Below are 72,089 nucleotides of genomic sequence, written 5' to 3'. Positions count from 1 at the left end.
GAGACGAGACGACTTATGACGTATAAAATAACGAGGCTGTCTTCACCTCGACGGACCCCTTTTGTTTAAGTATTACAGAGCAAACAGACGCTTAAACATCTGGTCGACACTATCCATCCCGCAGTGTTTTCAAAGCAAACTACGCATGTACAAAATACACATCCCACTTTGTTTGCGGACAGCGAGAAAATACTCGAAGAGTGAACTCTCGCTGAAAAGCTTTCAGGTAATTACACGTTCAAAAAAATTACTAAACGGCAGATTTAAAACATTCAATTGTGCAAATTGCATTAAAGGTAATAAATCATGACGTAGTTCAGTGAGTAAGTGCACAACTGTTACATTTAAATTGCATCCGATCCAATTAGCGAAATATAGATTTAAACTGTTTCCCCACAAAGTTGCACAAGAGTTTTAGCGTTAATCAAACGAGGACGAGTCTTTAATTTCGTTTTCGCGTCAGAATTTCATTACAGTCACAGTGCAGCTTAGGCCACTCCCGGATATACGGCGTAGTGGTATTTGTGGTACCTAATCGCTGGGATAAACTGAACGTAATGGAAGGGCTGGAAGCTGACATTGTCTTGTGACGTTACAACAAAAGTAGAAATCGATTCTGCTATTTGGCAAGCTGCAATTCCTTTTCTGTCAAATTCATAGGTTTATAGAGCGCCTTCTGTAATTAAGAATGTGATCAGGATTATTGCCACCGTAAATGGAAGGCAATTATCATTTCAACACGCTGTCAGCTCTTCCGAAGGAACTCCAGCGTCAGATTTCGTGTTAGACGATTCACTTATTTTACTTTCGGAGTTGTCACTATAAGTAGGAAGGTATGAGTGAATGCCCCTTCTGGGATGCAGAAATGTGCTCCAAAAAACGGCCCACCACGAAGAAATTATCCGAATGGGACGGAAATCGCCCGATTGGAGGTACATGCAATTTCAGAAAAAAATCATGATTTATTCGAAGAGAAGGAGCTTCACAAATTGAGGAAGTCTGTAATGTTTTGGTCTACCTCTGGCGCTTACGGCAGGCAGTTATTTGGCTAGGCATTGATTGACAGAGTTGTTGAATGTCCTCCTAAGGGATATTGTCCCACAGACGTCTTAGATCGTCAATACAGCAGCTGGCTGGGGGGGGGGGGGGGGGGGGGGCTGCCCATAGTGACGTGTGAGAATTGTGGTTTGAATGCATGTTGTACAATTTCAGCAAGATTACAATAAAACTAGTTACATACTATCAATGTAACATGTAGTTTTATATGTTGTTGTTGTAGTGGTCTTCAGTCCAGAGACTGGTTTGATGCAGCTCTCCATGCTACCGTACCCTGTGCAAGCTTCTTCATCTCGAAGTACGTACTACATTATACATCCTTCTGAATCTGCTTAGTGTATTCATCTCTTCCTCTACGATTTTTACTCTCCACGCTGCCCTCCAATACTAAATTGGTGATCCCTTGATGCCTCAGAATATGCCCTACCAACTGATCCCTTCTAGTCAAGTTGTGCCACAAATTTCTCTTCTCTCCAGTTCTATTCAATACCTCCTCATTACTTATGTGATCTACCCATCTAATGTTCGGCATTCTTCTGTAGCATCACATTTCGAAAGCTTCTATTCTCTTCTTGCCTAAACTATTTATCGACCACGTTTCACTTCCATACATTGCTACACTCCATACAAATATTTTCAGAAACAAATTCCTGTCGCTTAAATCTATACTCGATGTTAACAAATTTATCTTCTTCACAAACGCTTTTCTTGCCATCGTCAGTCTACATTTTATGTCCTCTCTACTTCGACCATCATCAGTTATTTCGCTCCCCAAATACACTCCTGGAAATTGAAATAAGAACACCGTGAATTTATTGTCCCAGGAAGGGGAAACTTTATTGACACATTCCTGGGGTCAGATACATCACATGATCACACTGACAGAACCACAGGCACATAGACACAGGCAACAGAGCATGCACAATGTCGGCACTAGTACAGTGTATATGCACCTTTCGCAGCAATGCAGGCTGCTATTCTCCCATGGAGACGATCGTAGAGACGCTGGATGCAGTCCTGTGGAACGGCTTGCCATGCCGTTTCCACCTGGCGCCTCAGTTGGACCAGCGTTCGTGCTGGACGTGCAGACCGCGTGAGACGACGCTTCATCCAGTCCCAAACATGCTCAATGGGGGACAGATCCGGAGATCTTGCTGGCCAGGGTAGTTGACTTACACATTCTAGAGCACGTTGGGTGGCACGGGATACATGCGGACGTGCATTGTCCTGTTGGAACAGCAAGTTCCCTTGCGGTCTAGGAATGATAGAACGATGGGTTCGATGACGGTTTGGATGTACCGTGCACTATTCAGTGTCCCCTCGACGATCACCAGAGGTGTACGGCCAGTGTAGGAGATCGCTCCCCACACCATGATGCCGGGTGTTGTCCCTGCGTGCGTCGGTCGTATGCAGTCCTGATTGTGGCGCTCACCTGCACGGCGCCAAACACGCATACGACCATCATTGTCACCAAGGCAGAAGCGACTCTCATCGCTGAAGACGAGACGTCTCCATTCGTCCCTCCATTCACGCCTGTCGCGACACCACTGGAGGCGGGCTGCACGATGTTGGGGCGTGAGCGGAAGACGGCCTAACGGTGTGCGGGACCGTAGCCCAGCTTCATGCAGACGGTAGGATCCTACGGTCTTGGCGTGCATCCGTGCATCGCATACTGTGGAGACCTCAATGCCCCACGTGTTGAGCAATTCGGCGGTACGTCCACCCGGCCTCCCGCATGCCCACTATACGCCCTCGCCCGAAGTCAGTCAACTGCACATACGGTTCACGTCCACGCTGTCGCGGCATGCTACCAGTGTTAAAGATTGCGATGGAGCTCCGTATGCCACGGCAAACTGGCTGACACTGACGGCGGCGGTGCACAAATGCTGCGCAGGTAGCGCCATTCGACGGCCAACACAGCGGTTCCTGGTGAGTCCGCTGTGCCGTGCGTGTGATCATTGCTTGTACAGCCCTCTCGCAGTGTCCGGAGCAAGTATGGTGGGTCTGACACACCGGTGTCAATGTGTTCTTTTTTCCATTTCCAGGAGTGTAGCAAAACTCATTTACTACTTTAAGCGTGTCATTTCCTAATCTAATTCCCTCAGCATCACCCGATTAATTCGACTACATTCCATTATCCTAGTTTTGCTTTTAATGATGTTCATCTTATATCCTCCTTTCAAGACACTGTCCAATCCGTTCAGCTGCTCTTCCAGATCTCTGTCAGAATTACAATTTCACCTGCGTTCTTCGAAGTTTTTATGTTTTCTCCATGAATTTTAATTCCTACTCCCTTCCCAACCACTGCTTTCCTTTCATGCCCCTCTACTTTTATAACTGCCATCTGGTTTCTGTGCAAATTGTAAATAGACTTTCGTTCGCAGTATTTTACCCCTGCCACCTTCAGAATTTGAAAGAGAGTCTTCCAGTCAACATTGTCAAAAGCTTTCTCTAAGTCTACAAATGCTAGAAACGTAGGGTGGACTTTCCTTAATCTATTTTCTCAGATAAGTCGTAGTGTCCGTATTACCTCACGTGTTCCAACATTTCCACGGAATCCAAACTGATCTTCCCCGATGTCGGCTTCTACCAGCTTTTCCATTTTATTGAAACACTGCTTTTCCCTTCTAATGCTCGTTATTTTGTTAAAAAAAGTCTCCACCAGGGAATGTATAGCTATGTTGTCTGTCAAGCAGTGTAAATGGCACTAAGTTGCAGATCGTTTGTCCAATTTAACGCTACTGTTATTCGAGATGTCAGCACTTTTCTTTAAGATAAATTAACATTTTTGTCACACAATACTACACGCGCACAACACTAATGTATTTTTCCTGTCAAAATATTTCATATAACTTGTTACGAAACAACCAGTCACCATACATCAGCAGATAAGAATTTATATCACGTAAGAAGCTATTTGCACTGTATTTAAAGATTATTCACAATCTAAGTCGAATTTACTTCCTCAAAGTGGGTTGTGGGCCACAAATACACAATTATTATCGGAATTATGGCCAACAACATTTATGTCAGTACAGAAAATCTGTTTAAAATTGTCGCTGCAATATTTTACTAAGATGGCGGCTAACATAAGACGATTACTTATCGATTCTGCCTCAGGTACTGTTTTACTACTAACAAATAATATACATTAAATCTATTTCAACCTTCACTAAATTCATTAACAATTGAAAATATTTCACAATGTTAATTTGTTATTAGTCAGCATTTACCAATAAACCACGCTGTAGATCAATTGCGCTATTGGCTGAGATCCTTTGTAGCTGAGCAGAAAACTTAACATTTATATAGGACAGGAATTAAAATGAAATAAAAATATAAGCAAAAAAAATTCATTTCATTGACACAGGACCTCTATTTTTCAAATATTAATTAACAATATAATACAGTTTTTTACAGACCTCAGTGTTACAATACATCAGTCACGTCCGAAATTACAACAGTTCGAACAAGAAGAAGAATTATTCTAGAAGAACCATTGATAACAAAAGATGAAGATTTCTATTATCTTCTTCCATGAGTATTGTCTGAGATATAATTTTCACAGAATATTAAATAATGTCACTGACAATAATTAATAAGTATTATTATTTCAGTTTCGATGAAGTCCTTTTTTATTAATATCACGAGAATGTTCGCTCAAATTCCACACACAATGCTGTCGTGAATATTGCTCTGAATAAAGTATAATTGTGGATATTACACCATAATGCCCCAAACGTTTTCAATCGGGAGAGATCCGGCGACCTTGCTGACCAAGGAAGGGTTCTGCAAGCATGAAGACAAGCCGTAAAAGGTCTCGCCGCATATGGGCGGGCATTACCTTGCTGAAGTGTAATCCCAGAATGTCTTGGCATTAAGGGCAACAAAACAGGGTGTAAAATATCGTCGACGTACTGCTATGCTGTAAGTGTGCTGCGAAAGATAAGAAAAGGTGTCCTGCTATGCAAAGAAATAGCGCCCCAAACGACCGGGTTGTCAGGGCGTATGGCGGGCAACAGTCACTTTAATACCTCATTGCTGTAGGAGTCGTCTCAAGAAGCGTCTTTGCTAATCAGCGGAACTCATCACTGAAGACAACTGTGTTCCATTCAATGTGATTCCAGCCTGAAGACGCGTCTGGAGATACCCCGGACTGCGGGGGGATGCCAACAAGAGCGTCGCCTGCAATATGGCCCGACAAGCAGGAGGTTGCCATTCTTACCTCGACAGCAAGGTCGCCAAATCTCTCCCCAATTGAGAACGTTTTCAGCATTATGGACATGGCGCTCCAAGCAGCTGGAGATTTTGGCGATATAACGCGCCCATTAGACAAAATTTGGAACGGTATCCCTCAGGAGGGCATCCTCCGACTCTGACAAAATGCCAAGTCGAATAACCACCTTAGCACGAAGTATTGACATAAGTGGACACGTCCTGCGCTCAATAACTGCAAGGGCGACTGAACATTAACAAACTGCGTGCCTGCAATACATCCATAAATCTATTACAGATCACGCTCGTGAGCTTTCGGACCAAATCAAGCAAGAGTCACATGAAATGTACAACAACAGACGCAACTATCAAATATTTTAACACTAAATAGCAATCGAGAAACTCCTCCCAGGGCAAAAATAGCTTCTTTAGGCACTGAAAATGACTGGTGCTGAGCACGAGCCAAGATTCCACACATCTAGGTTGAGCACTACTTGCACATCATCGTGTCGCAGAATATCTGACTGTACACACTCAAGCACTAAAGTCGCAGACGCATTTACTCTAGACCAGTGTTTTTCAGCCGTTTTGAATAGGCGACCCTTTCAAAGTAAAAATATTCTGGCGATCCCCAAAATCATAATATCAGTATATGAATATGGAATCTGTTCATTCGGACATGTCCGAAAGAACAGATACCGTTGGTGACCGTGCAGCTCTCTAGAATGTGGACATTATGTTGGGAATGTGGGTCTCACTGGGAGAGTGCAAGGGATAAATCTCTGCAGCCGCACTATTATCTCTGCTCTTGGTGGCTCAGATGGATTAAGCGTTTGTCATGTAAGCAGGAGTTCGCGGGTTCGAGCCCCGGTCGGGGCACACGATTTCAACTGTCCTCGTAGATGTATATCAACGCCTGTCGGCAGCTTAGGGTCTTCATTTAATTATCATTTCATAACAAAAGTATATCAGCGATTTCAACGGCAACGTATTTAATTTTCTTTGTGTTGATACTATACTAATCGAGAAATCAAGTGCAATGTGAAAAAAGGTCGAATGCTCTGCGGGTAGAAATATAATTATATTCTTTGGTGCGGTAGAGGCGTTGGGGTGAGAAGGGGTCAGCGGGGGTGTTAGTCGCACGTTTTCGATTACTGCAATCAGTTGTCCGAGTACGCCAGTTTCTTAAAATATGTGTGCACCCCTCCACGTTTGGTACAAGTGGCAGTATCAGAAGCGAATCAAAATGGAAAAGGAAATATACCTCATGACGACAGTCATCTGAAGTATGGTTTTACTGTCATGAACAATAAACCTCAACGTGTAATTTGCATAGAAGTATAATCACGCGAGAGTATGAAACCGTCAAAGCTTCTGCGTCACGTCTCAACTTAATATTCCAAAGGAGCTGATAAACGGTTCGATTTCTTCGAAAGAAAAGTGAAAACACTTAACCAGTGGCAAACTACTGTGATTCAGGTAATGCAATAGTAATTTATTTATTGATTTAAAATAGTATTAACGTTTGTAATTTTTTTCTCGTTTTTTGATGTAACAGTATTTTTTATCTGATTTTAGGTATCCAGAGTCAACGAGAAAGCGTTACTAGGTAGCTACCGAGTCGCATATTGAATCGTTAAACCAGGGAAGCCGCTACAGATGCAGAGAATCTTATTTTGCCAGCAGCTCAGGATATGATTGAAATTATGTTAGGTAACAAGAGGCAAACAAGCTAATAGGCATACCACTTTCTGATAATACCACTCAACGCAGAATAATCGATATGGCCGGTAACATTCGAGAACAGTTAGTCGAAAAATTAAAGAAGAGCCTACATTTTGCTTTGCAGTTTGATGAATCTACTGATGTTTCAGATTGTACTCAATTTATAGTACTTGTGCGCTTTGAAGCAGATGAGAGTATCATGGAAGATATTTGTATTGTTCCAAGCACTCTTTGTGAACACTACTGGCCTGTGTTTGTATAACATGTTTTTAGAGAGCACTCGCAACTGCGAGATTGTTTGGGAAAAATGTATCGCCATTTGTAGTGATGGTGCTAAGCTATGAGTGGCAGTAAAAGATGGATCGTCGCGAAATTAAAATCAACAGTGCCAAATGTTTCGGGGACGCACTGCTTTCTTCATCGACAACCTCCGGCAGACACAATTTTAACTTCTTATTAAAATTATGTGCTTAAAGAGGTGATCAAAGTTGTATGCTCTTTTAAAGATAAAGCGTTGCAAACTCGACTGTTTAGGATCGTTTGTGAAAACGTGAGTTCCCTCCGTCAGAATCTCATTTATCACATAGAGGTTAGGTGGCTTTCCAAAGAAATGGTATTGACACGGTTTCTGGATCTAAAATGTGATTTGCTGACGTTATTAGAAGATTATAAATCTGCGCATGAGAATTACATTTGTGACCCTTTGCTATTAAAATTGGCATTTCTAGCTGATCTTTTTAACCACAAGGGCCTCCAAGGGAAAGAAGAAAACATTATAACAGCTAAGGATAAATCAAAGAATTCCTCGCAAAACTTAGTTTGTGGTCAATGTTTTTACAATAGATGTTGTCTGAGTCTATCCCTTGTATTCAGACGATTGTCGAAGAAACTGCAATGGACCAGTCGGTCGTACTAAGTTCTCACATTCCATGCATGATACAGAAATTTGGAAGAGAAACTGTTAAGTTACTTTCCAGAGCTGAACCCTGACGCCGACAACGGTCATAGATGGGTACAAAATCGTTTTTTAGCTATGTTAGTACAACTGGCTGATCTAAGCATGATGAAGAAAGAAACACTTATATATTTAGCAGCTGGCAGGATGCTTAAAATGGAATTTAATTAGTATAAGATTGACGTCTTCTGGATGAAGAGAAAAGAAGATTATCCACAGCTGGCAAAGAAAGATTTGAAATTATTAGTGCCGTTCACCACCTCCTAACTTTGTGAATTAGAGTTCTCTTCAATAGTAAACATAAAAGCTAAGAAGGGTAATAGACTTAAACTAGAAAATGATTTGTGTCTCAAAAATATAAACACGATATGACAAATTATTAATAAATAAACAGGCACAGCAATTTCATTGAAACTGTTCTATTTTTGTTGTAGTCTAGCACCTATAACACCCGCTTACTTTCATCTGGCTAAGTGGCATCCGTGGCAGATATCACTGGTTGTTGCCCTATGAATAAATACTGTTCAAAACAATAAAATCTTAATTAGTATCAAGTATGTTTTTTAACAATATAAGTGAAAGACATTAGTCATCAGGCATCTAACTACAGTTGTTCCGACAAAGCGCTGTGCATTTGCGTGTAATCGCTGGATCGTACAATTATTGTAGTTGACTTTACTCTTGATGGTATGGCTTATGCACCGGGAAAAGTAATGACAGTGAAATAATAGAAAACGCAGAGGGAAAAAACAGCGTAATATTTTACATCCTTGTTATTATTGTTATTATTATTATTATTATTATTATTAGTGTTATTATTACGACGAACAAAGTACATTAGACGCTCCGACAAAACAATGGCGCCGACAATACAGTTTTCAGCTGTACTGTTAGCGACACTTCTCGCGTTGTAATTATTGTAACTGTTACCTCCGCATGGATCTCCTCGACGATGTTACCAAATTCTCTGTGACGATGTTCCAAGCAAGACTCATGTAACTTCATGGCTTTGAAATACCTCTGTATGAATTCTATTGTAGATACGTCGTCGTTAACTAACACGAATTCTATCAAGCTGTGCGTTAACCAATACGTAGCCAGATGCTTGCCGTCTACTGTGTTTGTGACTCATTTTGAAGAGAAGACAAAAACAAATGTCTCTAGACGTCTTCTTGTGGAAAGGGATGTACATTTTATAAACTATTTTAGTTTTTTTGGGATGGAATGCACTATCCATTTTTACGTCAGTTCGAACAGAAAAATATGTTCCGCATAACGATGCAGGTAAGACTCAGAAGTGAATCATCCTTGTTAAACGAGTTTCCACTGAATATTCAGTTTGTAAACAAGATCTTTTTTCGAATTTTTCTCTGTTACTTATTGGATTTTCTTCATTTAGTTATCGATCGGTTCCTGAAAACAATTTTCCCATTTTGAGTTTATTTATAGTTAATACGATGTATTTATTATAATACAATCTACATTATTCTCAATTCAGAATTAATGGTAAACAAGGAATTACGTAATTTTAATTTTAAAAAGTACCATTTTCCGTAGACCTACGCTTTTGTATTACAGAACTCCTTGTTTTGAGACATGTAGCAGGATTTTTATTTCCTTTACTTTCATTCATTTTCAAAAGAAGACAACATTCCTTTTTAATTCATTGCGAGAATATGTAGTATATATTTTTACAAATGATGATACAAGTTTTTCGTAAGATATTTTTCAACTCCTTTATAAAGCACTATCAAAAACCAACGATTCACTTCACAGCAATCACTACATTTAACTACAAGAAAGAAGTGAGAAATCAACTAGGTGACCAGCAACTACATTTTGTGGGAATCCCGATGAAGCCACAGATCTAGGAAAATAGAAACAACGTCAACGCGCAGTGTGTGAATTAGTCTGAGTTGAGCTCAGGCAGTCTATATCCGCCCTGTAGAAATTGCTGTACTTCATGCCTTGTCTCACTGCTGTCAATCCTAGCGATTGTTTGGCTTGAAGCTTGTTACTGAAAGGCATTCTAGTAAGCGTGGGCCAAATCTTCCACGTGAGCTTTGTGCATGTTGTTGCAGCTATTCTGTATTACGTTTGAACGTGAGCATCTTTTAAATGCTCTTTCGTAAATTGTTCTCGTCCCGTGTGAAATTTTTATCAAAGCAAATGATTAGCACGTAAAATAAGTTGTCAGTAATACACAAGACGCTGACACTGCACGCCGTTCCAGCCCGGAAGTTGATGTGGTCCTTTTCCTCTCCCTGCAAACCTTTCAGAGGTAAATACTATTTGTACAAGACTTAGTGACTCTCGCCGTCCTAGTTCCATTCTGCAGAAATGGGAAGAGAGCGATAGACATCGTGTTGCTTCTCACTGCTGCAAGTGTTTGCGTATTTGAACTCTTCAACAGGTTTAAATTAATTCGTATTCATTATTATAAATAAGTACCAGATCTAAACGTGAACGGATTTACAAGGCGCTTTCACAAAACCTTGTCACTTCCGTGTGACATTTATTCCATAGCATATGGTTATCATGAAACGTACGTTACAAGCCATGCTGGAACTGCTTTCTCCTACACTGCTCTAGACAAAAGAAGGACGAGCGAAACCAATAACCCTGACACACAAGCATGACGCTTACGATTTTCTAAAAGCGACCTTCTCATAAGGCTTGTAGTTCGACATGGGCAGTAATGAGCAGCACGAACTTACCCCATGATGATATTGAAGTCCCATACTCCTGTACAAAGCGTAGGGCAACGATGTGGGGGATCCGCACGGCTGTACTAGGCAAGGTCCCAGTGGAGGTGGTTTGCCATTGACTTCCCCCGACCGCAATGGGGATGTATGATGATTATGAAGACGACACAACACCTAGTCATCTCGACGCAGGCGAAAATCCCTGACCCCGCCGGGAATCGAACTGGGACCCAATGCTCGGGGAGTGATAAGGCTTCTGGGAGACCACGAGCTGCGGACACTTACCCCATGTTCTGTCAATAATAACGACGCACGCCTCGCCATCAGAAACTGCGAAATATATATGAGATATGGAAATGGGAAGCGTGGAAGTAATAACTTCCCGGTATATAACCCAATGTAAAGATTAATACACACTATCATTCAGCTGCTCCTGCCGATGTCGTTTAATGCTAGCCTACATGACGGAACAATGTTGCCAACCAGTTCGCTCTGAAGATGTAAAGCACATCGCAAATACCTCGCAGAATAACTGGTAAAGGATACGAAGACTATTTGACCTACTGTACAAATTTTGTTTATGGAACTACTTTAGCACTTTAACGTGGTGAGTCAAATGTTAATTTTTCACTGGCTTATTTTCCGGAAAGTTGTTACTTCCACACTTCCCATTTTGATATCTCCTGTTAATTTCGTTGTTTCCAATGGTGAAACGCACTTTATAAGGCAGCGCTTCTGAACCATTCACGAAAGTTCCATAAGCGGAACGAATGTGTAGAGGCATCCAAAACCTGTAAGACTAAACCAATAACTACATGAAGAAAGTTTGGAGACACTTGGATAAATATGGCAGAAGTAAGGAATTTTTTAAGGTAAGATAACAGACGCCGAAGGCTCTGAGAGCGATCTTGTATCGATTATGTGGCTGTGTGGATATAGTTTTTGATAGAGACGAAGTTTGCATAAAACGGATCGGTATGGGCAGCTGAATCGCCCTGTACTTTTGTTTTGATGTTCTCTACCACCTGCATTAATTTGAACGCATAGTTTCCGAACACAGGAAGTGGAGAATCAACGCTACTGTGCAGTGGTGACTTGGGTTTTCTTGTAGGGCAAACTAAGGAGTCTCCGCTGGTATACTTAAGTAACCAAAGGTTAATGCTGGAGAAATACTGTAACGGCGCTGTTAGGTTTGGGAAGTTGTACGGCAGTGCTTTATCTGGCCATTAAAATTGCTACACCTTGAAGATGACGTGCTACAGGCGCGAAATTTAACCGACAGGAAGAAGATGCTGTGATACGCAAATGATTAGCTTTTCAGAGCATTCACACAAGGTTGGAGCCGGTGGTGACACCTAAAACGTGCTGACATGTGGAAAGTTTCAAACCGATTTCTTATACACAAACAACAATTGCCGGCTTTGCCTGGTGAAACGCTGTTGTGATACCTCGTGTAAGGAGGAGAAATGCGTACCATCACGTTTCCGACTTTGAGAAAGGTCGGATTGTAGCCTATCGCGATTGCGGTTTATCGTATCGCGATATTGCTGCTCACGTTGGTCAAGATCTGATGAACGTGAATATGGAATCGGTGGGTTCAGGAGGGTAATACAGAACGCCGTGCTGGATCCCAACGGCCTCGTATCACTAGCAGTCGAGATGACAGGCATCCTTTCCGCATGGCTGTAACGGATTGTGCAGCCACGTCTCGATGTCTGAGTCAAGAGATGGGGGCGTTTGCAAGACAACAACCATCTGCACGAACAGTTCGACGACGTTTGCAGCAGTGTAGACTATCAGCTCGGAGACCATGGCTGCGATTACCCTTGACGCTGCATCACAGACAGGAGCGGCTGCGGTGGTGTACTCAACGACGAACCTGGGTGCACGAATGGCAAAACGTCATTTTTTCGTATGAATCCAGGTTGTGTTTACAGCATCACGATGGTCGCATCCATGTTTAACGAGATCGCGGTGAACGCACATTGCAAGCGTGTACTCGTCATCACCATACTGGGGTATGAACCGGCGTGATGGTATGGGGTTCAAAAAAGTTCAAATGTGTGTGAAATCTTATGGGACTGAACTTCTATGGTCTTCAGTCCCTAAGCTTACACATTACGTTATCGAAATTATCCTAATTACAAACACACTTAGCCATGCCCGAGGGAGGACTCGAACCTCCGCCGGGACCAGCTGCACAGTCCTTGGCTGCTTGAATGTGGTTCCATTGGTTACACGTCTCAGTCACGTCTTGTTCGTATTCCAGGCACCTTGAACAGTGGACGTTACATTTCAGATGTGTTAGAACCCGTGGCTATACCCTTCATTCGACCCCTGAGGAACCCTACATTTCAGCAGGATAATGCACGACTGCATGTTGCAGGTCCTGTACGGGCCTTTCTGGATACAGAAAATGTTCGACTGCTACCCTGGCCAGCACATTCTCCAGATCTGTTACCAATTGAAAACCTCTGGTCAATGGTGGTCGAGCAACTGGCTCGTCATAACATGTCAGTCACTACTCTTGATGAACTGTGGTATCATGTTGAAGCTGCATGGGGAGCTGTACCTGTACACGCCATCCAGGCTCTGTTTAATTCAATGCCCATGTGTATCTAGGCCGTTATTACGGCTAGAGGTGGTTGTTTTGGGTACTGATTTCTCAGGATGTATGCACCCAAATTACGTGAAAATGTAATCACATGTCAGTTCTAGTACAATATATTTGTTCATTCAATACCCGTTTATCATATGCATTTCGTCTTGGTGTAGTAATTTTAATGGCCAGTAGTGCAAAATTTATTTCTTTTTTTTTTTGCCAGCGCATGAGTGGTCTGATAATTTGTAATTGTAGGCGTATGTACAATGTTTTGACAAAAAAGGCTAGTAAGATTTTTTCAAACCTTCTAAGATTTCTTAATAGAGCTATATGTACGAGGGTAATCCCAAAAGAAAGTTGTCCTTCCCACGCCCGGGTTCCCGGGTTCGATTCCCGGCGGGGTAAGGGATTTTCTCTGTCTCTTGATGACTGAGTGTTGTGTGATGTCCTTAGGTTAGTTAGGTTTAAGTAGTTCTAAGTTCTAGGGGACTGATGAACATAGATGTTAAGTCCCATAGTGCTCAGAGCCATTTGAACCATTTTTAAGTTGTCCTACTTTTTTATTAGTGCACAGGTCTGCTTATTTCTGCGATGGTGAGTCAAATGAAAACCTTAAATGTATTTTAAAACGTCTTTTATTGTGCAGAAGTGGTACAAAGATGTATCACTTTTCAACATAATCTTCCCCACGGTCAATGCAAACCCTCCAGCTCCTACAAAGTGCATAAATTCCTTTAGAAAAAAATTCTTTTAGTAGTCCGCGCAACCACTCATGGACTGGGTGGCGTACCTCTTCATCAGAACGGAACTTTTTTCCTCCCATTGCATCTTTGAGTGGTCCATACATATGGAAATCACTTGAGGCAAGGTCTGGTGAGTATGGTGGATGAGGAAGACACTCAAAATGCAGGTCTGTGATTGTTGCAACTGTTGTACAGGCAGTGTGGGGCCCTGCATTGTCATGTTTCAGAATGACACCTCCTCACAGCAATCCAAGTCGCTTTGATTTGATTGCGGGCCACAGATGATTTTTTAGGAGACCTGTGTATCATGCACTGGTGACAATGGTCCCTCTAGGCATATAATGCTCCAAAATGACGCCTTTTTCGTCCCAAAGGAGAGTCAGCAGAACCCTCCCTCCTGATGGTTCTACTCGAAACGTCTTTGGTTTTGGTGATAAGGAATGACGCCATTCCTTTCTCGCTCTCTTCGTTTCCGGTTGGTGGAAGTGAACCCAGGTTTCGTCTCCAGTAACGATTCTTGCAAGGTAGCTATCACGTTCTCGTTCAAGGCGCTGAAGAAGTTCTTCACAAGCATGAACACGTCGTTTTCTCGTTTCAGGAGTCAGCTGCCGTGGCACCCATCTTGCAGACACTTTGTGAAACTGGAGCACATCATGCACAATGTCGTTTGCTGGCCCATGACTAATCTGTAAACATGCTGCAGTGTCATTCAGTGTCACTCGGCGGTTTTCCTTCACTATGGCTTCAACTGCTACAATGTTCTGTGGAGTCACAACTCGTTGTGTATGACCTTGGTTTAGTGTCAGTTGTTTTCTACGGTTGATAAGTGAGTTGTTATTTTATGCAATAGTTGGAGCCCCCTTTACTGTAAATTTTATATTACAGAGGAGCATAATATTGCTATTTGATGCTGTATATTACGGGGGTAACCCCAAAAGTAAGTTATCCTATTTTTTTATGAGTACAGAACTCTGTCTGTGTCGCAGTTGGTCACACTGTTATGAAGAGTGCTACATGCGCTGTGTGTAAACATGCACACGCCGAACTGAGGCGCTCAGTCTTGGCTTGGCAGCCGTTGAGAACGGAGCTCGAGTTACATGTTACCGCCAAGTGCGAACTGCGCGCAGTTATTCGGTTTTTGAACGCAAAGGGCACTGCGCCGATTGAAATCCATTGTCAATTGATGGAAGTGTATGGTAAGTCATGCAGGCATGTCAGAAGTGGTGTGGAGAGTTTGCAGCTGGTCGGACCGACATTCACGACGGAGTGGGAGACCGTCAATTTCTAAGGAGACAGTGTTGAAGGTTGAGCAAAGTGTGCGTGAAGATCGGCGGATCACCCTGGATGATCTCTGCACGTTGGTTCCTGAGGTTTCCCGAAGCATCGCTCACTGAATTTTGACGGAAACATTGAACTACCGGGAGGTGTGCGCAAGATGGGTGCCACGCATGCTGTCTGAAGACCACATGTGGCAATGAGCTGATGCTTCCCGTGCATTTCTTCCCCGCCTTGCAGCCGAACAGGACCACTTTCTGGACTCAATTGTCACGGCTGACGAAACCTGACCATACCACTTTTCACCTGAGACCAAGTAACAATCACGCTAGTTCATAACTTCGTGAACAGCATGGAGGCGAGCTAGTATGACATAGGTATACGAAAACTGCCACAGCGTCTACAAAATTGCATCGACGGGAATGGTGATTATGTCGAAAAATAGCTAAATGTTCAAGCTGTAAACTGATGTAAACCAGTATAGAAATAAACAGGTCTATGTGCTTACAAAAAAAGGAGACCTTAGTTTTGGGATTACCCTCGCAGATAAAGATTTGTTTGATTTTGTACGTTAGTTTGCGCCTCTTTTGTGAAGTTGATTAGGCCAGTGGGGTAAGATTTTTGAAGCACAATCTTATCGTACGAAGCGTCAGTGACATATGATAAACTGAACGATCGTCCTTGGTTTGTTATTTCTCGTGGATGCTCTTTCATTTATTATATTGTTCACGTTGTTACATAAAACTGATTTCCCTTTGATTTGAGCCACAGCGTCAAATAACATAATAGCCACGCTGCGTCACTGTGCTCAGCAGGAAAATATAGCGTGCAACGGATGTAATAGCAGGTCTGGTTATATGTGGTAACCTTATTATGTATACACACCGGTACGTTGGTTTCTTTTTTCTTCTCTGCATCGTAAAGTTTTCCCACAAACATGTCACAAACTTTATGAAATCATTTTTCAGCACGGTTTTACTGAATCCCTAAGTGGAATAACACTATAAGTATAGATATGTAGCGTCCACACTTCCACACTTCAAAGCCTGACCTGTTTCCCATGCACAATAAACATCTTACCACATATACTTAGAGGTATTAGTCAACATAAAAACATAGAATACGGGCCTTTAAAATTGCTACACCAAGAAGAAATGCAGAAGATAAACGGGTATTCATTGGATAAATATATTATACTAGAACTGACATGTGATTACATTTTCACACAATTTGGGTGCATAGAGCCTGAGAAGTCAGTGCCCAGAACATCCACCTCTGGCCGTAATTACGGCCTTGATACGCCTGGGCTTGGATGCTTGGATGGCGTGTACAGGTACAGCTGCCCAATGCAGCTTCAACGCGGTAACATAGTTCATCAAGAGTAGTGACTGGCGTATTGTGACGAGCCAGTTGCTCGGCCACAATTGACCACACGTTTTCAGTTGGTGAGAGATCTGGAGAACGTGCTGGCCAGGGCAGCAGTCGAACAATTTCTGAATCCAGAACGGCGCGTACAGGACCTGCATCAGGCGGTCGTGCTTTATCCTGCTGAAATGATGGATTTCGCAGGGATCGAATGAAGGCCGGGTCGTAACACATCTGAAATGTAATATCCACTGTTCAAAGTGCCGTCAATACGAACAAGAGGTTACCATCACGCCGGGTGATAGGCCAGTATAACGATGACGAATACACGTTTCCAATGTGCGTTCACCGCGATGTCGCCAAACACGGATGCTACCATCATGATGCTGTAAACAGAACCTGGATTCATAGGAAAAATTGACGTTTTGCCACTCGTGCACCCAGATTGGTCTTTGAGTACAACATCGCAGGCGCTCCAGTCTGTGATGCAGAGTCAAGGGTAACCGCAGCCATAGTCTCCAAGCTGATAGTCCATGCTGCTGCAAACGTCGTCGGACTGTTCGTGCAGATGGTTGTTGTCTTGCGAATGTCCCCATCTGTTGACTCAGGGATCGAGACGTGGCTGCACGATGCGTTACAGCCATGCGGATAAGATACCTGTCATCTCGACTGCTAGTGATGCGAGGCCGTTGGCATCCAGCACGGTGTTCCGTATTATCATCCCGAAACCACCTATTCCATATTCTGCTAACCGTCATTGGATCTCGGCCAACGGGAGCAGCAATGTCGCGATACGATAAACCGCCATCGTGATAGGCTACAGTCCGACCTTTATCAAAGTCGGAAACGTGATGGTACGCATTTTTCCTCCTTAGACGAGGAATCACAAGAACGTTTCACCAGGCAACGCCGATCAACTGTTGTTTGTGTATGTGAAATTGGTTGGAAACTTTCCTCATGTCAGCACGTTGTAGGTGTCGCCACCGGTGCCGACTTTGTGTGAGTGCTCTGAAAAGCTAATCATTTGCATATCACAGCATCTTCTTCCTGTCGGTTAAATTTCACGTCTGTAGCACGTCATCTTCGTGGAGTAGCAATTTTAATTGCCAGTAGTGTACGCCTCATAATGGCTATAATCATTAGTTTGCACATGTAAATATGGATGTGATGTTCTTCCTTACACCGCTCTCAGCCACCAATAGAAATATCTGCACTTATACCAGTTTCATCCTAGATGTTGCACATCAGCAGTATCAAGCACTTATACCGTTAACCACTCTTTGTATTGTGTCATAATCGGCTTCCACCCTTTTATCTATAGTGCTCTCTATACTTTCTTCATACTGCGGATGAGCAGATGATCGAAACTCGCAGTACTATGGAATTACTTTATCAACGGCTCCTGGCTGTTTTGAAGTATTACTTCATCTTCTGACAGGTTCTCGCAAGGATACATAATTTCCGAATCACAGCAGGACAAAACATGTAGGCAAAACATCAAATACAAGTTGAAATGCCAATATTAAGTTTCCCGGTAATTATAGTACATTTAACTTAGCGATGACCAAGAAGAACTTGGCCAAATTCTCGTGGCATTTTAAGAACCGTCACTGCTGGAAGCTCGAAAACATTTTATTGAGTGTTACCGCAGTGAAATTACAATATTTGTTTTCTGCCAGTTTCAGTTTTTATTCCAATTTTGTAAAAACGCTGTTTACGTAACAACAATTTACTGGGAAGTTTTGGTGGTGGTAACATGAAAACGTTATTTAATAATACAGTTTCGTAAACGTTCCTGTACAACTTTCATTTGTATATTGGAAAGCAAAACTGTTCCATGGGCACATGAGCTTCCTCTGCGAGATGAATTGCCAGTATTAATATTGCTAATACGTTTTCTTCCAACGAAGAACAATTCTCCCTTGCAGGCTCTCGCTGGAGTACATAATAGATGGTTGATGGGAGGATAAAACCTTCAGCCATAAAGTCAACTACAAGCTAAAATTGCAAATACACACAGGGATATTTGGTATTTGGAACACATGGAGCCTGAAATTGTGAATCGGTCCGTAAGGCATCACAGTGCAACTTGTAGCGCACTGATAGGTTCTGCACAGAATACAGCTCCTCCCGTTCTCCCAGTGCACATTCCGCCAAAGAGTAAAAAAAATGACAACTCAGCGACGACGGTACACAACCAATATCGTCAAAAAGAGATCTTGCTACGTTAGTTACCAAGATGAAAATAAAGCGAATATTCATGCTCTCTCTCTCTCTCTCTCTCTCTCTCTCTCTCTCTCTCTCTCTCTCTGTGTGTGTGTGTGTGTGTGTGTGTGTGTGTGTGAGTGTGTGTGTGTGTGTGTCTTTGTTTCCTATTTGTTACCAAAGTGTACGCATCACACAGCACGTCACGCACTGTCAACCACTCGCTGCCTTTACAGCGCCGCCTTCAGCACTTGCGAGCTCAATATAAAATGCCCTTCAGTTTGTTCTTTGTTGTTTACAAAGCAAGCAATTCCAGAGGCAAGTTGTCCTCTTTTTGGCTGAGCTACAGAAATCTAGATTTAAACATGAGGTGGAAATTAGAGGGCTTCGAAAGCAAACCAGCCGCAGCCGTAGCCGTAGCCGTGGGACTCGTGTCATCGAGTTACAGAGGTAATGAAAACATAATTTTCGTTGACTGCACACATATTTGCACGTCACTCCTTCGTAATACGATTGCTGTATCTCAAACATCGTGTCTCGCCTCACACAGTTTTTTTCATGAAACATTTTTCATTATTTATATGCCTATGTATAGAATAATATCTACTACATCCACTCAACCTCTCAGGTATTTCTTCATCCCGATCAGCAGCATCTTGTAACGTAACTTTGGATTTGTGAACGTATACTAACTTCAGTGGAGGCATCTTTCCATCTTCTGCTTGGTTTTGGTTATCTGTGCATGGTCTATGGTTTTCCAATGTAGCAGGTATTGGACTACACTTTCCTAGCGATTTTACAACAAATTCACGTGACTCGCGAGAACCGGGTCTCCTGTATCGATCGGGCTGCTGAAGTTCAGAATCGAGTAGTTTATGACATCAGATTTTTAAGATTAAAAACAGGTGGCTAAATGAGGGTTCATGCGTTTTGCAGAGGGTTACGCTGCGTTCGGAGTTATCTCAGGTGTGCGCGTAATCCAGATAATAAAATAAATGGTAACCTAATGGTAAATGGTAACCTAATTCTTACTCGTCACATGTGCCTCTAACTGAAGCTAACAGCACACCGTGCGAAATCCCCACTGAGGTTATAGTAACTTCAGGGATCTCTCCCTTATTATGTTACGTTCCAAGATGCTGCTGATCAGGGTGAAGAAATATCTGAGAGGTTGAGTTGATATAGTGGATATTAATCAATACGTAGGCATAGAAATAAGGGGAAAATGTTTCATCAAAAAACAGGCCTGTTTGTCACAGGTTATGTGGTAGGGCCGTAGCAGTCACTTCGTGCATTATTTAACATGCGCTGCCGCTAGCTATTTCACCTATGTAGTCTGAATAATTTCTTTATTCAGTTCTTTTCTATAGAGGTGATATGCTCTCCTTCCATTCTTTATTCAGTTCTTTGCTATAGAAGTGATATGCTCTCCTTCCATTCTTTATTCAGTTCTTTGCTACGGAGGTGATATGCTCTCCTTCCATGGTTTCTTTTCCTATGTTCTCTGTATAATGCATTTAAAAATGGTGGTTACATTAATGTCATGTTTGATATTGAAATGGTTCCAGTATCTTGAATTCTAAAGAGTATAATCTCATGCTGGGAGCACCTGCTTGTTACATTTTACTATAGCGTAAATTTTTTCTACATTTATATGGCTTTTGTATCCAAGCTATCTGGTCACATTATCAGTCATGAGATGAATATCTGTTGCATACAATCCGTATACCTTGATTTGACTGGAACTGTCACTCAGCGGTACCCTTTGCCCACATTAGCATGTGATTTATAAAATAAAATTAATTTCCTCATAAATCGTTCTTCTTGCTTCTCAGAAAAGCACTGATAGTCATTCCTTACTAAATATTCACACATGTAAAGGTCGTTAGAGGTATAAGTGCAGAAATTTCTGTTGATGACTGAGGACAGTGCAGCTGCTACGAGTAACATGTTTTTAGGTTGGCTAGTATCTCCAATTATACGAGTATGTGGCACAAGTAAGCCGTTAATGTTCATTTTTCCCTGGGCTGCAGTTTAGATATTGAAGTGACGACGTATGAAGGCAAAACGAGAAACGTTTACTGACAGCAAAGTCTATTTCACTGCACAGTTTCGGTCATACAGAAAAGATAAGATAGTAAATTATGTGACGACTTTGCGGAAGATTGTTAGATGCTAATGAGTAGTTATAAGGTACTAGTTCTCAAAACAGCTGTATCCCAAACCCTGTATGAATGTGTATACAGCAAACCAAGATAAGTTCTTGTCGAACGCAGCATTCACTAGAAGGGAGCTGCAAATCAAGAATATTTAGGTCTTAAATATGGGGCTATTCACTGTCAGTGTAGAGCACTGTGAGTGTACGCATTCCACTTAGTAGTCTACAATTCGCAAACAAACAGGAGATATAAATAACTGTAATGTTACCGAGCCCGTTCTCAGCTCCCACTTTTCTATCCTCGAGTTACTGTAAGTAACTACTCAGCTGGTCATGAAGCGTGTGTACAAGGAAGTAGAAACTGTACAGTAAACAAGGTTTACTTAAAAAGTACGGCTACAGCCTGACAGTTAAGTGAGGTTTCCTATTCTTTTCGAGAGATCTGCCGAGTGATACACACGTTAAGCCACAGACAGCCGAATCTAGTTTCATAGCAGAATGGAGCACCTGCCTCACAAACTGCGGAAAGCCGTGGAGAAGCCCCTTGCGTCACTCGTGCGAACGCAGTGGCAACAGACAGCATCGAGCAAGTGTGACAGACACTGAGAACGAATCGGCTATTAGTTCCGTAGTTGAGATTGGTGGAACTGGCGACTAGCAAGGCCAACATTCTCACCATACTCTCACACGTGAGTAAATAAAAATATACACTCCTGCAAACTGAAATAAGAACACCGTGAATTCATTGTCCCAGGAAGGGGAAACTTTATTGACACATTCAGATACATCACATGATCACACTGACAGAACCACAGGCACATAGACACAGGCAACAGAGCATGCACAATGTCGGCACTAGTACAGTGTATATCCACGTTTCGCAGCAATGCAGGCTGCTATTCTCCCATGGAGACGATCTAGAGATGCTGGATGTAGGTAGTCCTGTGGAACGGCTTGCCATGCCATTTCCACCTGGCGCCTCAGTTGGACCAGCGTTCGTGCTGGACGTGCAGACCGCGTGAGACGACGCTTCATCCAGTCCCAAACATGCTCAATGGGGGACAGATCCGGAGATCTTGCTGGCCAGGGTAGATGACTTACACCTTCTAGAGCACGTTGGGTGGCACGGGATACATGCGGACGTGCATTGTCCTGTTGGAACAGCAAGTTCCCTTGCCGGTCTAGGAATGGTAGAACGATGGGTTCGATGACGGTTTGGATGTACCGTGCACTATTCTGTGTCCCCTCGACGATCACCAGATGTGTACGGCCAGTGTGGGAGATCGCTCCCCACACCATGATGCCGGGTGTTGGCCCTGTGTGCCTTCGTCGTATGCAGTCCTGATTGTGGCGCTCACCTGCACGGCGCCAAACACGCATACGACCATCATTGTCACCAAGGTAGAAGCGACTCTCATCGCTGAAGACGACACGTCTCCATTCGTCCCTCCATTCACGCCTGTCGCTTCACCACTGGAGGCGGGCTGCACGATGTTTGGGCGTGAGCAGAAGACGGCCTAACGGTGTGGGGGACCGTAGCCCAGCATCATGCAGACGGTTGCGAATGGTCCTCGCCGATACCCCAGGACCAACAGTGTCCCTAATTTGCTGGGAAGTGGCGGTGCGGTCCCCTACGGCACTGCGTAGGATCCTACGGTCTTGGCGTGCATCCGTGCGTCGCTGCGGTCCGGTCCCAGGTCGACGGGCACGTGCACCTTCCGCCGACCACTGGCGACAACATCGATGTACTGTGGAGACCTCACGCCCCACGTGTTGAGCATTTCGGTGGTACGTCCACCCGGCCTCCCGCATGCCCACTATACGCCCTCGCCCAAAGTCCGTCAACTGAACATACGGTTCACGTCCACGCTGTCGCGGCATGCTACCAGTGTTAAAGACTGCGATGGAGCTCCGTATGCCACGGCAAACTGGCTGACACTGACGGCGGCGGTGCACAAATGGTGCGCAGCTAGCGCCATTCGACGGCCAACACCGCGGTTTCTGGTGTGTCCGCTGTGCCGTGCGTGTGATCATTGCTTGTACAGCCCTCTCGCAGTGTCCGGAGCAAGTATGGTGGGTCTGACACACCGGTGTCAATGTGTTCTTTTTTCCATTTCCAGGAGTGTATACTGATGTTCTGTCATGTGGCTGAGAAAGAGAACGTGGCATGAACGGAAACTGCCGGGTGTTTCATCTACATCAACATCTACATGGATATTCTGCAAATCACATTTTAAGTGCATGGCAGTGGGTTGATCGAACCACCTTCACAATTCTCTATTATTCCAATCTCGTATAGCGCGCGGAAAGAATGAACAACTACATCTTTCCGTACGAGCTCTGATTTCCCTTATTTTATCGTGGCGATCGTTCCGCCCTATGTAGGTCGGTGTCAACAAAATATTTTCGCATTCGGAGGAGAAAGTTGGTGATCGGAATTTCGTGAGAAGATTCTGTCGCAACGAAAAACGCCTTTCTTTTAATGATTTCCAGCCCAAATCCCGTATCATTTCTCTGACACTCTCTCCCATATTTCACTATAATACAAAACGTACTGCCTTTCTCTGAACTTTTTCGATATACTCCGTCAGTCCTACCTCGTAAGGATCCCACACCGCGCAGCAGTATTCTAAAAGAGGATGGACAAGCGTAGTGTAGCCAGTCTCCTTAGTAGGTCTGTTACATTTTCTAAGTGTCTTGCCAATAAAACGCAGCCTTTGGTTAGCCTTCCCCACAACATTTTCTATGTGTTATTTCCAATTTAATTAGTTCGTAATTGTAATACCTAGGTGTTTGGTTGAAATTATGGCTTTTATATTAGACTGATTTATCGCGTAACCGAAGTTTAAAGAGTTCCTTTTAGTACTCATGTGGATGACCTCACACTTTTCGTTATTTATGATCAACTGCCACTTTTCGCACCATTGACATATTTTTTTTCTAAATAGTTTTGCAGTTTGTTTTGATCTTCTGATGACTTTATTAGTCGACAAACGACAGCATCTGCTGCTCAGTTTGTCTCCCAAATCGTTTATATTGATAAGGAATGGCAAAAGACCTATAACACTACCTTGGGGAACGCCTGAAATCAGTTCTGTGTTACTCGATGACTTTCCGTTAATTACTACTAACTGTGAACTCTCCGACAGGAAATCGCAAAACCAGTAGCGATATTCCATAAGCACGCAATTTTACTACGAGCCGCTTGTTGGTACAGTGTCAAAAGCCTTTCGGAAATTTTGGAATACGGAATGGATCTGAAATCCCTTGTCTATAGCAATTAGCACTTCATGTGAATAAGCAGATAGTTGTGTTTCACAAGAACGATATTTTCTAAACCCATGTTGACTATGTGTCAATAGACGGTTTTCTTCTACGTAATTCATAATGTTCGAACACAGTATATGTTCCAAAGTCCTGATGCATATCGAAGTTAACACTATGGGCTTGTAATTTAGTGGATTACTTCTGCTACCTTTCTTGAATATTGGTGTGACCTGAGCAAGTTCCCAGTCTTTGGGAACGGATCTTTCGTCGAGCGAACGGTTGTATATGATTGTTAAGTATGGAGCTAATGCATCAGCACATTTATCCCTACACTATCATCAAAGAGCTAATGTTGTCTGTTTGACAGGAGTAGTTTAGGCAACCGTCTTGGTCACAGTGCATTGTTATCTGCTTCACGGTTGTATTTCAACGGGCATTCAACGACGCGTAACATCAAAGCTGCTTCCGATAACCTAAGAATCGTCTGCTAGCAGAGACTTACAATCTTTGCCAAACATATATTGTGTACAGTCAATATTTTCTGAAGGAGAAAAACGATATTTTCTTTGAAAATAACATTTTTCTTTCTTTTACGATATGACCAACACATGTATTTCTACATGACTACTCTGCAATTCACATTTAAGTGCTTGGCAGAGGGTTCATCGAACCACAATCATACTATCTCTCTACTATTCCACTCCCGAACAGCGAGCGGGAAAAACGAACACCTAAACCCTTCTGTTCGAGCTCTGATTTCTCGTATTTTATTTTGATGATCATTCCTACCTATGTAGGTTGGGCTCAACAAAACATTTTCTCATTCGGAAGAGAAAGTTGGTGACTGAAATTTCGTAAAAAGGTCTCGCCGCGACGAAAAACGTCTATGCTGTAATGACTTCCATCCCAACTCACGTATCATATCTGCCACACTCTCTCCCCTATAACGTGATAATACAAAACGAGCCATCCCTTTTTTGCACCCTTTCGATGTCCTCCGTCAATCCCACCTGGTAAGGATCCCACACCGCGCAGCAATATTCTAACAGAGGACGAACGAGTGTAGTGTAAGCTGTCTCTTTAGTGGACTTGTTGCATCTTCTAAGTGTCCTGCCAATGAAACGCAACCTTTGGCTCGCCTTCCCGACAATGTTATCTATGTGGTCCTTCCAAGTGAAGTTGTTCGTAATTTTAACACCCAGGTACTTAGTTGAATTGACAGGTTTGAGAATTGTACTATTTATCGAGTAATCGAATTCCAACGGATTTCTTTTGGAACTCATGTGGATCATCTCACACTTTTCGTTATTTAGCGTCAACTGCCACCTGACACACCATACAGCAATCTTTTCTAAATCGCTTTGCAACTGATACTGGTCTTCGGATGACCTTAAACACAACTTGTGCGTAAGTGTTTTGTTTCCACAGTACTTAGATTTCCCCATGTCAGCAACAAAAAAATATTCCCTGTGTTTATGGCTACACGTCTGTTTCTCCTCCAAGATGATGGAGGACATGAAAATTATATACAGAGAAAGCAAAGCAAGGGCTCCCCTCGCTACTGGCGAGATAGTGAGACCACTTTCCGTGCATCCAATTGACACGAGGGCCCCGCCAAAAGGGCGAAGGGCGGCGCAGCGGCTCCATAGCTTGAGGCGCAGCCCTAGACATTCCTCAGTTAGCTAAATTAAAGTTTTCCTTTAAAGCTCTGCAGCAAAGTACCCTTCATACTGTCTCAAAACGAAGTAGCGGCAGAAAAATTAATTAAAAGCGGGCACAGACGTCTAGGAGGCTTCTTTACGAGTGGGGGAAGATAAGACGGCTGAAGAAGGAGTTGGAGAATATTACAGGGCAGCGGGCGGGGCTTAGCAACGCTCCAGGCGGTTCTGGTCTGCTGGCAGGGAGACGCAGCCACCGCGTTCTCAGCTCACACAGTCTGTGCAAATTTGGATACAAACCAGCGAGCAGCGGAGATACAAACACGGCACTAGTCTATAGAACTTGCGGCGACGTGCTTCTCTTACTCGTATACGAGCCGTAGTTGACTCTGTCTGTGTACATAATTTTTCTGGTACTCGGGTGAAAGTCTAGAAGCAAGTTGTGGTGATCTATAACTCTTTTTTAACGCTTCATTCTAGAACAATCAGCTTAACAGTACAGGTTCGTATAACACACAGGTTCAGCTGTTTAATATGAGGAAACCTACGTACTGAAAGTATGGAGATGACCAGTGTAAAAAAACGAGGGAGAAAACGAATGCAGTTCAGCAGCCACTCGAAAGCTTTTCCCCTATTACTTGGCAACTGGTAAGTAGAAGATTTCTGACAGAACTAGTTTAATCTCGGTCGAGTGTAGGAAGAATATATAGACGAGAGCAAGAGATTGGAGGTGGGATGCGAGGATATCTCGTTGCGAATCGATAAATATGGACGCTCATATACACTGCTGACCGTTAAAATTGCTACACCACTAAGATGCCGAGCTACAGACGCGAAACTTAACCGACAGGAAGAAGATGCTGTGATATGCAAATGATTAGCTTTTCAGAGCATTCACACAACGTTGGCGAAGGTGGCGACACCTACATGGTGCTCACATGAGGAAAAGTGTCCAACCGATTTCTCATACATAAATAGCAGTTGACGGCGTTGCCTGGTGAAATGTTGTTGTGATGCCTCGTGTAAGGAGGAGAAATGCGTATCATCACTTTTCCGACTTTGGTAAAGGTCGGATTGTAGCCTATCGCGATGGCGGTTTATCGTTCCGCAACGTTGCTTTTCGCGTTGGTCGAGATCCAATGACTGTTAGCAGAAAATGGAATCGGTGTGTTCAGGAGGGTAATACGGAACGCCGTGCTGGATCCCAGCAGCCTCGTATCAGTAGCAGTTGATATGACAGGCATCTTATCCGCATGGCTGTAACGGATCGTGCAGCCACGTCTCGATCCCTGAGTCAACATATGGGGACGTTTGCAAGATAACAACCATCTGCACGGACAGTTCGACGTCGATTCCAGCAGCATTGACTATCAGCTCGGAGACCACGGCTGCGGTTACCCTTGACGCTGCATCACGGACAGGAGCGCCTGCGATGGTGTACTCAACAATGAACCTGGGTGTACGAATGGCAAAACGTCACTTTCTCGGATGAATGCAGGTTCTGTTTGCAGCATAATGATGGTCGCATTCGCGTTTTGCAACATCGCGGTGAACGCATATTGGAAGGGTGTATTCGTCATCGCCATACTGGCGTATCACCCGGGGTAATGGTATGGGGTGCCATTGGTTACACGTCTCCGTCAAGTCTTGTTCGCATTGACGACACTTTGAACAGTGGACGTTACATTTCAGATGTGTTACGACCCGTGGCTCTACCCTTCATTCGATCCCACGAAACCTTACATTTCAGCAGGATAATGCACGATCGCATGTTGCAGGTCTTGTACGGGCCTTTCCGGATACAGAAATTGTTCGACCGCTGCTCTGGCGAGCACATTCTCCAGATCTCTCACCAATTGAAAACGTCTGGTCAATGTTGGCCGAGCAACTGGGTCGTCACAATACGCCAGTGAGTATTCTTTATGAACTGTGCTATGGTGTTGAAGCTGCATGGGCAGCTGTACATCTACACGCCGTCCAAGCTCTGTTTGACTCGATGCCCAGGCGTATCAAGACCGTTATTACGGCCAGAAGTGGATGTTCTGGGTTCTGATTTCTCAGGATCTATGCACCTAATTTGCGTGAAAATGTAATCACATGTCAGTTCTAGTATAATATATTTGCCCAATAAAAACCCGTTTATCATCTGCATTTCTTCTTGGTGTAGCAATTTTAATGCCAGTAGTGTAATTATTCCTGAAATTATCAGTGTCCATTCACATGTCTCCGGATACTCTTCATCAGATAGTATACGTGCACATAGGCCCATACAAGCAAAGTTTCATGATGATCCGTGTAAGTTTCAACTAAACAACTATTCAAAGTTTATTTTAATTGTTTTAACTCTTCCTCTAACACTTTTCTGTGTAACGAGACGTACTGTTGCTTTAACTAATCATAATAACTACATGGATACAACATATTCGTTTGCGGTTACGTCTTCTACGACGATGAATGAAGTATCATGCTATTGCAACAGCTACAGGTTTTGTTGCAAGTGTGGCATCCAATTTTTATTGTGGTGGCATTTCATCCGCCGAAATAACGCGATGACAGTCTTTTCAAATGTGGAACTCGCCGGCGACCTTTTTAACAGCGAAGATTATTGAACATCGAATTATGTTAGTGCGACATTTGTATTAAGACTCTGCACCGCGAAATGCTCCTGGTGAGCTTGTGTGACGTCGCACTACGTCAGTGTTCTCGATTGCACCTTTTTACATATGTATATACCGTACGTATCTGCGTGCTTTAGCAAAAGAACTGTACATAAGAGACGGACAGCCCGATTGCTCGTCCTCTCAGTATTTACTGGAGCATGAAAAATTAATCCAAAGACGGCGCTGCTCGTAAGCTTTTGCTTATACGCTTTGAGGACGAATTCCGCTTGCTCTTCTGTGGAGATAGACTGGCTAGTTCTGGTGGTAGAGGGGTGCTGGAGGTACAGTTGGGGTGGGGGTTTGAGATCTAGCTAGCGGCGCTTCTGTGCCCTAAAGGTGGACGCAGAAGCAGAAGCAGAGGCTGCACTGGGGCGGCGTGGGGCGGCGGCTCTCCGGGGAAACGGAACGGTGCGGGGAGGCGAGGGGCGGCACGGCGGGGAGGCAGGCCTACTGCCTCAGCCAAGCGTGTCTGAAGACGACAGTCGACAGCGATGCAAAATTTAGATAGCCTCGCTGGCGACTCGGGGCGGCGCGCGCAGATATTCCGTACTGCACGCAGGAGGAAAGGGAAACCTGCCGCTGCTTCCTCTTTATACCCTGCCAGAGACTCTTTTCGGCTTAATGGCGATTCCGTACTAAGCACACGATTTACACCACACTTCATGAATACATTCATTCACATTTCAGCGAATAGTTATGGTTGAAATAAGCTTTTAAGCAGACGTTCAGAGTTTGCTAACATTTTGCATAAGTGTTTCACGAATTTCTTGCACGTCAGATCTGTACCTAAGTTCAAGTTTTCAACTTCCTCTGTCGTCACATTCAGGCACTCAGGAGTCTCATAGCAAGTGATTGAGTTGCCTCTGTGAGTGTGTGGGTTTTATTTTGTCAAGTTGTGCAATGGATTGATCCAACAAGTACCCTTTGGCTCCTGCAAGAAACAATTTCCGCCACACACTACTACAGAAGTCAGACAGACACTCCTAATTTACCAACAAGAACTGCTTGAAAAACATTCGGCAACAAATATCTTCCTCAGTGGTCTGCAGTAAGGAAAATACACAAAAATATTCTATATTCTTACGTAACTAGTGGAATACTTCGGTAATGGAGTATTGCTAGTTACTGTAAGAAAACATTAAACGAACTAAAAATATTATTTATTGCAAAAGTTCTGAGAAATCAAACGAAACTTTTTCTCATAAATTAATAAATTTCTGTTTTCTTTTCGGAACAGTAGATTGCCTCTTACAGATAGGAATGGTATTATTTTACAAAGTATGGAAAGGTTCTTTTCTCCCTTTTCTTTAAAGAATGTTATTTACTCGGCAGAATGGGCCAGAATGGCTGGGAGCTGCGCCTACGGAACTTGAATAGCTTTTCTATGTATGGTCAAAGCTGTCATGTGAGAAACATAATGGAGTGTACTGTTATGGAGGACAGATGGGGCTCGCATGTGCTGTAGCGCACAATACCGTGAGATGCGATGACTGCTGCGTGCGTCGCTCGCTGCTGACAAATAACACTTCTATCTCTTTCCATCTGGATTGACCTTCGCTAATCTAAATGGACGTCATCAAGGACTCCTATCCGCCCCTAGTCAAACAATTTCAGTGGTACACCGCTCCTATAACCAGTCCACCGCAATGCCACTCAATATTCACTCGCAGGCGCTTAACTAGTACTCTGCCCGTGTTCACAATGCACAATAAGTGTGATGGCCAAGACAGTGAACAATGCATAATCACGAACGACTCAATATAGATTATCACCGCTAATGACAGAAGTGCTCTCCCAGTGAAGTACTGAAGAGAGACTTTGTTCCTCGTTCTTTGCGAACATGTACGAGCGCACTCGCTCTCGTTTCGTGTTTCCGCTCCAAGTGCAACAATTGAATGGCCCCTGTTTATGGAAAAATTGCAAGGGTATATCATTCGCTGTCTTCCCTCACTCCTCTGGCTCTCTGCGTCAGAAATATTCCACCAATCAGCGTTGCTCTTTTAAACGGGAGAATGACGTTTCGTTTAAGTAGGCCAATGCGGAAATATGTAGCACCTCCGTTAGGCATAAACTGTCCTCCTGTGAGAACTCCGTAACTACGCAGTCAGTCTGTCAATAAATGCGTCTTCTGGGCGCTCCCACACAATGTAGCGGAATTTGCTTTCAACACGGGGGTCGTTATCCCTTCACTCTGGCAAAAGCTGCCCTCTCTCTGGGTGGTCGCTCTGGCTGAAGTAGTTGTGTGTTGACTCACCTCTCTGAAGGGGCGGGCCTCCCAGCGGGCTGGTTGCCTCTTTAGAACAAAAATTACTGTGACCATCATGTTGTGTATGCCAGCCTCGACTTTTTCAACCTTGGTGCGCACTTGCAATTTACTTATTAGATTTGCATATTGCTTACATGAATTCATACAGAACTGGCTGTACCTTATCGAGTTTGGGTTCGAATGAAGCGTCTTGGTGTGCAGAATACGATTTTGAGAACTGAATATGTAAGAAATGAAGGTCCGGAGATAACGCCACCTTACACCTCTACCCACAGGACAATTGTTAAGAGGTAAGACATCAGGTGCACTCATGTCACACTCACACGAAGACAATGAAAAGGAGTGAAAGTCATGACGAGATGCATCAAACCAACCAGAAGACTGATGACTGAAAAAAGACCAGGGTGATTCAGCTGTAAAGCCTGCCAGCTTTATACAGTCCGCAACACCTTCAAAAACCATGCACAAAATTTCCGTATTCTCTCACTCGCTATTGTAGTACACACTTCAACTACATTAAATTTCCTAGAAAAGACCCTGTTCATTGTTTCTGTAGAACTAACAGTCTGCACGTGGTGAGCGAGAGAGTATGAAAATCTTTTGCGTAGTATTTGGAATCACTGAGGGTTCCACAAAACTCATAGGCTGGGGCAACTGAATCACCCTGTTTCTCTCTCTCTCTTTTTTTTTTTTTAAAAAAAAGAAACTTATACACGGTTGTGAAACAGAAAATGTGTAAATCTGAAGAGGTTGAAAAATGAGACAACCAGTAGCAAATAAATGTTTATTTGCCTTTGGCCATGGTTTCTATATTTCTAAAAATATCTTCTTCAGAAGTAGTGGCCTTATTACATCACTTGATTGCACAATAGATTAGATGAACCCAGGCGGCTCTTGTCATAAACAAAGAATGATTACAAGCCATGATTTTAGATTGCGCCAGAATACGTGTATCGTACTTCAGAATAAATATTCAGTCGTAAATGCCCACAATTACAGGCTCTTGTCAATTTAAATTTGTAATAAAATGTTGATAAGAGCCTCTACTGATATTAGTAGTATACTTCTCGTCAAAACACTTCTCAAACCCACAAATGACATTCCGAACACATGTCACGGTTAGTCACTTTTGGAGTGCGTGCCAAAAATGTACTACTACGTTACGCAGCTGGGCTTGTTAATGTTTCGACTCATCAGTGTGGATCGCATGGTACTATCAGATGCAAGCGTTCCTTGATTACGATGATGAAACATTCGCAAAGTTGTTGCACTCATGCAGAGGTCTAGAGCGGTTCTCTGTCAATGGAGTGCAAAGTTTCAGAACTGTGTTGGCGGTTGTTACAGAGCCGCGACGGCTGTCGACGCCGCGGCTTCTGTCGGAACGGGGCGTGGCCGAGCAGCAGGCGTGCGCTACAGCGCAGTTTACGGCGCGCGTTCTTTCCTCTGCCGCCGCGTCCTACCAAATAAATTTCGCACTGCAACTGCAGCCGGGTTGCGCGGCTCCCGTAATAACGGCTATAAATTAGCGGGTAACGGGCGCGTTTTCAGGTCGGCGAACGCGCTTTTCCCCGGCCGTAAAGCGGCGCGAGCTGCCGCCGACAGCGCCGCCAGTCGCCGCGTCCTGTCGTTAGCCGCGCGTTCGCTGGCGCCAAATAGAGCCGAGCGCTAGAAAGAAGCCTTGTAGTTGGCGAACGGGATTAAACGGATTTACGGCTCCCAGTACCTGCTTCACTGTCCGCCTTCGCAGCTAGCAGTCCGTGTGGCTTGCTGGCACACTACCGACTGCGATGGGTCCCCAGTACGCAGCGACGTCTGAGTCAGCTCTCACTCTTTCACACGTATTATTTTACTGGTCTAGAAATTCCGAAGGTAGCAGAGACAAAATATAGGGTGTTACAAAAAGGTACGGCCAAACTTTCAGGAAACATTCCTCACACACAAATAAAGAAAAGATGTTATGTGGACATGTGTCCGGAAACGCTTAATTTCCATGTTAGAGCTCATTTTAGTTTCGTCAGTGTGTACTGTACTTCCTCGATTCACCGCCAGTTGGCCCAATTGAAGGAAGGTAATGTTGACTTCGGTGCTTGTGCTGACATGCGACTCATTGCTCTACAGTACTAGCATCAAGCACATCAGTACGTAGCATCAACAGATTAGTGTTCATCACGAACGTGGTTTTGCAGTCAGTGCAATGTTTACAAATTCGGAGTTGGCAGATGCCCATTTGATGTATGGATTAGCACGGGTCAATAGCCGTGGCGCGGTACGTTTGTATAGAGACAGATTTCCAGAACGAATGTGTCCCGACAGGAAGACGTTCGAAGCAATTGATCGGCGTATTAGGGTGCGCGGAACATTCCAGCCTATGACTCGCGACTGGGGAAGACCTAGGACGACGAGGACACCTACAATGGACGAGGCAATTCTTCGTGCAGTTGACGATAACCCTAATGTCAGCGTCAGAGAAGTTGCTGCTGTACACGTAACGTTGAGCACGTCACTGTATGGAGAGTGCTACGGGAGAACCAGTTGTTTCCGTACCATGTACAACATGTGCAAGCACTATCAGCAGCTGATTGGCCTCCACGGGTACACTTCTGCGAATGGTTCATCCAACAATGTGTCAATCCTCATTTCAATGCAAATGTTCTCTTAACGGATGAGGCTTCATTTCAACGTGATCAAATTGTAAATTTTCACAATCAACATGTGTGGGCTGACGTTTGGGCAGGCATTGTTGGTGATGTCTTGATTGGGCCCCATGTTCTTCCACCTACGCTCAATGGAGCACGTTATCATAATTTCATACGGGATACTCTACCTGTGCTGCTAGAACATGTGCCTTTACAAGTACGACACAACATGTGGTTCATGCACGATGGAGCTCCTGCACATTTCAGTCGAAGTGTTCGTACGCTTCTCACCAACAGATTCGGTGACCGATGGATTCGTAGAGGCGGACCAATTCCATGACCTCCACGCTCTCCTGACCTGAACCCTCTTGACTTTCATTTATGGGGGCAACTGAAAGCTCTTGTCTACGCAACCCCAGTACGAAAAGTAAAGACTCTTCGTGCTCGTATTGTGGAAGGCTGTGTTACGCCATTCTCCAGGGCTGCATAAGCGCATCAGGGATTGCATGCGACGGACGGTGGATGCATGTATCCTCGCTAACGGAGGACATTTTGAACATTTCCTGTAACAAAGTGTTTGAAGTCAGGCTGGTACGTTCTGTTGCTGTGTGTTTCCATTCCATGATTAATGTGATTTGAAGAGAAAAACTAAAATGAGCTCTAACATGAAAAGTAATCGTTTTCGGACGCATGTCCACATAACATATTTTCTTTCTTTGTGTGTGAGGAATGTTTCCTGACAGTTTGGCAGTACCTTTTTGTAACACCCTGTATAGTGAGCATGATGTTACACAAGGTGTTCGAAAACTCTCGTTACAGAGTTATAGGACTTACAGAGGAGACTGATTACATAACATTTTCAATAGGAACCCATCTCCAGACAGGTAGTTTCAATGGTCTTGTTGCCTGGAGAGTTCCTTCAAATGCTTTCTTGGTGATTCTATTGTTTTCCATTCCGGCCATATGTCCAGCCCATTGCAGGCTCCTACTTTTTAATTTATGGATGACCGTGGGTTGCTTCATTAACTCGATAAATTTCATTGTTCTTTCGAATTCTCCATGCGCCATTTTCCAGCACAGGCCCCAAATTTTTCTCATTACTTTCCTTTCGAAAATATTCAGTTTTTCTCTTTCATTCTTTGTAAGCGTCGGGCTTTCTGAACAGTATAGTACTATGGCGTCGATAATAGTGTTCCATATCTTCATCTTAGTGGTGATTGACAAAGCTTTATTTTTGAGTGAGTTGCATAGTGAGTACAGACATCTTGACCCTGAGGCTATTCTTTCATTTATATCCATTGTTATGATATTTTTACTGTTGAAACGTGATCCAAAGTATTTAAACTGGAGAACTTTTCTGAATTTTGAATGTTGGTCAATTTCAAAGTAAGGATTTGGGTTTATGACTCAACCTATTTCCATATATTCGGTTTTCTCTTGGTTAATCGATAGCCCGATTTTGGTGGCACTGTGCCTCAAAGATCTGTACATGTGTTCCAGTTCTTCTTCAGTTTCACTCAGCAACACTATATCATCTGCATAAGCTAGAAGTTTTACATCACTGTGTTCGAATCGGAGACCATTGTATAGATGTAAATTGCTCTCCCGAGCCACTTTCCCTAATGCAAGGTTGAAGAGGAAAATTGAAAGAGCGTCTCCGTGTCCTAAGCCTGTTTTAATTGGAAAGGTGGGGGATATGGATCCTCTGAACTTCTCTGCTGCCTTGGAGCCATCCATGCACAGTTGTGTCATCCTAATGATTTTATTGTGTATACTAAATTCTCGTAATGTGTTGTAGAGGCTACTTCTGTGGATGCTGTGGTTATTCTGTACTACAGCCATTTGAAAATACTTTCGTAACGCCACTACTAATTTATTAGACGTGACCTAGTACATCACTTATCTCACAATTACACCCATTGATTACCAAACATAATGATCGTTTTCTCTTCAGCGCGGTGAGGTATGACCTCTTCCACTTCGGAAATGCGGCATCACTTGGAATACCACAGTCACGCCGCTGGCGGTCAAGACACCACTTTCTCAAAGCAGTTAAGTAATTATGGTGAGAAGTGTATGCGATTGAGTCTTAAGGTGTGGATAGCTACCTTGATAAAGGCGACAAGCAGGTCTTCCATTAACTGAACTTTGCCGTGCATAATAATCGTGTCTATGTACTCTGCAAAAGTGTACTCCACCATGTTCATTTTGCTGTAACACTTACAGGCGCGTGAGTGAGGTTCGAAACAGGTGAGAGAGGTAGGGCAGAAGTCAAATGAGATCAATCTATCGGACGTAATCAATCACAACTATGAATATCGTGTTGCTTATCTAACTAGCAAGCATGTTTTCAAACGGCTGTTGCACGCAAACGGTACGTTTCCGGACATTGGTTCCTCTTCAAAATATTGTCTACTCAATCCCCCCAAAGCTCCTAGAAGTTTATAAAGAAAATTTCCGAACACACTGTAAGCGAGCTGGAACCATACCGTAGATATAAAATCGCTTAATATACTGCTTTACGTTGGTTAGTTTATTCCGGAGAGAAGACCAACCAAATAGCGAGATAATCGGTTCTATCGGATTAGAAAAGTATGGGGAAGGAAGTCGGCCATGCCGTTACGGAGAAACCATCCCGGCATTTGGCTGAAGCGATTTAGGGAAATTACGGGAAACCTAAATCAGGATACCGGACACGGACATGGATTTGAATCGTCGTCCTCCCGAATGCGAGTCCATTGTGCTAACTACTACGCCACCTCGCTAAGTTTGCTTTTGGTATGACGTAGTTTAGGATACTGCTGCCATCAGGTTAGTTTCAATATTCAGAGTCAATCAAGATTTTATTAATTGACATTGGACATTGTTTTGCAGCTTCTAACTTAAGATCTGATGGCGGCAATAGCTGAAACGACGTTGTAAGATATGAAGCGATCTTGACAGTTTATTCACAAGCTGTCATTAATGATCTCACACTCCTTTAGGAAATTTATTTCCTTTATTAAAAAGTTTTAGGGGTCCATATGAAAAGGACTTGAATAGGAAGCAGCTGTTGAGAAAGGAGTGAATCAGAGTTGTAGTAGATACCTAACATTATTCGATCATACGTTGAACAAGAACTAAAAGAAGCTAAGGAGAAAGTTTGAAGAGGAATAATAATTCGAGGAGAAAAAATAAAAGAAAAGAGGTATTCTGATGACATTTTAATTCCTTTGGACACGGCAAAGGACTTGGAAGAGTTGAATCAAATGATTAGTGAATAGAAAAGAGGTCATGAGATGAGCATAAAAAGTAAAATAATGTAACTGAATGTAAAACTGAGTCAGGTGTTGCTAAGGGAATTAATTTAGGAAATGACGCACTAAAATCAATGGATCATGTAAAATTAATATAAGGCAAAGTGCAGACTTAAATTTGTTGAAAAGGTTTTAAAACTGCACTTTATCTCTGGAATATCGCGTACAAATTGATAGGGCGGCCAATTCCAGAGTACCGTATCTGTCATCAACGGCACATGACAACATAATTCGAACAAATTCAGAGACACGCTGTTAGGTTCGTAAAAGGTCATTACAGTCCATACAAAAGTTTAGCATAAGTGCTACGAGAACTTAAATGAAATCCTAAAAAAAAGACGACGTAGTCATTGTTAAATTTAGACAATTAAAACGATATTAAGAAATTATGTGGTTTTATGTCAATAATAATAATACACCTGACTACCTGAGTAAAAGACCCTGCACTATTCTTACATCCCGCGTGAACGACTCCTAGCTCTCACAGTCAATAATTATTCTCAAAACTGTGCGCCTCTGGTTGTTGGAGTTTCAGCAAAATAATTCGATATTAAACTTGTGCTCCTATTGAACCTAATGTATAAGATTGTAGCTTAACGGTTTCCCTAGTGTGTGACAAGTGATTTAACACACATGCACGTATCAATACTTACATCAAAAGTGCCACAAATACGAAATCACTACGACACTATAAAACTATTTAGATAGTTAAACTGTTTCTCTGGGTTCGATTGAAATGTTGTGTTTCAGTTAAATTAGCACATCTTCTACTGCACAGAACTTTGAATTCATGAATTAACGCGAACTGTTGAGCGTCTGTATGTAAAATGTGAATGAGACTTGAAACATGAACTGTCTATCGAGTAAATGATTTTGCCTAAATGTACGTAGGTTCCCTTGAGTAAATTTACGGGTATATATATCTTCATGACTAACTGAAATTATTCAACCACTTTTACGTAAAACTAAAGATAGAAAGGTCTCTATTATGACATTTATATTGGAGGACACTGGACCTCATCAGTCAGACTCTGTTATCTTTATCTGTCTGTAAATGTGATGTATTTGCAAATTGATGTGTTTACAAATTACCTTAAATCGCAATGTTGTTAACTGCCATCATGATCAAAAACAAATTTCCATTATATTGAAGACTTGCTTGTTGCATAAATATTATGACTTCAGTGTCAGGTTTAAAGTACGACAACATTTAATTGATAGAGAAATGTGTATCTGGGTGAAAAAAATTATGCTTACCCTCACTGTCGTTCTTTTGGGTAGCTCCTTTAATAATCTCTAATATTCAACATCTTTTACATTTGCCGAACTTTAGTTAATGTGCACATGCAACGTCTTCAGCGAAATAAATATTTACTGAGCTGTAGCAAACAATGCCTGTTACCAAAAATGCATTACATGCGTGCTCAATCAAAGATCTTCGGCAGAAGCTGACAGCTGCGGAAGTTGTTGCATGTCAGAAGTTATTGGTGAAGTATGGAGATGATTAGCTATCTGGTAAATGAACCGGTTACTTTGCACAATGGCAATAATTCCCGCTTTCTGATGCGCTGTCCCATAGTAGCACCCCTCCTGTTGAAACCTTTTCATAAAACCATTTGTATTACTGCTGTGGTTTACTGTCTTTCCTCAAACGAAATAAAGCTGATAACCGCTCGACACACTGTACAACGTTACTTAACAGTTTTGCTCAGTAGTTACTCTCTAAACAGCATCCCACACGAGCAAACCAGTTGCTTCTTTACCTGATGTTACTCACACCTTACGTAACTGGGCTATGCACGGCACTGTTTAAACTGAATAGCTCTACATAGTCATAGGGTCGAGTAGTGAAAGTCTACTTTCATGCTATGAAACTAATTTGCGGCAAATAATGATTTGAAACTGTTACCCTGCACTTAAATTATCAGTGCACTGGCTAGAAATGTGAAATAATAAAATAAAAGGACAACTTAAATAAAGTCAATTGAATAATTAATAAAAAGATGTTCAATTCTAACGTCTGTAATAGATCTAGAACGACAGAGAATGATTCTGAATAATGTTTACTCAACGTAAATGGAACACAAATATACGGAAAGTGATACTACGATAATTAATCTTATTAAATGCAATATAGCTGCGTTGACAGCGTTGCGAGAATGGTAACAGAATCCCCAAGCTAAATGGTCATTCAAGACCTGCGAAAACTCAGTCAATTTCGTGAACACAACATATTCTCCAGCAGAAAACAACTCAGAGTTACACAATTATTGCAATGTTAGTATTATTGGCAAACAAAATAAACTTGGCATAAAGTAGTGTTACTGATGAAAGGTCATTGATATATACCAGAAAAATTAAGGGCCCTAAGATGGAACCTTGTGGGACCCCACATGTAATTAGTTTCCAGTTGGATGATCCCTGATAGCTTAATACAATTATCTTTCCTAACAACACCCTTTTTTTCCTGCCAGAGATATAAGATTTGAACCATTTTGCAGCATTTCATATTACACCATAATATTCTAACGTACTTAAAAAGATATTGTGATTTAAACGGTCAAATTCCTTTGACAAATCACAAAATATACCAGTTTCATGTAATTTCTTGTACAATGAATTAAGTACATTTTCACTGGATATCCTTCTCAATATCAGAACCCTTCAGAAATCCGAACTGCGACTTTGACAATACGTTGTTTCTGATGAGATGGTTATAAAGCTGATTGTACGTTACCTTTTGGCTCTGAGCACTATGGGACTTAACATCGGAGGTCATCAGTCTCCTAGAACTTAGAGCTACTTAAAACTAACTAACCTAAGGACATCACACACATCCATGCTCGAGGCAGGATTCTAACCTGCGACCGTAGCGGTCGCGCGGTACCAGACTGAGGCACCTAGAACCGCTCGGCCACTCTGGCCAGCCGTTACTTTTTCTAAAATTTTTGAGAATCTTGGCAAAAGTGAAATTAGACGGAAGTTTTACGCTATTTCTTTAGCTCCCTTCTTAAACAGGGGCGTAACTTCATCATATTTCAGCCATTCAGGAAACATTCCACTGATAAACGACTGGTTACACGTATAGCTTAATATGTTGCTTAACTCCCCCCGTGAACCATGGACCTGCCGTTGGTGGGGAGGTTTGCGTGCCTCAACGATACAGATAGCCGTACTGTAGGGTGCAACCACAACGGAGGGGCATCTGTTGAGAGGCCAGACAAACGTGTGGTTCCTGAAGAGGGGCAGCAGCCTAATCAGCAGTTGCAACAGACTGGATGATTGACTGATCTGGCCTTGTAACACTAACCAAAAAGGCCTTTCTGTTGTGGTACTGCGAACGGCTGAAAGCAAGGGGAAACTACAGCAGTAACTTTTCCCGAGAGCATGCAGCTTTACTGTATGATTTAATAATGATAGCGTCCTCTTGGGTAAAATATTCCGGAGGTAAAATAGTCCCCCATTCGGATCTCCAAGCGAGGACTACTCGAGAGGACATCGTTATCTGGAGAAAGAAAACTGGAGTTCTACGGATCGGAGAGTGTACTGTCAGATCCCTTAATCAGGCAGGTAGGTTAGAAAATTTTAAAAGAGAAATAGATAGATTAAAGTTAGATATAGTGGGAATTAGTGAAGTTCGGTGGAAGGAGGAACAAGACTTTTGGTCAGGTGACTACAGGGCTATAAATACAAAATCAAATAGGGGTAATGCAGGAGAAGGTTTAATAATGAATAAAAAAATAGAAGCGCGGGAAAGCTACTACAAACAGCATAGTGAAAGCGTTATTGTGGCCAAGATAGACACGAAACCCACGCCTACTACAGAAGTACAAGTTTATACAAGTTTGTATGCCAACTAGCTCTGAAGAAATTGATGAAATGTATGATGAGATAAAAGAAATTATTCAGGCAGTGAAGGTAGACGAAAATTTAGTAGTCATGGGTGACTGGAATTCAACAGTAGAAAAAGGAAGTGAAGAAAACGTATTAGGTGAATATGGATTGAGGCTAGGAAACGAAAGAGGAAGCCGCCTGGTAGAATTTTGCACAGAACATAACTTAATCATAGCTAACACTTGCATCAAGAATCATGAAAGCAGGCTGTATACATGGAAAAATCCTGGAGATACTAGAAGGTATCAGATAGATTATATAATGGTAAGACAGAGATTTAGGAACCAGATTTTAAAATGTAAGACATTTCCAGGGGCAGATGTGGACTCTGACCACAATCAGTTGGTTATGAACTGTATATTAAAACTGAAGAAACTGCAAAAAGGTTGGAATTTAAGGAGAGGGGAGCTGGAAAACTGACTAAACCAGAGGTAGTACAGGGTTTCAGGGAGAGCACAAGGGAACAATTGCCAGGAATACAGTGGAAGAAGAATGGGTAGCTTTGAGAGATGAGGTAGTGAAGGAAGCAGAGGATCAAGTAGGTAAAAAGACGAGGGCTAGTAGAAATCCTTGGGTAACAAAAGAAATATTGAATTTAATTGATGGCAGGAGAAAATACAAAGCTGCAGTAAATGAAGCAGGCAAAAAGGAATACAAACGTCTAAAAAATGAGATCGACAGGAAGTGCAAAATGGCTAAGCAGGGATGGCTAGACGACAAATGTAGGGATGTAGAGGCTTATCTCACGAGGGGTAAGGTAGATACTGCCTACAGGAAAATTAATGAGACCTTTGGAGGAAAGAGAACGACTTGCGTGAATATCAAGAGCTCAGATGGAAACCCAGTACTAAACAAAGAAGGGAAAGCAGAAAGGTGTAAGAAGTATATATAGGGACTATACAGGGGCGATGTTGTTGAGGACAGCATTATGGAAGTGGAAGAGGAGGTAGATGAAGATGAAATGGGAGAAATGATACTGTGTGAAGAGTTTGAAAGAGCACTGAAAGACCTAAGCTGAAACAAGGCTCCGGGAGTAGACAACATTCCATTAGAACTACTGACAGCCTTGGGAGAGCTGACAAAACTCTACCATCTAGTGAGAAAGATGTATGAGACAGGCGAAATTCCCTCAGACTTCAAGAAGAATATTATAATTCCAACCCCAAAGAAAGCAGGTGGAGAATGTGTAGGACACATGTCTAACGCATACTAGTTCCTCATGCGATTACGTGGGAGCTAACGTGCGGATCGACTGCATCAATAACAGGAACATTTAGTTCTTACGTCATCTGTTGTTTCCTTCTGTCATGTTGTCTAGGTGTTACACTACCACTTCCACGTAATTGGTTGAAGGGGTTGACAAACTATTTCCGAGTTGAAAGACTTTTATTGGGATATCTGGGATGTACTGCCACATTCACCATACCAAAACGATCTGCTTTCTTCCTACACTCTATATACACCATGAGCAGGTCGAATTTTTCTGCATTGGTGACTCCCGTCTTCCACTCACGACCTACTGCTTGGACTGTAACACACTAACTGACTAACAAATCGCAGTGCACTCAATGAACACACAAGCACTCAACAACATCGTTCGTAGCAACTATGCAGGTTGAATGGCACAAAGTATCGGTGTGGAATGTTTTCAGAGCACGGTATCTCGTAAACGACTCGCGCTAGAATTCTGCAACAAACAGCAGTGACGTTCTAATTTACTCTACGTATAATCTTTTAATGTCAAAAGGCATTACTCTGTTTAAGAAGATGTGTATTTGCACAAAAATAAAGTTTCTAAGTACTACTACAATCTGTTTATTGACTAACAACATGAGCCCCTGACTACCAGTACATTCTGTGAAAACCGCACAATAATTGCCCTTTCCATTTCCTCAATACCTGAGGTGAAAGTTTTGGTTACTAATCCTATATATTGCGTAGGTAAAACCAGCATAAAGAAAGACTAGAGTGTGCACAGAGACCTACAGACATTCGTTTTCTCTCGCTCGATACGCGAATGAATTCGGAAAGAAAACTGGCGTTGTGCACCCTCCACTATTCAGCGGACCCTTCGTTTTCCAAACCATCTCTAGCAGGAGGATGTGGAATGAGAGAAAGATGTATATGTGACGGCAAGAAAGGAAGAATGAATTGATTGTTGGTGTTTATAACGATCATCCTCCTTTATCTCCTCTGCATTACTGCAGATAACGTGTCACTGGACACGTTTGTTCTGCGCACGCAGTACACGTGAGGCGTCTAGTTGTTTCCACTGCACTGTGTGGAATACGAAGGTTCTGTTATAGTTCAAAAACCTACTGTCTTCAAGTTGATGTCTCCAGCGCAGAAAATAGCACGCAGGTCGTAGGTTCTGCATGTTGAGGCTGAAACTGACTTGTAGCGAGGTTCTGTTCTGAAATAATGTATCAATTCTTTGGGATGCCACTCGCGTATTTTAATATAGTCACTCGAGAAGACTACATGATCTTAATACGACAACTTCTGATAACGCAAAGCACACGATCAAACACAAGGTTTACGAAAATTTATCTTTACACTATTTGTGACACGTGTCTGTGCCTCATGGCTACCGGAGTGAATCTTTTAATACTGAATACTGGCAAACACATCGTGCCACGGACAACATGACTACATCTCGACTGCCTACTCCAGAGTGACGAACAGTAACTTAAATAAAAACTGGAAACTCATCCTACGACAGACTACATGTCTGTTCTTCTCGACTGCCTAATCCAGAGTGACCAACAGCCCGAAACATTTCGCGCTCCATACCAGAAAAGGCGTGACCCGAACGCTTCGTCTGCTTCCAGAATGAGACTTTCACTCTGCAGCGGAGTGTGCACTGATATGAAACTCAGGAGTTCGATTCTCGGCCCGGCACACAGTTTTAATCTGCCAGGAAGTTTCATATCACCGCACACTCCGCTGCAGAGTGAAAATCTCATTATGGAAACATCCCCCAGGCTGTGGCTAAGCCATGTCTCCGCAATATCCTTTCTTTCAGGAGTGCTAGTTCTGAAAGGTTCGCAGGAGAGCTTCTGTAAAGTTTGGAAGGTAGGAGACGAGGTACTGGCAGAAGTAATGCTGTGAGGACGCGGTGTGTGTCGTGCTTGGGTAGCTCAGTTGGTGCTTCGTCTGCTATTTCGTCAGTCTTTTGTTTTTGCTTCAAATTGTTTTTAATAATTCTAAAAATTGATAGATGTTGAGAGCTATTTATATTAAAAAGTGAAGTCATTCCAATGAGTAGTTTAACTAATAATAATAACTATACTTTAACGTTTTGGCGCCCTTGACCAGAACACAGCAGCCAATCACAGAGCAGTACCATTATGTAGGCGGTCTTTCTCACTGGAATGTTACCGAACCTAACATCTGTCACAGGTACTTCACACCACATTTCGTCGTCTGTATACTTCTTGCATCTGCACTGCTCTGGGAACAGCTTCTTGGACCCTAATAGTGGCCTAGCGGTTCTAGGCTTTACAGTCTGAAACAGCGCGTTCGCTACAGTCACAGTTTCGAATCCTGCCTTGGGTATGGATGTGTGTGATGACCTTAGGTTAGTTAGGCTTAAGTAGTTCTAAGTTCTAGGGGACTGATGACCTCCCATAGTGCTCAGACCCATTTGAACCATTTGAGTCTAATATGATGGCTGACTAAGCCAGAAATATTGCAATGTGCATGCGGTGGTCCGTAAAAATACAGGGTGTTACAAAAAGGCACAGCCAAACTTTCAGGAAACATTCCTCACACACAAATAAAGAAAAGATGTTATGTGGACATGTGTCCGGAAACGCTTAATTTCAATGTTAGAGCTCATTTTAGTTTTGTCAGTATGTACTGTACTTCCTCGATTCACCTCCAGTTGGCCCAATTGAAGGAAGGTAATGTTGACTTCGGTGCTTGTGTTGACATGCGTCTCATTGCTCTAGAGTACTAGCATCAAGCAGGCATTGTTGGTGATGTCTTGATGGGGCCCCGTGTTCTTTCACCTACGCTCAATGGAGCACGTTATCATGATTTCATACGGGATACTCTACCTGTGCTGCTAGAACACGTGCCTTTACAAGTACGACACATGTGGTTCACGTACGCTTCTCAACAACAGATTCGGTGACCGATGGATTGGTAGAGGCGGACCAATTCCATGGCCTCCACGATCTCGTGACCAACCCTCTTGACTTTCATTTATGGGGGCATTTGAAAGCTCTTGTCTACGCAACCCCAGTACGAAAAGTAAAGACTCTTCGTGCTCGTATTATGGAAGGCTGTGATACAATACGCCATTCTCCAGGGCTGCATCAGCGCATCAGGGATTCCATGCGACAGTGGGTGGATGCATGTATCCTCCCTAACGGAGGACATTTTGAACATTTCCTGTAATAAAGTGAAGTCAGGCTGGTACGTTATGTTGCTGTGTGTTTCCATTCCATGATTAATCTGATTTGAAGAGAAGTAATAAAATGAGCTCTAACATGGAAAGTAAGCGTTTCCGGACACTTGTCCACATAACATATTTTCTTTCTTTGTGTGTGAGAAATGTTTCCTGAAAGTTCGGCCGTACCTTTTTGAAACATCCTGTATAAATGGCTGGAGCATTTGTCATCTGTTACATCGCGGCAGACGTTACATTTCAGCTATGATGAAAGGCTGCGGATACAACGGCCACCTTTCTATGTTGTCCGCAGGAGCATCGCGTGGTGGCGTCGACGCGAATTGGAAAGTAGTCCCTGAATCTAGGACCGCAATACGGGCAAAGCCGCCGCCACTAACGGCAAGCTGGCACGATGGCTGCGTATCTCTTAATTTACATGAGCGGATTACAAGAGCCGCGCTGGCCGGGCGGACCGAACTGTTTCCGTAAAACATGGCACTTGGGCCGCGAGGGCGGCGATCATTACCATAGCGGAACAGCGGCCTGCAGCGCCGCACCGCCGGACGGGACAATAATTTAATTCGCTACATAGCGGGCGCGCTGGCCAGCACGGGCGGCGCGCTCGTTTTAATGGCTAATTACCGCTGTAGTGTCCCTGCGTACTTGTTTGAACATATTCGCGTGCGCGTTGCGTGCACGACGTCGGCTGTTATTTGTAGCCCATCAACGCCATCATCACAAGATTTGAGGGTCTTCTTCCCCGCCACCTCCCCCCCCCCCCCCCCCGCCGACACAGACCTTCCAGAGGTCTCCTAAAAGGACACGCCAAGTTCTATTGCATTCTTTGCAACGAATAGTTCTTTACGTTTCGGTCATGAGCTGTATGAGCTGGTCATGTTGACTATGGGCCACGAGACAAATCTTCAATGTTTTGTGTCTCATGATTCTCCTGATAACAGTTAAATGTTCGAATGAAATGAAATGATCGTATGGCATTATTGGCCGGGAGCCCCCATGCGTGGAAGTTCGGCCGCCGTATTGCAAGTCCTTTTTAGTTGACGCCACTTAGGCGACTTGCAAGTCAATGCTAATGAAGAACACACAACACCCAGTTATCACGAGGCAGAGAAAATCCCTGACCCCACCGGGAATCGAACCCGGGACACAGTGCGCTGGAAGCGAGAACGCTACCGCAAGACTACAAGCTGCGGACATTGTTCGAATAATGTTCCTGCTGTGTACGCCAATTTGGCCGGCCGGTTGTGACAGTTCTTTTTGCCACAAAATGACGAGTCTACACTTGGGTTATCCATCGAGGTGTGTTGAGAAGCTGTAAGGCGTACACAAGCTGCTCCGTTCACGATTCGACACACAGCACGCTCTGAAGAACAGCACGGAGAAAACCTGTTAGAAACATTTACATTTATCAGGTAAGATCACCAGACAAAAAATTAGTCACCCTTAGAGAAATCATTGCAAGCATTATCTAACACTGTGCCACTCCGATTCTGGACTTGATAACTGTTGTGTTGGCAGAAGAGCCAACACCGAGTTACTAGTGGACGCCGAAATGCAAGCGTTTTAGCTCACGCAGGCTGGTGTGAGGAGGGAAGAACTATATTGACGTGAGGTCTGTAACATGACAAGGAGTTAGAATTCAGAAAGCGGACGTAATTAGTTTGATATCTTTAATTCATTAATGATAAACGTGGCTCTTGATGGTACATGAATCACAATATTATCTGTTCAGATTGTAGTAACTGAAAATGCGCCTAAGTAGGTCATAGCAAATGACGTAACTGTAGGCTATGCTAAACTGTCGTCTCTGCAAATGAGACCGTATGTAGCCATTGAACCATCGCTAGCAAAGTCGGCTGTACAACTGGGGCGAGTGCTAGGGAGTCTCTGTAGACTAGACCTGCCGTGTGGCGGCGCTCGGTCTGCAATCACTGATAGTGGCGACACGCGGGTCCGACGTATACTAACGGACCGCGGTCGATTTAAAGACTACCACCTAGCAAGTGTGGTGTCTGGCGGTGACACCACAATAACCGCCTGGAATCGGATATGAAGTGAGCCCACAAGGTACAGGTGAAGCAACCCGCAGAGGACCTGATCACCGCAGTTCCACCAATTATGGCCATCCTGGTGTCGGCGTTTTCTTCGCTGTTTGAACATGATCTACAGATTTTCTGTGCAGTTCAAGCCAGGTGATTCTGCAGGCTAGTCGAGATGTAACAGGGTGAGGGAATGTTAGAAAAACCGGTCACTTATTCTTCCAGCCCGATGAACTACAGCCGGCCGCAGTGGTAGAGCGGTTTTAGGCGCTTCAGTCTGGAACCGCACGACCGCTACGGTTGCAGGTTCCAATCCTGCCTCGGGCATTGATGTCTGTAATGTCCTTAGGTTATTTAGATTTAAGTAGTTCTAAGTTCTGGGCGACTGATGACCTCTGATTTTAAGTCCCATATGTCTCAGAGCCATTTGACGAACTTTGATGTTATAGTCTTTACGTGCCTGTGTGAGCAATGGCCTTTTGCGTGGTGGCCTACTCAAAATGTACACTGCATGCAGTTCTCGCCGCAATATTCTCTCGCTAATGGGTTGGAATGGACCTTCATTCGGTGCTTGCGCCAGTTCTTGTCGTACATGAAAGCGATTTTGAGTGAGAAGCGATGAAAACCTTTCCCGATCCCTCTCCGTCAGGGTCTTTTCCCAAGAACAGTTCTGGAGCCGTGTTTCGAGGCCACTTGAACAGTCCGCCGCGAAACAGAAATAAATCAAGCAACTCCACACAGCGAATGGTCTTGCTCACCACCAGACACAATTGTCACTTTTACCACCCTTGTTTACCTACAGTGTCAGCTTGAACGATAAAGAAACATAAATGTCTTATTAATCACCTTATGCTCGTGTCGGAGCAGGGAACATGAGACTGAGCACGTGACGCGATTGCTGTGCTGCCTATAAAGGCTTAACTATTTATTTGTGCGTGCACATTGGAGTGATCAATATTTGTCCGATGAGTTGATTACCCGGTTACAAGGACTGAAGACATAGCCAGGGCACCAACACAGTCGTGCTCACACCAGGGAAGCGAGGAGAGGAAGTAGTAATAGCATGCATTTCACTATTATTATAAATCTGTAAGAAGTAGTACCCGTGGTCTAGGGGCAGCCGGCACGGTAGCTCAGCGTGTTCGGTCAGAGAGTTACGCGCCCTCTGTAATAAAAAAACTGAGTCAATCGATCAACAACGAACATAAATGGATGTCTTACGACGTCCGCCCCGAGCAGATGCAACGAACCAATGCGAACAAAATGAGACCCGTGGTCTAGGGGTAGTGTCTTTGATTCATAATCAAAACGTCTTCGGTCCCGGGTTCGATGCCCGCCACTGCCTAAATTTAGATAAATAATCAGCATTGGCGGCCGAAGATTTCCGGCTTAAGAAGTCAGCCTCATTCTGCCAACGGCCTTGTCAGAGAGGGTGGAGGAGTGGATAGAGATTCAGGGCACTCTATTGCCCAAGGGGTGGGAAATTGCCCCTAAAGGCGGAAGAATCAGCAATGATCAACGACATGAGGATGCAGAAGGCAATGCAAATCACTGCATTAAAGACACGTAACGTGTATCCACAGGACATGTGGCCTGTAGTTGAAGAAGTATCATGATGATCTCTCCATTGGCAAAAGATTCCGGAATAGCCCTCCATTCGGATCTCCGCGAGGGGACTGCCAAGGGGGAGAAAAAGATTGAATAATCAACGAAAGGATAATGTTCTACGAGTCGGGGCGTGGAATGTCAGAAGCTTGAACGTGGTAGGGAAACTAGAAAATCTGAAAAGGGAAATGCAAAGGCTCAAACTAGATATGGTAGGGTTCAGTGAAGTGAAGTGGAAGGAAGACAAGGATTTATGGTCAGATGAGTATCGGGTAATATCAACAGCAGCAGAAATTGGTATAACAGGTGCAGGATTCGTTATGAATGGGAAGGTAGGGCAGAGGGTGTGTTACTGTGAACAGTTCAGTGACCGGGTTGTTCTAATCAGAATCGACAGCAGACCAACACCGACAACGATAGTTCAGGTATGCATGCCGACGTCGCAAGCTGAAGACGAACAGATAGAGAGAGAGATAGAGAAAGTGTATGAGGATATTGAAAGGGTAATGCAGTATGTAAAGGGGAACGATAATCTAATAGTCATGGGCGACTGGAATGCAGTTGTAGGAGAAGGGGTAGAAGAAAAGGTTGCAGGAGAGTGTAGGCTTGGGACAAGGAATGAAAGAGGAGAAAGACTAATTGAGTTCTGTAACAGGTTTCAGCTAGTAATAGCGAATACCCTGTTCAAGAATCACAAGAGGAGGAGGTATACTTGGAAAAAGCCGGGAGATATGGGAAGATTTCAATTAGAATACATCATGGTCAGACAGAGATTCCGAATTCAGATACTGGATTGTAAGGCGTACCCAGGAGCAGATATAGACTCAGATCACAATATAGTAGTGATAAAGAGTAGGCTGAAGTTCAAGACATTAGTCAGGAAGAATCAATACGCAAAGAAGTGGTATATGGAAGTTCTAAGGAATGACGAGATACGTTTGAAGTTCTCTAACGCTATAGATATAGCAATAAGGAATAGCGCAGTAGTCAGCACAGTTGAAGAATAATGGACATCTCTAAAAAGGGCCATCACAGAAGTTGGGAAGGAAAACATAGGTACAAAGAAGGTAGCTACGAAGAAACCATGGGTAACAGAAGAAATACCTCAGTTGATTGATGAAAGGAGGAAGTACAAACATGCTCCGGGAAAATCAGGACTACAGAAATACAAGTCGCTGAGGAATGAAATAAATAGGAAGTGCAGGGAAGCTAAGACGAAATGGCTGCAGGAAAAATGTGAAGACATCAAAAAAGATATGATTGTCGGAAGGACAGACTCAGCATACAGGAAAGTCAAAACAACCTTTGGTGACATTAAAAGCAACGGTGGTAACATTAAGAGTGCAACGGGAATTCCACTGTTAAATGCAGATGAGAGAGCAGATAGATGGAAAGAATACATTGAAAGCCTCTATGAGGGTGAAGATTTGTCTGATGTGATAGAAGAAGAAATAGGAGTCGATTTAGAAGAGATAGGGGATCCAGTATTACAATCGGAATTTAAAAGAGTTTTGGAGGACTTACGGTCAAATAAGGCAGAAGGAATAGATAACATTCCATCAGAATTTCTAAAATCATTAGGGGAAGTGGCAACAAAACGACTATTCACGTTGGGGTGTAGAATATATAAGTCTGGCGACACACCATCTGACTTTCGGAAAAGCATCATCCACACAATTCCTAAGACGGCAAGAGCTGACAAGTGCGAGAATTATCGCACAAACATCTTAACAGCTCATGCATCGAAGCTGCTTACAAGAATAATATACAGAAGAATAGAAAAGAAAATTGAGAATGCGCTAGGTGACGATCAGTTTGGCTTTAGGAAAAGTAAAGGCACGATAGAGGCAATTCTGACGTTACGACTAATAATGGAAGAAGGCTAAAGAAAAATGAAGACACGTTCATAGGATTTGTCGACCTGGAAAAAGCGTTCGACAATATAAAATGGTGCAAGCTCTTCAAGATTCTGAAAAAAATAGGGGTAAGCTATAGGGACAGACGGGTCATATACAATATGTACAATAACCAAGAGGGAATAATAAGAGTGGACGATCAAGAACGAAGTGCTCGTATTAAGAAGGGAGTAAGACAAGGCTGTAGCCTCTTGCCCCTACTCTTCAATCTGTACATCGAGGAAGCAATGATGGAAATAAAAGAAAGGTTCAGGAGTGGAATTAAAATACAAGGTAAAAGGATATCAATGATACGATTCGCTGATGACGTTGCTATCCTGAGTGAAAGTGAAGAAGAATTAAATGATCTGCTGAACGGAATGAACAGTCTAATGAGTACACAGTATGGTTTGAGAGTAAATCTTAGAAAGACGAAGGTAATGACAAGTAATAGAAATGAGAACAGCGAGAAACTTAACATCAGGATTGATGGTCACGAAGTCAATGAAGTTAAGGAATTCTGCTACCTAGGCAGTAAAATAACCAAAGACGGACGGAGCAAGGAGGACATCAAAAGCAGACTCGCTATGGCAAAAAAGGCATTAATGGCCAAGAGAAGTCTACTAATATCAAATACCGGCCTTAATTTGAGGAAGAAATTTCTGATGATGTACGTCTGGTGTACAGCATTGTATGGTAGTGAAACATGGACTGTGGGAAAACCGGAACAGAAGAGAATCGAAGCATTTGAGATGTGGTGCTATAGACGAATGTTGAAAATTAGGTGGACTGATAAGGTAAGGAATGAGGAGGTTCTACGCAGAATCGGAGAGGAATGGAATATGTGGAAAACACTGATATGGAGAAGGGACAGGATGATAGGACATCTGCTAAGACATGAGGGAATGAGTTATATGGTACTAGAGGGAGCTGCAGAGGGCAAAAACTGTAGAGGAAGATAGAGATTGGAATACGTCAAGCAAATAATTGAGGACGTAGGTTGCAAGAGCTGCTCTGAGATGAAGAGGTTAGCACAGGAAAGGAATTCGTGGCGGGCCGCTTCAAACCAGTCGGTAGACTGATGACCAAAAAAAATCAGTGTATCCAATACGTAGAAGGTGACCATTTATTCTAGCAGATTGTCACTATGAACTTGCACAAAGAAGTACGTTGTCGTAAAATGAAGTGGGTCGCAAGGTGGTTACGTTGAATTCCATAATCTTATTGGACTGCTGTGAAATATTAAGTCATCCGTGTCATGCGTGCGAAAGGCTACGAGCAGGGAGCGAGACGGTGAGGAGGTCAAGCTGAGATTTTTCAGGTCTCTGTGGTTGGAGACCCTACAAAATATATCAGGTTGCGGAGGTAGGACATTAACATGCCAAAGAGCATAGACAATGGTTTAGAACTTGAGTGAATATAAAGCATAGGCGAGGCCTGTGACATCAGGGCATTTCTAGATGCTCCAAATACCAGAACCAATGACCACAGCGGCCTAAGACTATTTAGAACTTGGCACACACATCAACGTCTAAAGATGGTATCAAAGATCGAGAATCACTGGAGCTGTTTCTAGAGCTCTAATCGGACTCTTGGACTCAATTACACTTCACAATGGCATCACAACCAGGTGGTAGGTTCATACAGGCAAATGTACCAATATAATCATTAACCACGGTCTAGAGGTACACAAAGGCTAGTTTTATAACTTTTTAGTACATAAACTTAACTGAATGCATTTGTCTCTCACATAGTAGCAGAGGGACAATATTCAATTGACAAGTCCCTACTGTTGCTAAATTTATTCAACATGGCGGATGTTCCACCACTTGGTCTCAACGGGAGGGTGGAGGGTTGAATGTGGCAATATTACATGACCCCCCCACCCTCCTTCTCCCACCTCTCCACTCCCCACCCTGTTTGGAAATTGGCGGGCAAATGCCTTAGCCTGTGCTGAGCTCCTGTTGAGGAAGAGTGTAAGGTGGCGACTTTATTTACTTATTTATTTTTGATGGTGTTGGATTGACCTCCACACTCCGCCACCCTCTGCCCCAAATTTCCGCCCCCAATTTCCTCTCCCAGTTCCCACGACTCCCTGCCTCCACTTTTTCCGATCACCTGTGTACATGTTCACATCGAAGATTGAAGACCGACTGCTCTGATCCACAGTACCGCCACCAGAGAGTGCTCAAAACTGTCCTACAGCCATCTGCACCCATTACCACTTGGCGTTGCCCCCCCCCCCCCTCCCCCAACCCCTAGTTACGAACTGACGGGAAAGAATCTAGAGTGAAGGTTGACGAGATGTTGGTGCACAGAGAGGAGTTTAATAAATGTATTGACCGGTCTAAAGCGCTGCAGTCATGCATGGACTGTGCGGCTGGTCCCGGCGGAGGTTCGGGTCCACCCTCGGGCACAGGTGTGTGTGTTTGTCCTTAGGATAATTTTGGTTAAGTAGCGTGTAAGCTTAGGGACTGATGACCTTAGCAGTTAAGTCCCATAAGACAAAAAAGTAAATGTATTACTTGCAGAAACACAGCTGAGGACTGCAATCATAACCTCCTACATGATGAATGGAAGGAGGTGATAATGGATGAGTATAGGGGGGAAATTTTTCAGTAAGTAATGTTGATGTAGCAGGATGAACTGAGGATGCTTTTTGGAACTCTCGTAGAGACAACTGTCTGCGTTGGAGCTGTTCCTGTTTTTTCAAATGGCTCGTCAATCCACAGTGTAGGAGACGCCAGACTGTATGAGCCAGAGGTGCTTTCCTTGGTGTATGGTGTACAACTACGACGCCTGAAATGGGTTTTTGCTCCCCTTCCCGATCGCGTGTGTGCTCTGGTCCACATTGCCATTGGAAATTGGGGGTACACTGTATGAAACGTCCCCTTAAAACAATTATACAAGACTGTGCTTAAACTGACACACAATAGTTTTTAGCGCAACGCAATCTGACTTTCAAAAATCCCTACGAAAGAATGGCCCTGACTAACATTAACCTATATGTTTCACAAATCACTTACCTCACAAAAATCTTCGTTACTCAAGCTACTGCAATACAGCGAGCACCACTACTGCCAGCTAAATAAAAGATTCAAACTACGGAAGGCACTGTCTACTGATAGGCATAGTTAGCAAATGAAAGATTTTAATAGAGAACAAACAATGTATTTACCTTAATAGTCATAATATATATAGCAGTTCATGACACCAATTCTTACAAATTTCAAAACTCCGCCATCTCTCTCCCCACGTCCACCACTGCTGGCGGCTCGACTCCAACTGCGCAACGCTACGCGCTGTTAGCATCCACCTGCCTCTGCTCAACACTATAATGGCAGACAACAATGCAAACTAAACACACACTGCGCACAGCACAGCCAGTGATTTTTCATACCGAGCGCTAAGCGGCGTTCCCCCCATGAACCATGGACCTTGCCGTTGGTGGGGAGGCTTGCGTGCTTCAGCGATACAGATGGCCGTACCGTAGGTGCAACCACAACGGAGGGGTATCTGTTGAGAGGCCAGACAAACATGTGGTTCCTGAAGAGGGGCAGCAGCCTTTTCAGTAGTTGCAGGGGCAACAGTCTGGATGATTGACTGATCTGGCCTTGCAACATTAACCAAAACGGCGTTGCTGTGCTGGTACTGCGAACGGCTGAAAGCAAGGGGAAACTACAGCCGTAATTTTTCCCGAGGACATGCAGCTTTACTGTATGATTAAATGATGATGGCATCCTCTTGGGTAAAATATTCCGGAGGTAAAATAGTCCCCCATTCGGATCTCCGGGCGGGGACTACTCAGGAGGATGTCGTTATCAGGAGAAAGAAAACTGGCGTTCTACGGATCGGAGCGTGGAATGTCAGATCCCTTAATCGGGCAGGTAGGTTAGAAAATTTAAAAAGGGAAATGGATAGGTTAAAGTTAGATATAGTGGGAATTAGTGAAGTTCGGTGTCAGGAGGAACAAGACTTCTGGTCAGGTGATTACAGGGTTATAAACACAAAATCAAATAGGGGTAATGCAGGAGTAGGTTTAATAATGAATAGGAAAATAGGAATGCGGGTAAGCTACTACAAACAGCATAGTGAACGCATTATTGTGGCCAAGATAGATACGAAGCCCACACCTACTACAGTAGTACAAGTTTATATGCCAACTAGCTCTGCAGATGACGAAGAAATTGAAGAAATGTACGATGAAATAAAAGAAATTATTCAGATAGTGAAGGGAGACGAAAATTTAATAGTAATGGGTGACTGGAATTCGAGTGTAGGAAAAGGGAGAGAAGGAAACATAGTAGGTGAATATGGATTGGGGCTAAGAAATGAAAGAGGAAGCCGCCTAGTAGAATTTTGTACAGAGCACAACTTAGTCATAGGTAACACTTGGTTTAAGAATCATGAAAGAAGGTTGTATACGTGGAAGAACCCTGGAGATACTAAAAGGTATCAGATAGATTATATAATGGTAAGACAGAGATTTAGGAACCAGGTTTTAAGTTGTAAGACATTTCCAGGGGCAGATGTGGACTCTGACCACAATCTATTGGTTATGACCTGTAGATTAAAACTGAAGAAACTGCAAAAATGTGGGAAATTAAGGAGATGGGACCTGGATAAACTGAAAGAACCAGAGGTTGTACAGAGTTTCAGGGAGAGCATAAGGGAACAATTGACAGGAATAGGGGAAAGAAATACAGTAGAAGAAGAATGGGTAGCTCTGAGGGATGAAGTAGTGAAGGCAGCAGAGGATAAAGTAGGTAAAAAGACGAGGGCTGCTAGAAATCCTTGGGTAACAGAAGAAATATTGAATTTAATTGATGAAAGGAGAAAATATAAAAATGCAGTAAATGAAGCAGGCAAAAAGGAATACAAACGTCTCAAAAATGAGATCGACAGGAAGTGCAAAATGGCTAAACAGGGATGGCTAGAGGACAAATGTAAGGATGTAGAGGCTTATCTCACTAGGGGTAAGATAGATACTGCCTACAGGAAAATTAAAGAGACCTTTGGAGAGAAGAGAACCACGTGTATGAATATCAAGAGCTCAGATGGCAACCCAGTTCTAAGCAAAGAAGGGAAGGCAGAAAGGTGGAAGGAGTATATAGAAGGTTTATACAAGGGTGATGTACTTGAGGACAATATTATGGAAATGGAAGAGGATGTAGATGAAGACGAAATGGATGATACGATACTGCGTGAAGAGTTTGACAGAGCACTGAAAGACCTGAGTCGAAACAAGGCCCCCGGAGTAGACAACATTCCATTAGAACTACTGACGGCCTTGGGAGAGCCAGTCATGACAAAACTCTACGAGCTGGTGAGCAAGATGTATGAGACAGGCGAAATACCCTCAGACTTCAAGAAGAATATAATAATTCCAATCCCAAAGAAAGCAGGTGCTGACAGATGTGAAAATTACCGAACAATAAGTTTAATAAGTCACAGCTGCAAAATACTAACGCGAATTCTTTACAGACGAATGGAAAAACTGGTAGATGCGGACCTCGGGGAGGATCAGTTTGGATTCCGTCGAAATGTTGGAACACGTGAGGCAATACTGACCATACGACTTATCTTAGAAGAAAGATTAAGAAAAGGGAAACCTACGTTTCTAGCATTTGTAGACTTAGAGAAAGCTTTTGACAATGTTGACTGGAATACTCTTTTTCAAATTCTAAAGGTGGCAGGGGTAAAATACAGGGAGCGAAAGGCTATTTACAATTTGTACAGAAACCAGATGGCAGTCATAAGACTCGAGGGGCATGAAAGGGAAGCAGTGGTTGGGAAAGGAGTGAGACAGGGTTGTAGCCTCTCCCCGATGTTATTCAATCTGTATATTGAGCAAGCAGTAAAGGAAACAAAAGAAAAATTTGGAGTAGGTATTAAAATTCATGGAGACGAAGTAAAAACTTTGAGGTTCGCCGATGACATTGTAATTCTGTCAGAGACGGCAAAGGACTTGGAAGAGCAGTTGAACGGAATGGACAGTGTCTTGAAAGGAGGATATAAGATGAACATCAACAAAAGCAAAACGAGGATAATGGAATGTAGTCCAATTAAATCGGGTGATGCTGAGGGAATTAGATTAGGAAATGAGACACTTAAAGTAGTAAAGGAGTTTTGCTATTTAGGAAGTAAAATAACTGATGATGGTCGAAGTAGAGAGGATATAAAATGTAGACTGGCAATGGCAAGGAAAGCGTTTCTGAAGAAGAGAAATTTGTTAACATCGAATATAGATTTAAGTGTCAGGAAGTCATTTCTGAAAATATTTGTTTGGAGTGTAGCCATGTATGGTAGTGAAACATGGACGATAACTAGTTTGGACAAGAAGAGAATAGAAGCTTTCGAAATGTGGTGCTACAGAAGAATACTGAAGATAAGGTGGATAGATCACGTAACTAATGAGGAGGTATTGAATAGGATTGGGGAGAAGAGAAGTTTGTGGCACAACTTGACTAGAAGAAGGGATCGGTTGGTAGGACATGTTTTGAGGCATCAAGGGATCACAAATTTAGCATTGGAGGGCAGTGTGGAGGGTAAAAATCGTAGAGGGAGACCGAGAGATGAGTACACTAAACAGATTCAGAAGGATGTAGGTTGCAGTAGGTACTGGGAGATGAAGAAGCTTGCACAGGATAGAGTAGCATGGAGAGCTGCATCAAACCAGTCTCAGGACTGAAGACCACAACAACAACAAAGCGGCGTTACCAATAAGAAAACCTAAACAGCCTACTTAGAACTGTCCTAGAGCCACTGTCGAAAGATTTGCCTCTTACTGATCTAGCTGCTGATATAGCTGCTGAGGAACTTGTCGCAGACACATGGTAGGGCAGCAAACTACCACTGAAGTGTAGGAAGTCCAAGACGCACTACCACAACAGGCAGAAAATGCTTCACTGCTCTATTACCTGTGAAAATTGTCCTGAAAAGTACCAAATCTCTTAAACAATGGATCACAACGCAACACATGCACTGGGAATTGAGAAAAATCATTGTAATAATACAACTATAGGAAAAATCGACCTCAAAAGATCTCACATCGTATGGTACAGACTAAACAGCTAAGAACCAGTCTCATCTCCCCTCGTACCTTCCCTCCTCCCTCCCTCTCATCCTGCCATAAGTACTGGTTTTGAAGGTCTCGTGTAGCTTGTCACTGATGGAGCACGAAGAGATCCGAGTGAAACTCTTTATAAATACATAACGCGTGATCACACAACCACACTCCCCCATCACAAAGTTTACGCTAAACACATCTCGCGAAAGAAAAACCTTTCAATCACACACACTGGTGACTGTGAAGCACACATCATTCCCCGACTGCAGGAGTGCTGAGAGCCGCGGCTGCACCGGTTACACGAGTGCTTGCGCGCCCTCTCACAGTATCCGTATGCCTACATACCAGACACCTAGAGGCAGGAGAGACAGTCAATGTGGTAGGTGAATTTACATGGGAGGCATTATCATCCAGGAAAAACACTCGTCACATTGTGAGACCTTAACTTTTGCCGGCGAATTGAATGTTCAAATAACTTACGGGTTTGTGCCGGATGACGTCGTCGGCCACCGCCGATATTTGGACAGGAGCTCACCCTGCCATTCGCAAGGCACAAAGGCAAGGAGGAAGAGGCTCCGGAAGAGGTTAGGAGGGAAGGTTGTCGTGTGTTGACTGGGGCCCGTCCATCCATGTGTAACATTACAGCAGCTGAGGCGGCTGCTTTACGTTCCTCAGAATCGATCCTGATATTGTTATTTTACCTGCCGACAAGTGAAATACCACGGTTTTGTTGAACACGCACGTTTACATTCAACAGATGCAGTGTCTACTTTCTGATTCGGCGTATTGCAAAATCGGTGCTGACCCTACTAAGAGTGTTGAGAGACTAATAACCTCCTGAAGAAAAGTTCTTGTCACAGGAGACTATCAAGAGTCTTAATTGTTACTGTGCTGTACCACCTAGATTATATGGCCTCCCTAAGGTCCATAAAGAGGCTGTACCGTTGAGGCCTATTGTTACTAATATTGGTGATCCGACATATCGTGTAGCTAAGCATCTTGTTAGTTCGTTGAGCCCACTAGTAGGTAGGTGTGAACACCACATTAAGAACTCTGTAGATTTCTTACGTCGATTGCAGGGATTGCGTTTGAATGACTCTGATATCTTAGTCAGTTTTGATGTGGTTTCCCTTTTCACTCCCTCTCTCTGATCCGTTGCAGCTAATTGAGGTTAAATTTGGTGTCGAGTTAACAAATTTGTTTCGACATGTGCTGAATTCCTCTTACTATTTATTCAATGGTCAGTACTACGAACAGACTGATGGAGTTGCAATGGGAAGCCCGTGGTCACCTATCGTGGACGTTGAGGAACGTGCATTGGAGTCAGCGACCTTGAAACCTGAGTGTTTCTTCAGATATGTAGACGATACTTTTGTTGTTTGGCCTCATGGTAGTGAGAATTTAAACCGGTTTTTGGAACACCTGAATTCATTCCACCCGAGTATTCAGTTCACTATGGAGGTGGAAAAGAATGGATGCCTTCCCTTCGTTGATGTTTTGGTTAGAAGGAAGACTGATGGTACGTTGGGAGATTCTGTTTATAGCAAGCCTACTCACACTGACGTGCATCTGCGAGGTGATAGTTGTCACCATCCAGCTCAGTGTGAAGGAGTACTTAGTACCTTGGTTCACAGGGCCCACGATATCTCCGACCCTGAAAGTTTGGCAGCTGAGATATCACATCTCGAAGTCACCTTTCGTCAGAATGGTTATAGTGAGAGGCAGATCAAACGTGCTTTGCGCTATCAGCCTTCTGTGCAACGGGTGAGTGACGATAGCAACGAAGTCGCACCTAGGTCTACGGCCTTTTTGCCTTATGCAGGAAGCATTTCCAACAGGATTGGCCGCATTTTGCGGATATATGATGTGACATGTGTTTTTCGACCCCCTTCTAAGATTAAGGATCTGTTGGCGTCCATAAAACACGATCCTGGTTTGCGTAAGGTTTGTCTCTATCGTATTCCTTGCGTTTATGGCATGTCATATATTGGTCAGACAATCAGGACTGTGGAAGACCGGTGTATGGAACATAAGCGTCACACACGCTTAAAACAGCCGATCAAATCCGCTATTGCAGAACATTTCCTTGACACCGGTCATCTTATGGAATACAACACACGGAGATTCTGGCTTGCACGTCCAGCTATTGGGATAGTGTTATTAAGGAAGCTGTTGAAATCAAACTATCAAGCAATGTTATAAACAGAGATGATGGATTTTGTTTAAATGCTGCTTGGAATCCAGCTCCGTCTCTCATCAAAAACAGAGGGTCAGAATTAGTGCTTCCTCACCTGTTGATTAATAGTCAATATCGATATTTCTGATGTTGGTTTTCTGTGGTTGTGTGTTGTCTCTGCGGCTACTTGTTCTGTGTACAAGCTGAGATTTTTCAGGTCTCTGTGGTTGGAGACCCTACAAAATATACCAGGTTGTGGAGGTAGGACATTAACATGCCAGAGAGCCCAGACAATGGTTTAGAACTTGACTGAATATAAAGCATAGGCGAGGCCTGTGACATCAGGGCATTTCTAGATGCTCCAAATACCAGAACCAATGACCACAGCGGCCTAAGACTATTTGGAACTGGGCACACACATCAACGTCTAAAGATGGTATCAAAGATCGAGAATCACTGGAGCAGTTTCTAGAGCTCTAATCGGACTCTCTCATCAAAAACAGAGGGTCAGAATTAGTGCTTCCTCACCTGTTGATTAATAGTCATCATCGATATTTCTGATGTTGGTGTTCTGTGGTTGTGTGTTGTCTCTGCGGCTACTTGTTCTGTGTGTGGTATCTTCCTTGTTTCTCCTCTGTGAACCGAGGTATTAAATAGCCTTGCACATTGCTTCCTCCTTGCATTTGTGCCTTGAGAATGGCAGGGTGAGCTCCTGTCGAAATATCGGCAGTGGTCGACGACGTCACACGGCAGCAAATCCGGAAGTTACTTGAACGCGTCACACTGATCTTCTAAATTTCCACATAAAAATTGAAGAAGACACGCATCTGAATCAGCGTAGTGACTAGTTCGCTGCTCTGCTATACAGAGGATGCCATGAGGCCTGCCGGCGGGACATGCTCCCACAATTGCAGGTAAGAGATGACTAGCTCGAAAATTCCTTTGTAACCGCAAGTCACAGGAGGCTAAGCCATGGCTTTTGGGAGGTTTCAGGCAATCCACTGGCCGAATAACAGCTTTGTGTGTGTGTGTGTGTGTGTGTGTGTGTGTGTGTGTGTGTGTGTGTGTGTGTGTCTGTGTGGAATTTTAGACCGCTCACTTGCTCCTCTTTGAGTAACACATTGTGTGTCTGTCTAAAGAAATGCCATTTTTAGCAGTTCCTATGCTGTAATGCCAGCTCATTTATTTAAGGATGTGACTGAATAAACGCAAACACTCATTTGCTGCATAAAGTATTACCACCATGTATTCTCCATGTGTGATTCTAATACTTTCTACAATGAATATTGTGAGCTGTGGCTTCCATGAAGGTAGGCGCGCGATCCTATTGGTGTCACTAGGGCACACATTCCTCGTCATTTCACCTTTGCCTGTTTATTTGTTCCCTCTGGGGATGTGCAGTAGTGAGCGGTGAGCATTGTGTGGATAAACTCTGTATCCATTTCATAAGACCCCTTCCCCCGTAGTAAGAGATGCATCCGTTACATCCTGGTTGTTAGGAGGAGAACGAGCTCTATATCATTGTAAAAAGGCTTCCAAAGTAGAAGTCTTATTGCCGAGATTGCAGTTTATACCTACCGTGATCGCTAGTTTCAGCAAAGCTATAGTGTCATTCCAAATCATCGGATAGGTGAATTACAAAGTCCTTACGTGTGGAACTTTGCCTTCAGGCCAAGAAAACATGAAGGTAAACTGACATACAAGGTACTCCTGTCGTTGTTGCAGTTGTGGTCTTCAGTTCTGAGACTGGTTTGATGCAGCTCTCCATGCTACTCTATCCTGTGCAAGCTTCTTCATCTCCCAGTACCTACTGGACCCTAAATCATTCTGAATCTGTTTAGTGTATTCATCTCTTGGTCTCCCTCTACGATTTTTACACTCCGCGCTGCCCTCCAATACTAAATTGGTGATGCCTTGATGCCTCAGAATATATCATACCAACCGATCCCTTCTTCTGATCAAGTTGTGCCACAAATTTCTCTTCTCCGCAATTCTATTCAATACCTCCTCATTAGTTATGTGATCTGTCCATCTAATCTTCAGCGTTCTTCTGTAGCACCACATTTCAAAATCTTCTATTATCTTTTTGTCTAAACTATTTATCGTCCAAGTTTCACTTCCATACATGGCCACACTCCATACAAATACTTTCAGAAAAGACTTCCTGACACTTAAATCAACACTCGATGTTAACAAATTTCTCTTCTTCAGAAACGCTTTGATTGCCATATCCAGTCTACATTTTATATCCTCTCTACTTCGACCATCATCAGTTATTTTGCTCCACAAATAGCAAAACTCCTTTACTACTTTAAGTGTCTCATTTCCTAATCTAATACCCTCAGATTTACCCAATTTAATTCCACTACATTCCATTATCCTCGTTTTGTTTTTGTTGATGTTCATCTTATATTCCCCTTTCAAGACACTGTCGATTCCTTTCAGCTGCTCTTCCAGGTCCTTTACTGACTCTGACACAATTACAATGTCATCGGCGAACCTCAAACTTTTTATTTCTTCTCTATGGATTTTAATTCCTGCTCCAAATTTTTCTTTTGTTTCGTTTACTGCTTGCTCAAAATACAGATTAAATAACATCGGAGCTAAGTTACATTCCTCTTTCAATCCCTTCCCAACGAATGCTTGCCTTTCATGCCCCTCGACTCTCATAACTGCCATCTGCTTTCTGTACAAATTGTAAATAGCTTTTCGCTCCCTGTAATTTACCCCTGCCACCTTCAGAATTGGAAATAGAGTATCCCAGTCTACACTGTCAAAAGTTTTCTCGAAGTCTACAAATACTAGAAACGTAGGTTTGCCTTCCTTAATCTATTTTCTAAGATAAGTCGTAGGGTCAATATTGCATCACGTGTACCAACGTTTCTACGGAATCCAAACTGATCTTCCCCGACGTCGGCTTCTACCAGTTTTTCCATTAGTGTGTAAAGAATTCATGTTAGTATTTTGCAATTGTGGCTTATTAAACTGATAGTTCGGTAATTTTCACACCTGTCAACACCTGCTGTCTTTGGGATTGGAATTATTATATTCTTCTTGAAATCTGAGGGTGTTTCGCCTGTCTCATACATCTTGTTCACCAGATGGTAGAGTTTTGTCAGGCCTGGCTCTCCCAAGGCTATCAGTGGTTCTAATGGAATGTTGTCTACTCCCAGGACGTTGTTTCCATTTAGGTCCTTCAGTGCCCTGTCAAACTCTTCACGCAGTATCATATCTCCCATTTCATCTTCCATTTCCATAATATTGTCCTCAAGTACATTGCCCTTGTATAGGCCCTCTATATACTCCTTCCACCATTCTACTTTCCCTTCTTACCTTATGTAACAGTATGTATGGAGCCGGTTATCAACAGACACACATCTGACAGCAGTGGATGTGTTCTATCTGATGTATTTGACATTTCTGTGCCTTTCTGATACCGTTATAGCTCTTATCTCTGTTTACTTCTTGTTCCAATGTATTCAACGGCGAGATTGCAATGAGCCACAAGCAGACGCTTTATAATTCACGAATCCAGTGACCTGAAGACGGCACTATAACTTTGCTGAAACAATGGCTCTGAGCAATATGGGACTTAACATCTATGCTCATCAGTCCCCTAGAACTTAGAACTACTTAAACCTAACTAACCGAAGGACATGACACAACACCCAGCCATCACGATGCACAGAAAATCCCTGACCCCGCCGGGAATCGAACCCGGGAACCCGGGCGCGGGAAGCGACAACGCTACCGCACGACCACGAGATGCGGGCTTGCTGAAACAAGTAATCACGATATGTACCATATCAACCGCGAAATTGTCAATAAAACTTCTCTTTTGGAAGTTTTCTTACATAAATAAACAACCGTAGCAAGGTGTTAGCGGGCTTGGGAGCTGGGACCTGCTCGCGGCACGGCCTGCCGCTGTCATCGCTGCTGCGATGAGCCGCCCCCGCCGCCACCCACACCGCCGCTGCCACCGCCGCCGCCGCCTTCGCCTCTTCCGCTGTTTCGGTGGAACTTGGCGCCGAACAAACAGCCGCTTAGCAGAGCAGCCAGGGCGCAGCTCGCTCGCCCGCCGTGTTTGCTCGCCTTTCTCGTCGCAACTAGGGCGCCGCCCGCGCGGCCAGAAGAAACTTGTAAAGCCACTAGCGGCGAAGTTTGCCCCCACTATTGTGCCCGCATGCTATGAACAAGACGGGAAACAGCTCAACTCCTGTTTTTAATGTACAGTCTGAGATGCAACACGAACTACCGACTTCACCAGCACGGACTAACCACTCTGAGTTCCAGTTAGTGTTCTACAGAATTTCTAGCTAACACAGTAGTAATCACCATATGAAGTTCTTTAATTTAAATACCAAAGGTTGTACTGCAACAACCTCAGCAGGCGTCATTTTTCTTGTCCTTCCCTCTCTCTCTAGTCGTGTCTTACGACTGATTTGTTGCAGTTGTCGCCTCTCGTTATCTTCAATTCTTTGCCATCGCATTTGCCTGTTATTCGCAGTCGGCTTTCATAATCACGTCGTGACAACTATCCCTCTGTTAGGCATTATCTTCACTAAGGTTTGGATTCTTCGTATGACTTTGAAGTTTGTTGTACTTCTTCCTCTAACTCTCGTCTTTGTCGGCGTGGAAAGACTTATATATGAATACACAGGTAACAGCACAAAACAAAAACGCTACCTTTTCAGTGAAGTAAATGCAAGTACAAAATGAAAATACTAAAATTCTGAGTGAACCAGTGCAAACACAGTGTGAAAACACTCGAAGTATAAACGAAAACTCGTAAACCAAACTAAAACTGCTCAGGAACAGGTTAACGTTACTAAAAAAACTACGTCAACAAATGAAAAAAATAGCCAGAAGTTTGAAAAAGTAAAAAAACAAAAACGTTTTCCTAATTGAGGATCTTATTAATGTAAAGACAGATATAAAAAAAATAAATGAAATTCTTTTTACTATTCAGGCAGAATTTGTTGCCATTAATTATAAGTTTGAAGCTGAAGTAGAGAAAACACAAGAATAGGTCGAACGTATGATGGAATCGACGGTCGAGGAAAAGATATCCCACGTAAAGAAAGTAATGTTTACAGAAACGAAGAACATTTGTCTGAAATGAGAATAACTATTTACTATTGACTTCGCCAGAAGATGATGGGTACGAAACTCATCGAAACGTTGCGACAAGACGACGCCACCACTCGGCTGATAACCCGAGAAGATTTCATCAACTATTCAAGAGTCTGAGAAAATTCTACGGAAGAAAGTAGAACATTGCAGAGAGAGGTGTTGTCGTAATAATTCCAATATACAGGAAAAAGTTACTGATATAGAAAGAAAGATGAAGTGTAGTAGTATTTACAGGGTACAATTATTGAAGTGTAAAAAAGAACATAAATTACTTACAAACTGCGGCGTGCACACACTTCATTCAACATGTAAACATCGCTGCAGGTCTTCAGATTTTGGATATGAGATGTTTGATACGCTTGACATCACTGGCGATGATGTGGCGCAGACGAATGGCGAAATTCTGTATCACCCACTGTAGTGTCGGAACATCGATGCTGGCGATGATCACCTGAATGGCTGTTTTCAGCTCATCAATGACTTTGGGGTCATGGCTGTATACCCTGTCTTTGACATAGCCCCACAAATAGGAGTCGCATGTGTTCATATCCGGGACATATGACAGCCAATCGAGGCCCATACCAGTGGCCTCTGACTGTTCCAGAGCCAGAATGCGGTCCCCATTGTGCTCCTCCAGGACAAACACTCTCCTGCTTCGATGTCATCGAGTTCTGTCTTGGATGGAACACTTGTTGTCGAAATCAGGGTCACTTAGGATAAAGGGGATAAAATCACCTTACAAAACCTTCACGTACCGTTCGGTAGTCACGTGCTATCAAGGAATACTGCCCCTATTGGCCACTGCTCAACACACTGTGTAAGTAGGCTGTTTAGGTTTTCTTAATGGTAACGCCACGTACCGCTCTGTATGAAAATCACTGGTTGGGCTGTGTGCAGTCTGTGGCTGGGTGGCATTGTTGTAATATTCGCTATTGTAGTGTTGGGCAGTTAACTGTTAACAGCGTGTAGCGTTGCGCAGTTGGAGGTGAGCTGCAAGCAGTGGAGGATGTGGAGGGAGAAACGGCGGAGTTTAGAAATTTGTAAGACTGGATGTCATGAACTGCTATATATGTTATGACTTTTGAACACTATTAAGGTAAATACATTGTTTGTTCTCTATCAAAATATTTCATTTGCTAACTATGCCTATCAGTAGTTAGTGCCTTCAGTAGTTTGATTTTTTTATTTAGCTGGCAGTAGTGGTGCTCGCTGTATGCAGTAGTTCGAGTAACGAAGATTTTTGTGAGGTAAGTGATTTGTGAACGGCATAGGTTAATGTTAGTCAGGACCATTGTTTTGTAGGGATTATTGAAAGTCAGATTGCGTTGCACTAAAAATATTGTGTGTCAGTTTAAACACAGTGGTTCATGGTGTGGGTTCCTGTAGTCATGTCTTAGTTCATGAGCCACGGGCAACGTATGAGTGGCCAAGTAAGTGGTTCCGACAGTCGGGATACCAGTTACCTTGGAATCAGGCTGGGCATCTCGGACATATTCTGAGTCGTAGTCACCTTTGTGCTCATACGGCAAAGACTGCCAAATCCACTGGTTAGTCCCTCAGCCGTTAGGGGTAAAACCCAATGGGACTTGGGGCAAGCAAGGTTAGCTACCTGCTTCCCTGGTACTTTAAATATGATGCTGGCAACAATCAGAGCAAAATGCCTCGGAACTTTGGAGGAGACGGAGTCCCACATCTAATTGACAAACCAGGGACTCCTAAGATACGACTTGGCAAACAAATGGTAATTAGATGGGGAGCTGTTAATATCAATGGGGGCTACTGTGGGAAGAAGGTAGAGCTGGCAGTGCCTGCAAGTAAGATGGGGCTGGATGTTTTAGCTGTTAGTGACATTCGGGTAAGGGGTGAGGAAGAAGAGGAAGTGGGAGAATACAAGGTCTACCTGTCAGGAGTCAAATCAGGAATAGCACAATGGCGTGCAGGGCTTTACATAAAGAAAGAAATGAAACCCAGCGTAGTTGCAATAAGGTATGTAAACGATAGACTGATGTGGATAGATTTGACAGTGTCTACCAAGAAAATTAGGATAGTGTCAATATATTCGTATTGTGAAGGGACAGATCAAGATAAGATGGATAGATTTTATGAGGCACTCAGTGATGTAGTTGTTAGAGTAAAGGACAAGGTTCTGTTCATGGGTGATTTTAACGCCAGGATTGGAAATCGAACAGATGGGTATGAAAAGGTTATGGGTACTGTGCCAGTATGGGCTTAGTAGTCACAAACTCCTTTTTTAAACATAAGAACATTCACCGGTATACTTGGGAAGGCAGGGGAACCAGATCTGTCAGTGACTATATAATAACAGATCAGGAATTCAGGAAGGCTGTGAGGGACACACCGGTATTCAGGGGATTCTTTGATGACACTGGTCATTATTTAATCTGCAGTGAAATTGGGATTGTGAGGCCGAAAGTGCAGGAGGTCAGGTCCATAAGTAGGAGGATAAGAGTGAAGAAACTTCAGGATAAGGAAATCAGGCACAAGTATATAACAGCGATCTCAGAAAGGTATCAGTTAGTTGAATGTACTCAATCACAGTCATTGTAAAAGGAATGGACAAGGTACAGGGACACAGTACTAGAAGTGGCTAAAGAATGTCTTGGAATAGTAGTGTGCAAAAGTAGGATGAAGCAAACAGCTTGTTGGAATGACACAGTCAAGGCAGCCTGTAAAAGGAAAAAGAAGGCGTACCAAAAATGGCTACATACTAGAACTCAGGTAGACAGAGAGAGACTCATGTTGAAGAAAGAAACAAAGCCAAACAGATAATTGCAGCATCCAAAAAGAAATCTTGGGAAGACTTTGGAAACAAGTTGGAGACTATGGGTCAAGCTGCTGGAAAACCATTCTGGAGTGTAATTAGCAGTCTTCGAAAGGGGGGTAAGAAGGAAATGAGAAGTATTTTGGACAGGTCAGGAAAACTGCTGGTGAATCCTGTGGATGCCTTGGGCAGATGGAGGGAATATTTTGAAGAGTTGCTCAATGTAGGTGAAAATACGATCAGCAATGTTTCAAATTTCGAGGTATAATGGGATAGGAATGATGATGGAAATAGTATAACATTTCAGGAAGTGGAGAAAATGGTCAATAGATTGCAGTGCAATAAAGCAGCTGGGGTGGATGAAATTAAGTCGTAACTCATCAAATACAGTGGAATGTCAAGTCTTAAATGGCTACACAGGATAATTGAAATGGCCTGGGAGTCGGAACAGGTTCCATCAGACTGGATAAAAACAGTAATCACACCAATCATTAAACATGGAAACAGTAAAGATTGTAACAACTACAGAGGTATCTCTTTAATCAGCGTTGTGGGTAAAATCTTCTCAGGTATTGTTGAAAGGAAAGTGCGAGTATTAGTTGAGGACCAATTGGATGAAAATCAGTGTGGGTTTAGGCCTCTTAGAGGTTGTCGGGACCAGATCTTTAGCTTACGGCAAATAATGGAGAAGTGTTATGAGTGGAACAGGGAATTGTATCTATGCTTTATAGATCTAGAAAATGCATATGACCGGGTTCCTAGGAGGAAGTTATTGTCTGTTCTACGAGATTATGGAATAGGAGGCAAACTTTTGCAAGCAACTAAAAGTCTTTACATAGGTAGTCAGGCAGCAGTTAGAGTTGACGGTAAATTGAGTTCATGGTTCAGAGTAGTTTCAGGGGTAAGACAAGGCTGCAACCTGTCTCCACCGTTGTTCATTTTATTTATGGATCATATGTTGAAAACAATAGATTGGCTGGGTGAGATTAAGATATGTGAACACAAAACAAGCAGTCTTGCATATGCGAATGACTTAGTTGTGCTAGCAGATTGGATTGAAAGTTTGCAAAGTAATATTTCAGAGCTAGATCAGAAATGTAAGGACTATGGTATGAAGATTAGCATCTCCAAAACGAAAGAAATGTCAGTGGGAAAGAAATATAAACGGATTGATAGCCAAATAGGAGGAACAAAGTTAGAACAGGTGGACGGTTTCAAGTACTTAGGATGCATGTTCTCACAGGATGGCAACATAGTGAAAGAACTGGAGGCGAGGTGTAGCAAAGCTAATGCAGTGAGCGCTCAGAAACGATCTACTCTCTTCTGCAAGAAGGAAGTGAGCACCAAGACTAAGTTATCTGTGCACCGCTCAATCTTTCGATCATCTTTGTTGTATGGGAGCGAAAGCTGGGTGGATTCAGGTTACCTTATCAACAAGGTTGAGGTTACGGATATGAAAGTAGCTAGGATGATTGCAGGTACTAGTAGATAGGAACGATGGCAGGAGGGTGTCCACAATGAGGAAATCAAAGAAAAACTGGGAATGAACTCTATAGATGTAGCAGTCAGGGCGAACAGGCTTAGATGGTGGGGTCATGTTACACGCATGGGAGAAGCAAGGGTACTCAAGAGACTCATGGGTTCAGCAGTATAGGGTAGGAGGAGTCGGGGAAGACCAAGGAGAAGGTACCTGGATTCGGTTAAGAATGATTTTGAAGTAATAGGTTTAACATCAGAAGAAGCACCAATGTTAGCACTGAATAGGGGATCGTGGAGGAATTTTATAAGGGGGCTATGCTCCAGACTGAACGCTAAAAGGCATAATCAGTCTTAAATGATGATGATGATGATGATGATGATGAGTTTAAACACAATCGTGCATAATTTTTATAAAGGGACGTTTCTTTTGGCGATCCTGCCAGGATACTTCACTAGAATTTTCTGATTTTTTTCTTGTCGTTTGTGTAATTAGTGTAGCTTTTGTTTATTGCTAGGGCGTAATTGTAGAGAAAATCTCCTTTGTAGTTGCAGTCTTTCATTGTTGTACAGTAAAACAGTTGTGGCATGCATGTAGATTTGCACCAAGTATTTCGCAGCTGCGCTTGCAATTAACTAGGAATTATTTTCAGTGTTATGTTAATGTGTTATCTTATTTTTGCTCTTCAAATGATGCTTTTCTGTCTTATCGTGTGAAATATTGTGACAATAATGGCGTGTGAAAAACGTAACACTATGCTTCAAAGTAAACTGAGAAATAATAGTGACGACGAGCGTAGCTTATCAGAACCACTATGTAATGAATTAACAGACATTCAAAGTAGCAATTTGGTAATAGTGCTTAGGGAAATTGAGCGAGCGGCAAATAATGGTGTAGACAGTGAAACAAGTAGTGAACAGGGAAGCATTATCGATCGATCGGTCGGTCGGCAACAGCTCGCCTCAGGAATCTGAAATGACAGAACACAATATTGCAAATACTGTAAACTCAGGTTCTGGGTCCTCACCGTTTTCTCAAATGAGTCAAGACACATTTTCTGCTTGTCAAAATGATAATGTTGCCGGTGAAAATGCACTGCCAAAAAGCACAGACAAACAGATTCCAGACACTAATACATTATTATTGCAATTAATGCAACAAATGGAACAAAATCAGAGACAAACACAGCAAAAGATTCAAAAGTTAGACACAATGGAACAAAATCAGAGACAAACACAGCAACAGCTGGACACAATGGAATAAAATCAGAGCCAAACACAGTAAAAGCTTCAAAAGTTAGATACAATGGAACAAAAGCTTCAAAAGTTAGACACCATGCTTGACCAAACACGTGAAGATTTAACTAATGAGTTACATAACATTGAATCGAAATATCAAAAACTCTGTAATGACGTAAAAACACAAATTTGTGAGCATTTTCAACCTATTTTTTCGCGGCATGAAAATGCATTAAAGAATCACGAAGCAGCCATAAAAGAACTGCAAACCATTGTTCATGAAAATCATGAGACCTTGTGGGCTAAACTTGAATCAGTTCCATCTACCGATTCGGTTACGCCACTTGCAAAAACTCGGAAAAACGTAAAGGACACAGTAAGTACTCTGAAAATTGATTCAGAAAAACACACTGAGGAAATAAGTACACCATCGGAGAAAGTAGCCAAACTATCGGATCAGTTGACTAACTTATCTACAAAGGTAGATGGTGATCTGAACGACAGAAGACCTGTAGCCATTAATGACACAGAAGAGTATGAACAAATTAAGAAATTCAAACAAAATCAGAATCAAATTAATACGCAACGCAAAAGGGAAATCCGAGAAGTAAAAGATCAGTTGGCACAAGTAATACAAAAATTACATATTTCAGAGGAAGAGGGACTTAGAAATACGGAAAAGCCGCAAAACAATAACACAGGGCATTTCGGAAATTATGAAAGAAATTGGCAAGGTGGACCGAATTTTGAGATGGAACCGCCGAAACGACTTAACAATGACCGACGTGCGACTCGCCGACACGATGATTTTGACTATAAGCTGTTCATTACTACACGTAAATTCAAAACATATAAGAATTCTGGCAACGATATTCATCCAGAAGCGTGGCTCCATCAGTTCTCTCATTGTTTTTCTCCCAACTGGTCATTGGAGCAAAGGTTAGAATTTGTGTGTGGCTATTGAGAGAATTAACCAGCTGTAAGAATGCGATCGGTCATTCACGATTGCCACAGTGAAGGAAATTTTATCATGCCTTCCTCTCAGCATATTGGTCTCAAGCTACACAAGACCGAGTAAAACATAGCATCATAATGATGAAACATTTCGAACAATCTGAATTTTCCAGTCTTGTGAAATATTTTAAAGACATGTTGCACAAGAATCAGCGCCTGTCAAACCCTTACAGTCCCTCAGAACTCATCCGCATTTGCTTAATCAAATTGTCTGAACATTTACGACATATTATTTTGGCAGGACGTTGCAAAGACGACATTGAAGCTTTTCAGGGACTTTTACAAGAATTTGAAATTGACACTCACAATCGCGGAACGCGAAAACAGGAACACAACAATTACAGGTCACATCCGTCGCAATTCCGCTATGAAAGAAATAATAACTGGACACCACAACGCTATTCTCACAACACAAATCGTGACCAAAACATACACCACCCGTATGACAACCGTTGTCAGAGTAGTAATAATTACAGGGAAAGATCACCACTCCGCGGTAGTGACTATCACAGAGACAATCAGAAAAAGAGACAATATGGCAACCAGAACTATTATTATCACGGGAG

Source organism: Schistocerca gregaria, chromosome 1 (genome assembly GCF_023897955.1).
Source record: "Schistocerca gregaria isolate iqSchGreg1 chromosome 1, iqSchGreg1.2, whole genome shotgun sequence".
Lineage (NCBI taxonomy): Eukaryota > Metazoa > Arthropoda > Insecta > Orthoptera > Acrididae > Schistocerca > Schistocerca gregaria.
This window is presented reverse-complemented; position numbering follows the sequence as displayed.